General features: G+C 35.3%; 4 protein-coding genes and 2 long non-coding RNA genes across 11 annotated transcripts; 3 read left to right on the plus strand and 3 right to left on the minus strand.

Annotated features, from left to right (window-relative positions):
* Positions 1–1,963: 1,963 nt before the first annotated feature.
* On the plus strand, positions 1,964–2,490 carry LOC148693175 (uncharacterized). Its single transcript, XR_015952926.1, has 3 exons — positions 1,964–2,098; positions 2,194–2,271; positions 2,382–2,490. It is a non-coding gene; the product is annotated as an uncharacterized LOC148693175 (long non-coding RNA).
* A 6,473-nt stretch (positions 2,491–8,963) lies between these two features.
* On the plus strand, positions 8,964–10,448 carry LOC148693176 (uncharacterized). The gene is made up of 4 exons (XR_015952977.1): positions 8,964–9,031; positions 9,121–9,283; positions 9,385–9,458; positions 10,386–10,448. It is a non-coding gene; the product is annotated as an uncharacterized LOC148693176 (long non-coding RNA).
* A 13,675-nt stretch (positions 10,449–24,123) lies between these two features.
* LOC137741434 (uncharacterized) lies at positions 24,124–26,553 on the plus strand. Its single transcript, XM_068481151.2, has 2 exons — positions 24,124–25,133; positions 25,801–26,553. Exons 1-2 carry the CDS (start codon positions 24,440–24,442, stop codon positions 26,430–26,432), a joined length of 1,326 nt encoding a protein of 441 aa, XP_068337252.2. The 5' UTR covers positions 24,124–24,439; the 3' UTR covers positions 26,433–26,553.
* Positions 26,554–32,626: 6,073 nt separating this feature from the next.
* On the minus strand, positions 32,627–36,201 carry LOC137742364 (NAD(P)-binding Rossmann-fold superfamily protein). Of its 2 annotated transcripts, none has more exons than XM_068482215.2 (6): positions 36,008–36,201; positions 34,582–34,749; positions 34,258–34,475; positions 33,926–34,085; positions 33,398–33,608; positions 32,627–32,954 (listed from the first exon to the last, which is right to left on the minus strand). In XM_068482215.2, the coding sequence occupies exons 1-6, from the start codon at positions 36,111–36,113 to the stop codon at positions 32,795–32,797; spliced, it is 1,023 nt and encodes a 340-aa protein (XP_068338316.2). In that variant the 5' UTR covers positions 36,114–36,201; the 3' UTR covers positions 32,627–32,794. The 2 variants fall into 2 exon arrangements, with proteins under 2 accessions (XP_068338316.2, XP_068338317.2); XM_068482216.2 differs by having other exon boundaries at positions 34,582–34,779; positions 36,008–36,147.
* Positions 36,202–38,564: 2,363 nt separating this feature from the next.
* Positions 38,565–41,278, minus strand: LOC137743466 (large ribosomal subunit protein uL24c). 2 transcript variants are annotated; one of them, XM_068483360.2, is made up of 4 exons: positions 41,094–41,275; positions 39,732–39,770; positions 39,055–39,285; positions 38,565–38,954 (listed from the first exon to the last, which is right to left on the minus strand). In XM_068483360.2, the coding sequence occupies exons 1-4, from the start codon at positions 41,196–41,198 to the stop codon at positions 38,751–38,753; spliced, it is 579 nt and encodes a 192-aa protein (XP_068339461.2). In that variant the 5' UTR covers positions 41,199–41,275; the 3' UTR covers positions 38,565–38,750. The 2 variants fall into 2 exon arrangements, with proteins under 2 accessions (XP_068339461.2, XP_088535080.1); XM_088678954.1 differs by lacking the exon at positions 39,732–39,770 and having other exon boundaries at positions 41,094–41,278.
* A 446-nt stretch (positions 41,279–41,724) lies between these two features.
* LOC137743435 (calcium/calmodulin-regulated receptor-like kinase 1) lies at positions 41,725–46,352 on the minus strand. Of its 4 annotated transcripts, none has more exons than XM_068483325.2 (8): positions 46,043–46,352; positions 44,816–45,180; positions 43,927–44,080; positions 43,515–43,641; positions 43,296–43,381; positions 43,126–43,197; positions 42,710–42,913; positions 41,725–42,334 (listed from the first exon to the last, which is right to left on the minus strand). In XM_068483325.2, exons 2-8 carry the CDS (start codon positions 45,127–45,129, stop codon positions 42,002–42,004), a joined length of 1,290 nt encoding a protein of 429 aa, XP_068339426.2. In that variant the 5' UTR covers positions 45,130–45,180; positions 46,043–46,352; the 3' UTR covers positions 41,725–42,001. The 4 variants fall into 4 exon arrangements, with proteins under 4 accessions (XP_068339426.2, XP_068339427.2, XP_088536678.1 ...); XM_068483326.2 differs by having other exon boundaries at positions 46,028–46,222; XM_088680552.1 differs by having other exon boundaries at positions 46,011–46,132.
* Positions 46,353–72,089: the final 25,737 nt, after the last annotated feature.

The raw sequence follows: 72,089 nt of genomic DNA on the forward strand, positions 1-72,089 counted from the left end.
TGTAGGGCTCGTTGGGCCAGCGCTTGCTCGCCCTGGGCCTGCATGGTCGTGGGCCCTCCTGGCCGCTGGGCTGCCACATCTTGGCCTGATGGCTGGGTGACTCAGGCTTGGGCCCGTTGAGCTGTCTGGCTGGCAACAGTTGTAGCGTTCTGGGCTCGGGTTTGGGCCTGCAGTTGCAATGGGTTGGGCCTCTTGCCTTGGGCCTGTTGTGCTACTGTGGCAGCTGCCAAGTTTTGGGCCTTCTGCCCATGTGCTTGGAAATGGACCTGAACCTTCTATCTAGGGTTTGGTAGGGTGCGGCGTTGCAAAGGCAATGACGGTGGCAATGGTGCCGAGGCTGCTGGGCTACGGTGGTGGTGAGGCTCTTCCTGCCATCGCGTTGAGCCTTAAGGATCTTCGTCGTGGGGCTATGTCCTCATCTCCACTCTCCGGTCTAAATCCATGCACGTATAGGGTTCTGTTCGTCGTAGTTTCTGAATTTCCTACCATTATATCCTTTCTCTAGGAATTAATTAAGAAACTTTTCTAGGAAAAATTAATTGATAAGATGTGTGAGAAATTCAACGTAAAAAAAATTCAAGAAACAAATGCGAGAGACTTCTTCAAGTGTTTTGACTCAGCTTTAATGAAAGCACCAATTTGTCGATGCAAATTTCCGCCGTCTTCAGTCTTAACGAAAATGCACTTGCAAAACAATCAACACCTTTGATCAGAGACCTAAGCCTCACGCGCCCACGAGGTGGGGGTGGGGGGGGCATGGGGTTAGGTCAACGGATCTCTGATGCCTAAGTTAGTTTCTCTGAGAGAGTAAAGTGTTTAGAGTTTTTTTAGGGTTCCAAAAGCTCTCAAAATTTGGTAGATTATGGGGTATTTATAGGGTTAGGGCCAGCCATATAGTGTTTAATGGAGAGATATTCTCTAAATATTCCCAAGATATTAAATAGGAAATAATATCTTAAGATAATGGTGTAATTATCCCTAATTTATTTAAATTAGGATTACTTACTTGATTGGAGTCAATCTTCAATTAGGAATGTTAGATAGGATTTGGGTAATTAATACTTATCTTTAATTCCTTGTCAAGGGTAGGTGAGCTGTGGGCAGTCGTATTCAGCTGCTGAGACCTTCAAGAGTGTGAGCTACGCGTGAGAACATCTGAGAAGCCTGCCCATTTATTGAGGGCAATCTTGTTTTTTTCTTAATAAAAGTCGATGTGTTGCCTTTAGAATATTTGAGATTATTTTAGGCTCCACAGGTGTTTTCTTGCCTTAGTTCGTTGTTAAACCACTTCTAGAATTAAAATTGCAAATTTACCCTAATTATTGACATGTAAAAATATACTTTATCAATAATTTTTATTTTTATTTTGAATAATCAATATTATCTACACTAAGGAGACGGGGTGGGTGACATTAGGGGTGGGTTCGAAAAATCGAAAACCAAACGAACCGAAACCCAAAAAACCGAACTGAACAAAAAAACCGAACCAAATTAAAAAAATTGAACCGAATTATTTAAATTAATTTTTTTATTTATTTAATTATCTTTTTTGGATATATATATATATATATATATTATATGTGTGTGTGTTGAAGTGTGTAATGGGTAATTATTATATTATTAAAATAACTAAAGTTGACTGACAAAAGTTGTAAACACAGAAATCTCTCTCTCTTTCTCTTAGTATATGTGTTGGAATGTGTAATGGGTAATTATTATATTATTAAAATAACTAAAGTTGGCTAACAAAAGTTTAATCAAGCACATGTGTCACAACCCGTCCCGGAATTTTAATTCCGAGGACGTGAAGTTATGAAAATGCCCTTAAACGGGACTAAGGGGCGTAAAATATGTTGTAACTTGATGATTTGGGGATTGGGTAGGATCCCACCTCCCTCAAATCTCTCCCTCATTCCCGTACCTTGTCTCTCTCTCTCTCCTCCCTCACAAATCTCTCATTCTCTCTGTAAGTTCTCTCTCTCTCTCCTTCGAACTCACACGGACCACCCACAAACCACCCTAAAACTATACCAACGAAGGATCTAAGACCACCATCGTACTCCTGAGGACCACACGAACACGATGGTACCAATTTCAGGTGAGTTTCACTTCGGAAAATATGGATTTCAATTTCACTGTGCGTGTGCACTGTTCATGCACACGTAAAACTTGATGTTTTCTGGGATTTTGAAGCTTGTAGGAAGCTTGGTGAGGTCCTAAGGAAGCTCGGAGTGCTTCGTTTGAAGGATTTGGACGTCGGGATCACGAACTGTAAGTTCGGCCGAATTTTCGTATTTTTGAAAAAGTTTGATTCCGTTGTTTTTAGGCCCTAAAACTAGTCCAATGTGGTAGATTATGATTAGGGCTTCATTTTGGTATAGATTACGTGAAAAATGGACGTAAGAACAAGGAGAATGACAAGTTCAAAGTTTGGCCGGAGATTTCGGGGTTTTTTCCGGCAAATCCACGGCGAGTTAGGGGTCGAGGAAGGTATGGATATGTTCGTCTCGTCAATACCTTCAATTTGATATATAGTACGTCGAAAATGGTTAAGAAATGAAGAAGTTATGACACTTTGAAATTTACCCAGAAATTCCGGCAAAACACCCACCGCCGGCGAAACCAGTCCGGCGACGCGAGGAAGAAGACGCGCGCGTGGGCAGCGCGTGAACAGTGCGCGTGGGGGCGCGTGAGAGCTCCAAATTGAGTTCTGAAAATTGTCACGCGTTCGTGACGTCGTGTAGATCACCGTGGTATATTCATACACCCAAATTGAGCAACGTATGAGAAAGTTATGGACGAATGTTTGGTGTATGTGCGTTAAATAATGTCAATTTGGTTACTGTTTGTATAGGTGAAAATTATACAAAAGAAGAATGTAACCAATCTAGGGGAGGCTCAGGGACCTACGAGACGTCGATGTGATATGTGAGTGGGCAGTTATTTTTCAGTATATATATATACGTATGCTTGACGTATTTCCCAGAAAACGTATTTTAAAAGAAATACGAATTAAATATCCTGTCATATATGCCTCATATTTTAATATGTGCATTACCATAATTATACATACTGTTGCATGGTGCTGAAGAGGCCTAGGTAAGTTACATTTGAAATACTATCATCACATGCATTGGTAGTGGCATACATTTATATATATGTGTATTTGGTGCTGTGGACGCACAGGTAAGTGCCAGGTAAGTGGTATTCATGGTTGTATTTCATTAGTAGTTTGAGATGCTTAGAGAGCTCATAATCTGCACCCCCGGTGTTAGTGCTCCCGCCCAGAGAGGGGCAGAGTCTTTCACGTGTATGTTCACCAGCACCACACGCTCGCCTTGGATCCAAGTTAGGTGCAAGCCTTGTCGTGCAGACCACATTAGGTGGTTCCGACTCGTAGGTGACCCGCGATTATTCGCACAGTCTTCACGTGATCGTAGCACTAGAGCGTATATATTACACCCAGTCTTGTCGTACAGACCACGTTAGGTGGTTCCGACTCGTGTGCAGATTCAGTTATTGAGTTGAGAGTGGAGCTCTATATGCAGCGGTACATGTCACGTTAGGTGACTCCCGGCTGCCAGATTATATGTTATTAATGTGAATTATGCTTGAGCATTTACATTTATTATGAGATTCTAATGTGGTATACTCTCAAGCATGAATGGCATATTCTAAAGCATGAATGGCATATTTTGGAGCATGTTTGGCATATTTGTACATACGTATATATGTTTATTTTCTGGGAAATTATACTTGTTTTACGGCGAGGGGTTACAAAGTTTTGAGAAATGTTTGGATTTGGGAAAAGAATTGTTTTGCTGACCCACTCAACTTTGTTTTGCGCCCCTCCAGGTTCAAGAATTGCAAAGGTGTGGTGACTACGAGGAAGTTCAACGGTGTTCTGACAGAATGAACCAAATAAGGACTCACCTTCGGGTGTATAATTTTAGAAGTTGTATATTTTTAAAGCTTCCGAACTGTGCAAATGGTTACGTCACTCTCACGTGACGGCCAGCATGCCCTCCTTCGGGACGGGGTGTGTCAGTTGGTATCAGAGCCTAAGTTTCAATCTTGGACATCTTGAGAAGTTCTAGTGAATTCTGTCAGAACTACACCGCCTCGTAGCAAACCACGTAGTTAGAGGAATTTAGTCTCCCTGATTTAGCTGTTAGGGGAAACTATTATTTTGGTGATTCCGTATATTATCAAAAAGGGACATTTTAAGATGGGTTATGAGTTGAATTTGAATCACCTTATGAAATGATGAACCTGAGGGAGCAAAGTGATGGATTAACCGATTGGAAAAGATGTTTTAGATTATGCAAGTTAAGGAAATCTGTCTTTTGAGGGTAAGTCAAGACGACTACCTGGTTTGAGTTATGAACTTGTATCCTGGTGGAAACAGGAGTATAATTCGTTGTTACCGGAGGAAACAGCCGGTTGAGAATTGTTTAAGGACTTGTTTAAAGAAAAGAATTATTTCTTTGGCATCTTATGATGGTAGAAAGCAAGAGTTTGCAAATGTGAGACAATGAAAGCTGACGATCAATGAGTATTATAGAAAGTTCTCAGACTTGCCTCGTCCCATTCGAATATTACTGCTATTTTGATTGAAGTGTTATATTGTTTTAGGCTGGGTGGCATAAGGCAGTGGTATTTTGGGTGACCACTATCCATTGTAATTCTTACCAGGAGTATACAAGATGTTGTTGAGCCTTAAGAATTCGGAGATTATGTCCATCGATAATGATGAAGAAGAATAAAGGAATGGGAATCAGAGGAATGATGACAAGGATAAAGGCCAGTCATCTCGAGAACCTCGAAAGATTCGGAACTTCAAAAGAAGTGAAGCTAATTCTAGTTCTTTTGGCAAAGGTTTTAATGCCATTGACCAGAGGTGAAGTGATAGATGTATTGGTAATCTCAGATCTCAGAGACAAGGTGATTTTGGTAAAGGAAATGTACCTTTGTGCTGTAGGTACAATAATGGACACCTTTGAGAATGTAGGCAAGAAAGCATTGGACGCTTTACAAGTGGATAGATGGGACATAGAACTGCAAATTATGTCCAAAGCCAACAGAAGCCCTAGCAGTTTTCTTTGTCACAACTGGCGCCGATCCAGCAAGTTCCTGGATCTATTAATTATGGTCAGTTAGGCCGTGGTGTACATGAAAGAAGTATTTACACTAATAGAGGTTGTGGGAGACAACAACAAGCCCAGGGATGTGTTAACCACACATCACTGCAAGATACTCAGAATTATTTGGATTTGATTAGGGGTACGATAATTATTCTTAATGACTTAGCTAGAGTCTATTTGTTAATAATGTAGAAATTTTATGTTATTATTGTTATTGCCTTGAAAGTAGTAAATAAACGCGGTTGAGACGTGTGTATGTATTTCCTAATGAGTGGCAAAATAGTAATATTACACCCTCGAGAGTTGTTGCTTACTTATCGAGACAACGATGATTTATCAGTATTGCGGGCTGCAAACCGTAATATTAATAATTTATTCGTGGATTCGTTAAGCAAGTAAATCGATAGGTTATCCTATGTTAATATCGTACTTATTCAGAGTGTTCAGTATTAGTAGAGTATGTATTGTTGCTAGCTACTTTTGTTCCATTAGATTATAGTTTTCGATGTTATTCTAGAGCATTCTATTATGATACTTGGCATGACATACATTCATATTGTCTAGCATTTTTGAGATATATTACGTATATGAGTATATACTTTATTTCCGGGAAACCAATTATTTTCCATCGGTCTGGATGACTAGAGATTACTTTTGTAAGTATGCAAAGTGGAGTGAGGCAGACCGTTATTTATGCTGTGAGAGCAAAGAGATTATTATCAAAAGGCTGCCAAGGATACTTATCTCATGTGGTGCTAAATGATGTCACTTCTAGTAGTGTGGAAGAAGTGGGAGTAGTCAAACATTTACCTGACATTTTCCCTGAGAATTTACCTGGATTGCCGCCAGTTAAAGATGTAGAGTTCACTATGGATTTGTCTCCAGGTACAAACCATATATTATAGAATGTTGCCTTTTGAACTAAGAGAATTGGAAATTGGTTGATAAAGGTTTTATTCAACCTAGTACATTACGTTGGGGGAACCCCAGTTTATTGGTGAGAAAGAAAATGGACGTTAAGGCTGTGCTTTGATTATAAGCAGTTGAATCGAGTAACAATTGAAAACCGTTATTCGTAACCTCACATTGATGGTTGTTTGATCAGCTTCTAGGTGGTTGTATATTTTCTAAGATTGACTTGAGGTCTGGGTATTATTAGTTGAAGATTATTGGTGAGAATGCCCTTATGATAACTCTCAGGACTCGTTAAGGTCATTTCAAGTTTTGGTGATGCCATTCGGAGTGACGAATGCATCTACTACTTTATGAATTTGATGAATAAAGTATTCCAATGATATCTAGACCGATTTGTTGTTGTTGCTATTGAAAAGATTGATAAGACTAGAGCAAAGTATGCTAAACATCTTAAATCGGTATTGCAAAGATCGAGGGAACGTCGATTATATGCTAAGTTTAGCAGATGCCAATGTTGGATGAATCAAGTAGCATTTTTGAGATATATTATATCTGCTTCAGGTATTCAAGTGAATTCATAAAAGGTAGCAGAAATTGAGAATTTGGAATAACCACGAGCCGTAATTGAGATTCGGAATTTCTTAGCTTACCAGACTATCTCGGATGGTTGTGAAAGATTTTTCAGTCATTGCTTTGTCATCGACGAGATTGTTGAGAAAAAAGGTTATGTATGAGTGGGAAGGAAATTGTGAGCAAAGAATTCAACAACTGAAGTATTTCCTCACTCATGCACGTATTTTAGTATTCCCAGAAGATAGTGGTAATCATAAATTTTAGTGATGTTTCTTGAATGGTATGGGATGCATGTTGATGCAAATGTTAGGGTGATTACATACGTTTCACGACGAAAGGAACCTCATGAAATGAATTACCCTACTGGTGATTTGGAAGTCATGATTACCATTCTTGCTGTGAAGTTATGAAGACATTATTTGTGGTAAGAATGCAAGATTTTTACGAATCCAAAAAGTCTCCAATATCCATTACTTGGAAGGATTTTGATATAAGGCAGCGAAGGTGGATTGAATTGTTTAATGAACATGATTGTACGACCAGGGTGATCGTAAAATTGTTCTAGTTGATGCACTTGGTGAAAAGACGGCGGTAAGAATTAATGTCTGGCACGCTTGCCAAGATTGTCTTCTTATGGATTGGAAATCAACTGAAGTAAAGTTGAGAATGGAAGATTGAGAAGAAGTTGCAATTGCTAATTTTCAAGTTAAGTCTTTTTAGTAAGGTCGTACTCCAGACTCAAATGGTTAACGAAGGAAATTAAGAATTAACCAAGGCAAAGAAAGAAGGGAAAAAAAGAAAGATTGCTGAGTTCGAGAATAGGATGGTTATGATTGAACTTGAAGTGATAGTTGATCAATGTACCAAGTTAGTACATCTACTCCAGTGTTGAGTAATAACCACAGTGCAACAGTACTTATATGTTTTATGGAGAACAGATTTGGGTTACGGAACTGCTGAGTTTCTTAAGTATGTTGGTTGCACAGTTTCCAAAGTAACGCCATAAGGACCATGAAATGTGTCGATTTTTGTTGATTTGTGGAAGAAATACTTCTGGATAGAGAAGATTCGATCACGAAAGAGTTTTGGTAGGCCCTGAAACTATGGATGAGTCTTCTCAAATTATTCAGGTGATTAAGTTTAACCTGAGAGTAGCCAGGAATGGCAAAAGAGATTAATAGTTGAACATGTCACTAATCGAGTGTTTAACGTAGATGATCTTATAATTTTGAAGTTTTCACTTTAGAAAAGTATGATTCGGCTTGGAAAGGAAAGCAAATTAAGTCCTAAGTACATCAGACTTTATGTGATCATCGAAGAGTAGGTGAAGTTGCATACAAGTGGTGATGTCTTCAGAATTGGCTAAGGTGCATAATGTATTATATTTCGATGCGTTGTCACTAGGTGGCAGATTCGTCACATGGAGTTCCGGTGCAACTGTTGAGAATTAATCCGGATTAAACTGGTTGAGGAACCAAGGACGACTTTGGATTGGAAAAAGAATGTATTGAGAATTAAGACAGTGTAATTGGTAAAGAATTTGTGAAGAAAGCATTCAGTGGAAGAAATTACGTGGGAGAATCGGATGAGAGAGATTTATCCGAAGCTATTGTATGAGTTTAGATGATTAAGTTGGTTGTTGGAATTTCGGGGGCGAAATTCTATAAGGAGGGAAGGTTGTCACAACCCGTCCCGGAATTTTAATTCCGAGGACGTGAAGTTATGAAAATGCCCTTAAACGGGACTAAGGGGCGTAAAATATGTTGTAACTTGATGATTTGGGGATTGGGTAGGATCCCACCTCCCTCAAATCTCTCCCTCATTCCCGTACCTTGTCTCTCTCTCTCTCCTCCCTCACAAATCTCTCATTCTCTCTGTAAGTTCTCTCTCTCTCTCCTTCGAACTCACACGGACCACCCACAAACCACCCTAAAACTATACCAACGAAGGATCTAAGACCACCATCGTACTCCTGAGGACCACACGAACACGATGGTACCAATTTCAGGTGAGTTTCACTTCGGAAAATATGGATTTCAATTTCACTGTGCGTGTGCACTGTTCATGCACACGTAAAACTTGATGTTTTCTGGGATTTTGAAGCTTGTAGGAAGCTTGGTGAGGTCCTAAGGAAACTCGGAGTGCTTCGTTTGAAGGATTTGGACGTCGGGATCACGAACTGTAAGTTCGGCCGAATTTTCGTATTTTTGAAAAAGTTTGATTCCGTTGTTTTTAGGCCCTAAAACTAGTCCAATGTGGTAGATTATGATTAGGGCTTCATTTTGGTATAGATTACGTGAAAAATGGACGTAAGAACAAGGAGAATGACAAGTTCAAAGTTTGCCGGAGATTTCGGGGTTTTTTCCGGCGAATCCACGGCGAGTTAGGGGTCGAGGAAGGTATGGATGTGTTCGTCTCGTCAATACCTTCAATTTGATATATAGTACGTCGAAAATGAAGAAGTTATGACACTTTGAAATTTACCCAGAAATTCCGGCAAAACACCCACCGCCGGCGAAACCAGTCCGGCGACGCGAGGAAGAAGACGCGCGCGTGGGCAGCGCGTGAACAGTGCGCGTGGGGGCGCGTGAGAGCTCCAAATTGAGTTCTGAAAATTGTCACGCGTTCGTGACGTCGTGTAGATCACCGTGGTATATTCATACACCCAAATTGAGCAACGTATGAGAAAGTTATGGACGAATGTTTGGTGTATGTGCGTTAAATAATGTCAATTTGGTTACTGTTTGTATAGGTGAAAATTATACAAAAGAAGAATGTAACCAATCTAGGGGAGGCTCAGGGACCTACGAGACGTCGATGTGATATGTGAGTGGGCAGTTATTTTTCAGTATATATATATACGTATGCTTGACGTATTTCCCAGAAAACGTATTTTAAAAGAAATACGAATTAAATATCCTGTCATATATGCCTCATATTTTAATATGTGCATTACCATAATTATACATACTGTTGCATGGTGCTGAAGAGGCCTAGGTAAGTTACATTTGAAATACTATCATCACATGCATTGGTAGTGGCATACATTTATATATATGTGTATTTGGTGCTGTGGACGCACAGGTAAGTGCCAGGTAAGTGGTATTCATGGTTGTATTTCATTAGTAGTTTGAGATGCTTAGAGAGCTCATAATCTGCACCCCCGGTGTTAGTGCTCCCGCCCAGAGAGGGGCAGAGTCTTTCACGTGTATGTTCACCAGCACCACACGCTCGCCTTGGATCCAAGTTAGGTGCAAGCCTTGTCGTGCAGACCACATTAGGTGGTTCCGACTCGTAGGTGACCCGCGATTATTCGCACAGTCTTCACGTGATCGTAGCACTAGAGCGTATATATTACACCCAGTCTTGTCGTACAGACCACGTTAGGTGGTTCCGACTCGTGTGCAGATTCAGTTATTGAGTTGAGAGTGGAGCTCTATATGCAGCGGTACATGTCACGTTAGGTGACTCCCGGCTGCCAGATTATATGTTATTAATGTGAATTATGCTTGAGCATTTACATTTATTATGAGATTCTAATGTGGTATACTCTCAAGCATGAATGGCATATTCTAAAGCATGAATGGCATATTTTGGAGCATGTTTGGCATATTTGTACATACGTATATATGTTTATTTTCTGGGAAATTATACTTGTTTTACGGCGAGGGGTTACAAAGTTTTGAGAAATGTTTGGATTTGGGAAAAGAATTGTTTTGCTGACCCACTCAACTTTGTTTTGCGCCCCTCCAGGTTCAAGAATTGCAAAGGTGTGGTGACTACGAGGAAGTTCAACGGTGTTCTGACAGAATGAACCAAATAAGGACTCACCTTCGGGTGTATAATTTTAGAAGTTGTATATTTTTAAAGCTTCCGAACTGTGCAAATGGTTACGTCACTCTCACGTGACGGCCAGCATGCCCTCCTTCGGGACGGGGTGTGTCAACATGGGCTTGCTTTCTAAACACAGAAATCTATCTCTCTCTCTCCCTCTCTCTCTCTTATTTCTCTGTTGCCTCATACAACTACCCATTTCTGAGATCTAGCAAAGTGCCATCTCGAGCCCAGAGCCAAACGGCTCTCTTCCACATTTCCATCAGTCATCTCTCTCTCAAAACAACCTATGCCTCTATTTCTCTTCTCTCTGCACAAATCTCATCGCTACAATCAAAATCACAGAGCCTCCAAGGGTGCACTATTCTGCAAACAAAATTGCATACCTCGTCCAAAGATTAATCCCAAAAACAAACCCTCGAGGTAAAAATCTCTCCTGACTGCTTTTTAGTTCTATTGGGTTTATTTCATGGAAGAATCAAAGAACTAACACATGTATGTGTTTTCTCAATGAGAGCTCTTAGATCCATAACACGAAGGATGCACTGACACCCAATGATGCCAAATCCATGGCCGATCGTCCAACTCCGGATCGTCATTCATAGAATCAAAACCCCACTCCCGATCATCAGTCATATAATCAAAACCCTTATCAAGTGTATAGCTTCCATATGCTCTTGACTGCCCAGTTAAAAAATAAAAAAAATAAAAAAGTAAAAAACAATTTTCATGCAAAAACCGAATCGGGCCGAAACCGAAAAAAAAGTGAACCGAACCGAACCGAAATTTCGATTTTGGCAAAAAACTGAACAGTTTTGAACCAAACCCAGCCCTAGTTGACATACCCCGAACGAAGTCGAGGCATGCTAGTCGACATCCAAAGGTGACGTAGCCAAAAGAAAAGTGATGTATAAAATATGAATAAATTTAAACCAAAGCTAGAATTTATTTAAACTAATAAAGAGCTTGTGCAGTAGTGGGAAGAACCCATAAAACATAAATAGTCAGAGCATAGATGACAGCATGACATAAGTAGAGCAGTCGAATCTAGTTAGGATACTTATTATACAACCAGAAATAAGCTCCTACATTTATTTGGGTAGATTTCAGAATTGCCAGAGATTCCTCGTATGCCACACAAGATTCAGCTAACTAAGTCCTGGAGGGGTGAAAAATAGAAAGTGTGAGTGGGCAAAAACAAAGGTTTATGAAACACATTTATTTTCTGAACATACTAACCCCTCGTTGCAAAACATGTATAGTTTCCAGAAAATCATACTACATATAAGTCTGAAACCAAATGTAATCCATCAATAATTCCAGAAACACAATAAATCATAATATCTCAACCGTGGCATAAGAAAATCAAGTGCTCATCAATCTATGCTAACACACGAGTTCATGCAAAGAAATTCCGACATGAACATGACTGAGTGTAATCATAATATACGCTCTAGTACTACAATCACATGAAGACTGGCGCTAGATGCATCACATACAAGTCCTAGTTGCCTATTGCAACATATGACAGGACTGGTACCTACAATGGATCCAAAGTGAACGTGCGGTTCAATGTGAACATACACGTGAAGCCTAACCCTGACCCGGGCGAGTACTACACCGATGCAAGCATGCATGATGAGTAGGTAAAATGTATATGAACATGCCATGACAATTAATAAATCTCAACAATATAATAGCACTTTTAAAATGAAATAAAACATGGCATGATAGATATAATATTAAATCCAAAAGTATTTGTGGAAACCATAAACTTTATATAAACAAATGTCCACTCACTGATACGTAGTCGGATCGTAGCCGCCTAGCCTTGCTTGACCTTGTACCTCATCGGGATGCATTGCATAAGCTGAGAGGTGTGCCTCATCGAGAATTTCTTTCTTCAGTTCTTCCACATTTGGTACATACATTTGATCACCTTGCATAAGCATATCGTCAAGTCTTCGAATTCTGAGATCTCCCACTGGGGGGCATGATGGTAATATTGCACCATCGGGAATTTATCACTTGCTTATCGAGACAACAGTGAGTTGTCGGTGTTGCAGATTGCAAACTGTAATATCGATAACTTATTCATTGGATTTGTTAAGCAAGTGGGCAAGTAGGCCCATCCACGTTAGTATTTTTATTTATTGTTTGGGCTTAACCCAAAGACACTACACGCATATCTTCGGAGTCCGTGACACTACGAATACGTAGGTAAAAAATTTTCTATTTTCGGTTTTGATTTCAATACAATTATTTCAACTTTACGTTATTACATATGTATTTTTGACGTGATGTTATTATACATATATATATATATATATATATATATTTTTTACTCTATGTTTTATAAAGGTATTATATTATAGTATTGTATTGAATGAGAAGGAAAGTTTGAGTTTAGAGGTATGAAAGAGGAATCATTGCAATCTAATCGTGACAGAATGACATTCTCTTTTATGCAACCGCTCTAGCTTGATATCTTCTTTATATATATTTTTCAGCTATCTTTTCACTATTTTAGTATAGCAACTTATTTCAAATTTCGTCGATGAATTTTTTTTAAGGTGGGTAGATTGTAACAACCCGTCCCTAATTTTACGACTTTATTAATTTTAAAAGAGTGAATTGACAAGAATGCCCTAGAGACAAGATTGTTGACTTTTGTTAATCGCCATTTCGTGATGTGTACAAGCTACTATTTTACCGTATTCTCAAAGTACTCGTTGGTGCGAATGCGTCAGCACAAGCGGGATCGAAATCGAAATTACAATGAAGATTTTACAAAACTACGAATTCAAAAATACTTCTGTAAAAATTTCTATTTTATATTTTATATATTTCTATTAATTATTATATTCATATATTATTATTTTAATATTTTCTGTGGGGATATTTTAATTATTTTAATAATATATCAAGCCTGGGGGGCCCACACCCACATTAAACTTTCCACTCTTCTCCTGCCACGTGGTTTCCTTCCCATCTCTCTGAACTCTCAAACCTCTCATCCCTCCTCCCTCATCTCTCATCTCTTCTCTCTCATCTTTCTCGTCATCCCCCTGCAACCACCAGGACCATCACCGGCACATTTCCACTCCAACGAGCACTGCCACCATAACCCAAACTATCACCTCGTCCCATCTTTCTCCCCAAGCCCAGAAATTTGAACTAAACCCTCGGGCCCGCACTCAAACCAGAGAAACAAATGATGGAGAACTCCGATGAGTTCTCAAATTTTTCCGGCGAGGTAAGACTCGAATGCCTTCGATCGTTTCCTCTTTGAAATTTTGATTCAATTTTTTAGTTGTATACATGTTTTGGTGATGATCTAGCGCTGAAATCAACTCGGGGAGACCTCTCTTAGTTTTCCAGCGACAACCGTGATTTTTGCAGGCAATTCTCAGGCCTCTCCGGGCACTTATTTCACTTGGGTAAGGCATATTCGACTCCCTCATCTTTTCATCTTTATTTTGGTTTAATTTTGGAGTGAAATGGTTGAAGATCGAGCTTCATCGGAGCTTGGGAATTTATCCTGGCCAAACTAGCCAAGAAACCGACAATCGAACCTTCGACGGGGACGAGGTCGATGCGACCCAAAAAAAAAAACAAGGCCTAAGCCCAAACCTAGCCCAAACCTTTGGGCCAATGTTCCAGCCTGACCCAGTTCCAAATGGGCTCAGAATGTTTTGAGAATATTCTCTGAAATATTCCTTGTGCTGATTTTTTTGAAATTTTCTCGGAAACCCTCCTAAGCTAATTTCGACGTCCTAACTCTGTTTTTGACATCCATTTAGTGAAATTCTAAATTTCTAACGTAGTTGATTGCTGGGGTGGTTTGGTTGACTTTTTAGGGTTAACTATTGACTTTCCCGTTGACTTTTTACAAAATTTGTCGGGGACATTTCTTAGCGTATTTCAACCCTTTGATTCCAAATCCGCACTCCGTTTTTCTCAAATTTAATCACTTTAGTTGAATTTTACTTACGGGACCCAATATTATATTTATATGCGATTACTACCGGAAACTCTGCTCTTCTAGCCCGAACGGATGTGACATCGCAAGTATCTGTGAGTAGGCCTTTTCTTTTATGTAGTATATATATTATTTGAGTTTCCATACATATATTATTAATTTTCTAAGTGATGGCATAATTAAATTGACGTTATAAGAATTATCGTAAAGATGAAAATTATGAGATCATTATAAATCCTACGGGATGCATAGGTATGCATATTATTACGGGATGCTTTAATTATATTTACGGCAATGAATAGTATTATGTCGACCTGAATTATCGATTTACTGTTGCATGATCATATTTACATTATTTGCTCATAGTGTACTGCACTGGTGTTAGTACTCGTCCGGGCCAGGGCCAGGGCCAGGGCCAGGGCCAGTCTTTCGCGCGTATGTTCACATCGCACTATACACTCACTTTGGTTCCATTGTAGGTGTCAGCCATGTCCTAAATTGCTATAAGAAATTAGGACTCGTATGTGAGGCGCATAACACCAGTCTTTACATGATTGTAGTACTAGAGCGTAAATCATTATTACACCCAGTTCTGTTCATATCAGAATATCTCTGCATGAACTTATGTGTCACCATGTGTCGATGAACACTCGATATGATATGGTTGCTTATGCAAGATAATGTGATTACGGACGTCATGTGTTTATTTAGGAAATGTTGTGATATATTGCATTATTAAGATATTGTTGGTTACAGTAAGTATTTTCATACTATACGTAGTATGTATATTTTGGAAATTATACTTGTTTTATGGCAAAGGGTTATTATGTTTTTGAAAAGGTTTTTACAAAGCTTTATTTTTAGGCCCACTCGCCCTTTTTTTTTCGCCCTCCAAGTTTTAGTAACTAAGCTTTCGTATAAAAGGTTACCCTCGATGGTATAATTCTCATTCTACTTTTATTGTACTTTACTTATACTCTCACGTTACGTGTGAACTAGGTTCATTCCCACTCACAAGCGCACTCTTATATTGAGACACTTTTAGATTTAAATTTATTCATATTTTCCACATCACTGCACTCTATGGCTTCATCACCCTTCGAGTGTTGGCAAACATAGCTTAATTCGAGGTCCAGGTGGACATCCCAGGTTGGGTGTGTCAGTGGGCTTAGCTTGACAATGGGCTAGCAATATACTTTATCAATAATCCTAGACATGTAATAATTTATATGAATTCCTACATTATGTCGATACTGTTGAAGTTGTGCCCTAAAAGTCAATTTCGTAATATTGGAATTATGTAACAACTCCATTTTAATTAATTAATAACAGGGTATGATTAATTTATTCATGAGTGTTGACCTTATATTATAGAGATATATACTATGAATGAGTCCATATGATTTAAGATATGGAAGCAATGTCCTAAACAAGGTTAGAGCAGGTAGACTTGTAATCTGTTAATGCTGGGCCCATTCAGGCCCGCTCAGGGACATAGGCCCAATGTTGCGAAAATTAGGTAATCGAAATTAGGCTCATTAAGTCTTGAATTTTTGTGCTCACAAGTATACAAAAGAAATGACAGTATAGCATATAAACACAAATATTGTTCCACAGAGATCGAATTGATTCTAAAAATCTTACTAACTAAATTGAAACAAATTGTAATTGAGAAGCTTTAATGGAAAAGAGAGAGAATTTGAATTAAACTAAAAATGAAAAATGACTTGAAAATAAAATGCATGAAATAATAAAATTAAAAACATAAGAAAAAAGACCTAGATCATCCGAATTCACTATAACCAATTCTATTTAATTCCCTTAATATTTTATGCTCAAGTAAATCCCCGATATTGATGATCGATTTTCCTTGAATTATTCAATGGCCATGGCATCTGGTTGCATAAAAAATATCCTTACTTGTTAACCCTCTATAGCATCTAGATGAATTTAAACAAGTAAGAACCCATTAAGCTCTATGCAAATCGTTGGAAAATCACACAAACCCTAATTGCAAGGCATCTACAAATATGTGTTTATGGTATCAATTGCAAGAATCTAAACCCAAGTTAATCTACAAATATGTGTTTATGGTATCAATTGCAAGAATCTAAACCCAAGTTAAGTATGACATATACTCTAACTTGCATCAAATCTACTTAACAAAAACTTAGATGGTGATCAAGCATCTAAATAAAAATCAAGTGCATTACGATTAGCAAAAGATACTCAATAAGGAAGAAAAACTTGATAATAACAATGCCATAAGGCAATTAAATGTTCATGATTAGATACATCATAGCCCTAGAAAAGAAAGAAAAACCAAAGAAAACTCCTCCCTCTTTGCCCTTCCTTGCCGCAACCCCTATGTAGAATTGTGCTTTTTTCTTCTTCTTCTTGTTGGCTGGTGTCCTTTACAATGGAGAATCAATCTCCATATATAAAACACATGGCAAACTAGGGAATTAAAGGCTAACTGAAAGAGCACTAAAACTCCATCAAACTCCTAAGCATAAAGGACTTTAAGTCCTTATCAAAGAAATGGAAAAATAAACGGAAATAATAAAACTAGAAATTAAGTCTCTCCTAAATTCCATTGAATAGTATCCCCATATTCATTTGATTCCAAAACTGTTGCAATCACATCTTCTACTGTAATGCATGCCTTTGTGTGGTTAATTAGCCTCTTACTCCACTGGAATTACTCTAGACACCCAAAAAGCTTGTTTTCCACTTCTTTTTTGCATAACTCCAATACTGAATGCCTATAAATTAAAACAATAGAGTTTAGTGCATTTAACCCATTCGAATATACAAAATTCAAAGGGAATATATGATAAAAATATATGAAAATATGACCACATCACTTAAGGAAATGCCAAGAAGCCCAAGGCCTAAGGAATCTTGGGAGGATCAGCCTGCATGCTAAGTTCGACCGAGACAAGAGAAGGGCTGCCGGACAGTAAAGAATACATGGGTGCGCTGACAACTTTATGACATATGTCTCTAAGAATAGGGTTACTTAAGTGCTACTTGGACTACTCAACAACATGCAAATGACAGCAGAGGCATATAATGAGACATAAAGGCACTTGAGGCCGTGCTCGGCAAGACAGATCGAACAGCACACTTAGGCCACCTGGGCCTAAATATGCCATCTAACTGCTAGAAAGTCACTTCGTCGACAAATGCCAGACCGCATGGTTGAAAAGCTGTCAGGAAGTTAGTACAAGTGGTTGACACATTAAATGCCGGTTAGAAAGGCCTCAAAGGGGTGAGGCCTATATAAAAGGGTAAAGACCCAGGGGTTAGACGAATCAAATAGAATTGAGTGAATGTATTTGTCGGGCGCTATTTAGTCTTAAAATCAATATATTGAGAGCCACACAGTGGATGTACCCCAATTTTAAGAGGTGAACCACTTACATCTTTTAGTCCATTTAGTTTCAGTGCTTCTTATCAGCCCATCCCATGTTATCAAATTGAGTTTGTTAACTTTACAATTTTGAGCATTAACATAATCCATAGTCACTTAGTCCTTAAACTGAAAACAACTTTCTTAAATTTTTAAAATTTGATTTTAAGTTTTCACCTTGAAATTGGTACCAGGTGGAATATCCTGTATATAAAAATTATAATCCGTTGGATTGACTAGTCAAGCCCGCTAGTCAACTAAGATAGATTTGTTAGTCAATAAATCAAAGATTCAATTACCAATTTCAATTCCCAAAAACTATCATATACAACAAGGATGTAGTTTGTTGCAAGTTATTAATGTGTCAAGTAGGCAAGATTGTGAGTACATACCATTTAAATGTTCAACAAATAGATGTATCATGTATGTGTATGTGAGATATGTGACACAATAAAAATAACTTGAACACAAGATATTTTTGGCCGGAAAAAACCCACATCTGGGTTAAAAAAACCTAAGACTCTCCACTGATTCTAATCCACTAGTGTAAACAAAGGTTCATACAAAGATCACACAAGCTCAATTCCTAGATCCTTATCTATGGAGCAGTTTTACCTTTGTGCAACCTTACTTTACACGAAATAGATTGGCAGCTCCTCCTGAGCTCATCATATTGTGGCACCGAGATCAACACAAACGATGATATGATATGATTTTATGATATGCATATGAAATCTGGATTAAAATGACCAGTCAAATTCTCCAATCAAACAATTGAAGGAAGAATCTAACTTGAATCCAAAAGCTTGGTCTAAACCGGATTTATAGCTTAAAACCAGACCAAGACTTTAATGCAAAACCTTAAAACAATGCAACTCTAATACATAATGATTGAGTGCTTAATGCATGAGGAAGGTTTGGGAGTTAGGGTTTCATAAATAGAGAAGATGCAAGCTCAAAGCCTTTATGGCAACTCTCTCTCTCTCTAAAAATAAATTCTAAACCCCCAAGTTTAAACTGAAATCCTAGAGAACAAATATACCCAAGGAAATCAGATTTTCTATCAGCCAACTTGTCCTAAGGACACTTGTCGGCTGCAAAACAGATCTAGGTAGATCAATGGCCAGAAACTGACTACCAGCATAAAGGTGTCAGTCAGCCTAAGTGGGTTGTCTTAATTTGTGTGCCTAGACAGCTGGAAGTCAGTGCGCAAAACTAACTAGACAGAATGCAACACAAATAGAGATATGAGATGCATATGCATGAACAAACCTTTTGAGATGAAATGTGCCACTTCTTGAACATTTCCTCCAGTAGCAACAACCCACAATCAGAGTATATTCTAAAGCTAGATTGAGCATGTGTGAGGTTCAATTACAATATTTGACAAGGAAGGCCAAACACTTGAAACTAGACTTTACACACCTTATATTCAGTTTTCAAAAAGAGAAAACAAAAAATCAAAAGTAAAAAACTGAAAACGAAATGGTTATCAAACGGCCCTTTAAATATTGGGTTGTTGTTTTATTCTTATTCTACTCATTATTCTTTTCCATGATCGGTTTTTTTATTTTTATGGGTTTCTTTTTCAATCTTAATCTATCCTATTTTCAGGGTAGGTTGCATTAGTTATGAGAATTCTTATCTTCTTTTATATTTTCAAAATTATGTTTTAACTAAATAAAGTATTCAAATCTACCTAGGTGCAATTTTGAATAAACGATATTATCTATACTAAGAGAGAGAGAGTGAGTTTAGCCTCATAATGGGCTAGTAGTAATGAGGTTCAAATTCGCCTTTGGCGAGAATCGAACCTAAGACCTCTCACTTATAAATGAAGATGAATACCACTATTCCGTAGTACTAAGTGGTATCTAAGTGCAATTTTATATTAGACCTACAAAACATCTTGCGGTATTGATGTTATCATTCTATTAACCATTATCTCGAGTTGATGCAATCGTAAATTTGCTGACCGAAAAGAAAATTTATGCAATCGTAAATTCGCTGACCAAAAGGAAAATTTTGATCTAGATAAAATTAAGAGAAAATGAACCCAGCAAAACTTTAAAAAACGAGAGAATGGATGAAGAAAGAAAAGGAGATTAAAAAAAGAAGCGGTTGAAAATCAAAGTACTAAGAACAAACATTACTGAAAAGCGAAAAAAAACATACAAAATTGCTTAAAACTATAAACCCGAAGAAACTACATCTTGCTAGACTTGTGTCAACTGAGTTACAAAACACATTATTTGTAAAGAACTAATCATAATCTTAATAGGCAGGAGTACAATCCTTATCCTACAGGAAAATTCTAAAACAAAAAATAAAAAATGCATTTCCGTAGCATTTTAGTTAAGAACTCTGGTTTACTTTTGAAATTTTTTAAAAATAATATTAAAATTAGTGAAGGGTAATAGCCCACTTATTTGTGTGTACTTCGGCTTGTTGCTGAAATTTGGCCCAATAAAAATGCCGAGAGGAATATGAAAGTCGAAGGCCCAAAAATTGGCTTCTAATGGGCTAGGCCACTAAATTGGTTGAAGCACTTCCCCAACACAACCATTTCGCGTGCCTTTAAATGATTTAAACATTTTGTTGGCAACCTTTCATCATCAAGTGTGATTAGTATAGAGATTTACAAATAATTTGGGTAACTGGAGTTGTTATTAGTATTTCCGAAAAGTTATTTTATACTTTAAATTTATAAAAACATGATTGAAAATTTGTATAAAAACAAGTGCAGACCAAGATTTTTAGAATGTCAATAACAACAGTCTTTAAGTAAAATGTAACTCGTAATTGATCGTTTAGGTGAATGACCCTCTGTACTTGATTTGTAGAAAAAGATTCTATGTGACTACTTAAAGATAATGCAATTGGTGAGGCAAATGCCTAGAAAATATTTATTTTTTTGCATTTGTGTCATGTCTTTTATTAATAAAATAGGTGGTGAGATCTAATTTGCCTGAACTTTTTCACAAGGCAATTTAGCCTTGTCAAACCACCATAAATTTGTTCCTAATTGGAGGGAGGTTTTGTTGACATAACGCATCGAATGAGTTTATCTAGTCAATTGACTAGTCCTTCAAAATGCTACAAGGGTAACATTGTGAAAAAAAAAAACCCGAATATAATTTAACATTTAAAATAACTTGTAAGTTTTTGGCCATGGCCTCATTTCACTGAGAACTATTTATATGACAAGAGTACTCTGTCATATGGCATTCCAAATCAATAAAATAAAGACACGTAAACAAAAAATTTATATATATTTTTATTTTAGTGATACGAAACGCAATATCGGTATACCTTTTCTATTTAATCTCATTGCACCTCCTTTTAAATCAGTAGTCAAAGCTAATAAATGATCATTGTCTTTGCGAAATCCCAACTTTTATAAACAAACGATATTATTTACATTAAGGGGGAGAGAGAATGAGCTTAGCCTCACAATAGACTATTAATAATGTGGTTTAAATTGACCTTTGGCAAAATCAAACCTAAGAAACAGTCAGTTGGTTTTTGTTTTTTCTTTGGGTGCATTTGGGCGATTCTTTGTTTCAGCCGAGCACCACAACGCACCAATTCCGGCGCCTTTTATATCTCCTCTCTTTCCGCTATTTGTTTCTTTGTTTTCCGCAACAAAAAAATTGGGATAAGGATTCTCGACCCTCTTTTTTTCTTTTCCCTTACCTCCACTCTTGTTTGAACGCTTAGGATTTTATCTTGTAGAGAGAGAGAAAAAAAAATTGTGAGAAGAGGGGAGGGAGGGGAGGGAAAAAGAGAGGATAGAGAATCCCCATCCAAAAAATTGGTTTCTTCTAAGGTAAATTAAAGAAAGAGAAGCACTCAAGTTCTATATCTTTTGCTACTAATCTTTTACACTTTGTTTGGATGAGGAAATACAAGAGTATTTAGGAATTTTAAAATGAAGGAAATTGAAATGACGAAATTTTATTTTTTAGAATTTGTGAATTTTCTTATTTGGTATCTTAAATGAACAATGAAATTTGAATACGGAATTTGTTATTTTTAAACTTTCACTCATAGAAATTTGAAAATGGCACCTATTACATGGAATTTAAATTTGAGAATTAGAGGTCCTAAATTCTAAGTTTTTTTTTTCCACGCAGAAATTCCAAATTTTATATTTATGAATCCAAATAACAGAATTGATGCATATTAATTTACAAATTATGACTTTTGTAAAAATTTCAATTTTATTTCCTTCATCTAAATATAGCGTTAGTCTCTCATATTACTCGCTGTTCCTGAGGAAATGTTGCTTCTATTTACACCCCATGTACACATGAGCATTGTTAAGGGCTCGTTGACAATAATTTCTGGTTTCTAGCTTCATGTAAAATAAAAACGAAAACAAATTAGTTATATAACGACTCTTTAATTTTGTTCTTCTGATATTTATGCTTACATGCAAATGGGAGCATGATTTTATTTATTTTCATTTGCAAGTAATTAATATATATAATTTGGTGAACTACATTAATGGCTAAACATAACTCAAGGCCACGTGGTTTTAGACATAAACATGGTATAATCACCAAAACACAAGTAGGTAATCATATAGCGTGAGAATGAAGAAGTTAATCAATTTTCTTCTCAAAAATTCTACAATGCATCGGTGTATAAGATGCACTGATACAATAAATGACTACATTTTAACAATCACAATCACAACTTAACTATTTGAACATTGGTGCATCCCATACATCGGGTTTGTGATATAAAAAATAAAAAAACCCATTTCTTTTTACTAATGATCTAACTTTACCAATTCTCATCCTTTTTAGTATTTGCAAACTCACCAATTCTATGAATGCATGGATCCATAGGAAGGTACGAACATGTACTCATTAGTCAGTATTCACATCGGTCTTCAATTTTACTGTGCCAATTGGCAAATGTGGGAAAATTCTCTTCTTAGTGAGAGGTCTTTTTTTTTTCCTAAGATTATTTCTCTGGTCTCCTCTATTCCTCTACTCTTGAAGGTATACCTCTTCCCTACCTATCTTTGATCTGATCGTCAGCCATGTTTCTTTCAGAGATTGTGTGTAAAGTTCCGGCAGTTGCTCTAGCTCGGGTGGTACAACCACCACCACTTTCTCCTTGTAATCTGTCGGTTTCGACAGAGTCGTTTGTGGGTATTCGCGAACTTCATTCTGATAGTCGGCTTTTCTCACTTGGCTGCTGATTATCCCTTGTTTATGGTTATGCTCTTGTAGCAACTTGTGGTTGGAGGTGGCATCTGTGGAGGCGTTACTGGACGGAGGAGGGGAATCGGGCGGTGGACTTGTTTCAGAGGGTGGAGAAGGCTATGGACGTTTCTAGCAGAAACTATGTGCTTTCTGTTATTGGAACTTTTTTCTGTTTTCCTTTAGTTTTAGGTTTTTTTTTTTTTTTTGTTGTTGTTGTATTTAATGTGTGTATGCCTCTGTTGTAATGTGTGTTTCTATAGTAATAAAATTTCCTTTGACCAAAAAACTAAAAAAAAGGGACAAATGTGGGGACAGAAATGGGGCACTGAGCTTTGGACTCGATCATTCAAATTTCGTACCATCTAATAATTTTGTGTGGTGGTACAACCATAAAAATTGTTTCAGATTCAGACCAAGTGACTCAGAGAGAGTAAGGTTAAACTTAAGGAAAAAAAAAAAAAAAAAAAAAAAAAAAGATATTATGCCGGATTCATAAGAATCCATGTAATTAATGCCAATTCAGATTTCAAGGTTTAGTGTCTCTTTCTTTCACGTGTACCTTCCTCACTAACGATGCTCCATTTATTAGTGTTCCTGAATCCTGACCAGGGTTTTGGTGAATGGCTCCAAGACTCCCAATATTTGAACTTTTATGGTTATTTATATGAATAAATGTTTCATGGACATGTTCACTGTTATACGACATCTCAGTTAACAAATTAATATTATGTAATGCTAAATTTACATAAAACAATACATATAAAATTAAAACATCACATGTTTTTATATAAGTTATTTTCGATTTTGCGAACACCTCTCTCTCTTTTACTTTGATGGAAGATTTTTGCAAATATCCCAAATTCAAACGGTACAAACACGAGAAAATTTGTTATTTCTTTTATTTATATTGTGGAGTATCGGTTAAATACTTGGTACTTAAAAAATCTTTCCACTCTGAGGCATGAACCAATTTCGAAGAAGCTTCCAAAATGCTTCATTTGAATGAGAATAAAAAAACACGATGGTACCTACAATATTTTCAGTGTTTATTTATTTATCTTTATAAAGTAATATCCATTTCATAAAAGTTTTGGGGGGTAGTTCTTGACTAATGGTTGGGTTTGCTAGAAGTGGGATGGAGTTAAAGTTTGAGTGAAAGGGAGGTGTGTGCCAAGTTAGAAGTTGCAGTTCAAGAGGAAGTGATTGGCATCCAAGCTTACTTTTTCCAGCTTTTAATGGAGAGTGATGATTTGCTTTTGAAAACAATGGAGAAAACTTGAAGAAAAAAGTGGAAGGGTTTGAAAAGTACTTTTGGAGGAAGCAGAAAAAAAAAAGGGTATCACCAAATTAATCAAAAATGCCAACGGTATGGTTCTCTCTGAAGAAATCTCTGCACTGCCAATCAGAGCCATCAGATGTTCATGCTCCAAAAGCCAGGAAGCAACTGAGCACAATCTTGACAAGAAAGGCAAGAGGAGGAAGATCAGGGTGCTCAAGATCCATAGCAAATCTCAAGGATGTGATTCATGGAAGCAAGAGGCATATGGAAAGGCCACCAAGTAATTGCAGCCCAAGATCCATTGGAAGCAGTGAGTTTCTCAACCCAATAACCCATGAAGTAATTTTGAGCAACTCAAGGTGTGAGCTCAAAATCACCACCAGCCTTGGTGGCTTCCATGACGGTGTTGGGGGTGGAAATGCCAACAATGGTGGCGGTGGTGGTGGTGGTTCAACGTTTATGGATACCCTAAAGCCTGGGACACCTGGTCCTGGTGGGCATCCCACAATGCACTACTTCAATCCATCTTTTAGGACTTCCTCAACTCCTCCAAGAAAAAGCCATTTTCTGGCTTCTGCTGATGGTACAGAAGGGCATGCTGGCTTCAAGGGTTCTGCTTTTTCTGGAAGTGCTGGCGGAATTAGACAAAGCAATAGGATTTCTTTCGACACAGAAAACTCTAATGGCTCTTGTGCAATTACTTGCCACAAATGTGGAGTACATTTTACCAAATGGGATGCTGCTGAAGCTCATCATCTCTCTAAACATGCTGGTAAGAAATTACCCTTTCGCTGAAACTTAATTAAACTCTGATTTTTGGTAAAATTTTATTGAATACTTAAACAATTCTTTAGTTTATTCCATGTTTCCAACCCTTTTTCTTTGTTGTTCTTGAGTGTTTTCTACTGCATATATTCCAAATTTCCTTATCCCTTTAGGACTTGTGTCTAAATTCTTCTGACCGCAGAAATATGAACACTTTGGTTTACAGATCGTAAATCTTTTTCTGACCAATTTATTATATTTTTTTCCTTATCCTCTTAGGCTCATAGTACCATATGTTTACGTCCACAAAAACATTAGCACCGTTTGTTTTCAAGCTGGGAAAAGAGGAAATGTGCAAAGATTATTAATCCAGCAGAAAAGAATTGAACTTGTTTAATGTATCTTTATTTATATACTTTAACTTTGGAAATTAAACCAGACATTGTTTAACGAATCTAGCAGAAACTGGATTTGGGTTCAAGTTCATCTTTTGATTCGAGTCTCACTTGATCGCCTGAAACTCGATCTTTCTGTTTGGTATAATATGGGGATTGTTTACATTTCTATAAGGGTTATGATTTTTATGAACTATCTTTTGATTTCTCAATTGCTTGCTTTTCACTCCGGATTTTACACTAGCTTTCCCACTCACATTATCCTCACATCTTTGGCAGTGACTGAACTGATGGAAGGCGACTCATCTCGAAAAATCGTTGAGATAATATGCCGGACAAGCTGGTTAAAATCCGAGAACCACTGCCGCCGGATTGAGAGAGTGCTCAAAGTCCACAACATGCAAAGAACTCTAGCGCGATTCGAAGAGTATCGAGAGATTGTGAAGATCAAAGCCAGCAAGCTGCCCAAGAAGCACCCTAGGTGCATTGCTGATGGGAATGAGCTCTTGAGGTTTTACGGCACCACAGTGGCCTGCGCTCTCGGCCTAAATGGATCCTCGAGCCTTTGCGTATCGGAGAAATGCCGCGTCTGTAGGATCATACGTAACGGGTTCTCCGCCAAAAAGGAGCTCAAGCAAGGTGTTGGTGTTTTTACAACTTCTACAAGTGGAAGAGCTTTTGAGGCAATTGAAGTATTGGAGGAAGATGCAAGTGTAAGGAAAGCTTTGATAGTGTGCAGAGTGATTGCTGGGAGGGTTCATAAGCCGTTGGAAAACATTCAGGAAATTGCTGGGCAAATGGGGTTTGATTCATTGGCTGGAAAAATGGGGCTTTATTCCAACATTGAAGAGCTTTATCTGCTAAATCCTAGAGCTCTCCTTCCCTGCTTTCTGGTCATCTGCAAACCCTGAAGATTTTTTTCATCTTTTTTTTTATTTTTTGGACGAGTGAAAAATGGCTCAGTACATCTGTAATTGTGGTGTTATGTGAATCCCTCTCCTTTCTCTTTTTATTCTAATTTTTTTGGTGAAACCTCTATTATTTAAAAGTTGTAGTTCTCTCAGTCTCAAATCAACTGTATGCTGCTTATTCAGTTGGTGTTTGGGAAAGATGGGGCATACAAAAAAACAATAACAAAATTAATGAAAAATGATTTGAAAACTTTGAGTTTTAATGATAAGAACAAAATAAAGAGTAAAGTAAATAGTATTAGATTTGACTTTTTAATGTAAAAATATATTTTTTTTGTTAAAATAAACAGTACTGTGAGCTTTTCGTTAAAACTCTAAAAAACAATGTGCTTTTGAGTGAAAAATCAAATTTCTTTTCCAATCGAAATTATTGGGTAGGAAACTGAATTTGGATGCAGAAGGCATTACTTTAGCCGACTTAATTATTTTAGATATGAGTAAGTAATATGTAATGTTTAAAAAATTAAAGTTTATTGTGAAATGTTAAGGAGGTTCTTAAGTGTAATTCTTTATGAATTTTCTGCTATTTTATATTTTTAACATAATACTAACTTTTTATTGCAGTAAAATGATAAATAGTTCATAAAAAATTTCATAACATTTCTCAAGTTAATCACATGAGTAATGCTATTTATACCATGTTTTTGTACTACATTATCATATCATTTTAGGTAGCATTTGATATGAACAACCACATCATTTGAATTAATAAGCAAATAATTAAGAAAAACTAGTTAATTAAATAATGGTTGTGGTATACGAAAAGTCTTTTTCCTTTTTTCCTTGGATTTTGCAAATTTTTTCAAATAATACGGCTGTACACATCAAATACCTCTTAAATTTTCGGCTATCAAATCAGATGAATTAAAGAAAATCAACGGATAAAAATTAACAAGGGGTATGTGAGAAGTAATTTGAAGTGTGTGGTTAGCACACCTCTAAAAATATAATATAAAAATATAGTATGAATAACATTACTCTAATTACAGTGATTGAATTGTTAAATTGTGTGCTTGCTCGTGCCCGCATTAAAGGAAAGGTCAATGTCTAATTAATAACATCAAAATGAGTGATTATCTCTAACCCCGAAGTGTGAAGTGGAACATCAGTTTCAATAGTTCCTTCGGAAGGCAGAATATAACAAAAATCACAAGTAATCATATAACTTTGAAACAATCAAAGTGCAAAACAGGTAGCTAGTGGAGCATTTAATTATTGAAAATCCAAAGTACAAAAAGAATTAGCACTATTAGTACATTAATTAATAAAAAATTAAAATTTGTTTGAGAAGTACTTTTAAATGATTGAAAACGTTTTTATAGAAAATATTTTTAAATTCAAAAAACACTTAAAATACTTTAGGTAAGAAGCATAAGTTTTGGGCTTCTTTTATTTGCACCGGTTTGGGCTTCTAAGCACCTCAATTGCTTTTGCAGAATTAATTTATATTTTTATTAAAAATTATTTTTAAAAATGTTTTTTAAGAGTGGTGCTATTCACACACTTATTTTTACTTCTTATCCATGTCTCTTGATTTAGCCGTCGGATTGAATAAATTGAAAATGATCAATGAAAAAAATTAATAAATGTGTCAAAAATAAAAATAAATGTGTAAATAACATTATTTCTTACTCAATCATTTAAAAGTCATTTCCAAACCAAAGATTCTATCTAATTCTTAAAGGGAGGAGGGACCATACGAAGGATGAGAAGGGCATTAACTTAAGTGGTCCTTGTTGGAAAGTTTATGTCAAGGTTAGTCCAAAACCAGAGGATAAAAATAAAGAAGGATTGCATTGCGTGACATAAGTTCACTGTCCAGCCCCAATTTGTTTTATATTTTTCTATCCCTATCACTCTTTGATTGATAGTTTTCTGTAAATTGTTTTCTTTGTTGCTCTCTCCCCTGTCAGAGATTTGATTTTCTTGGTGCTTACTCTTGGTGCATAAGCTGCTATCGCTCCATATAAGGTCAGGGACTCATATTTCTCTCTTATGCCATATTATGTTACTAATTCATCAAAATACATGTGCCAATGAAGCTTTTATGCCTTAGGTTGAATTGTTAAAACCGCCTCCCAATTTTAACGGCCACACAAATGTTTACTTCTCCCCCTTCAATCGCATAGTGTTACTATTTCATTATAACTACAACATATATTAATGAAAAGTCTATGCTTTAGAATAAATTGATAAAATCACGTGACATTGTTACGCCACAAAAAAATTTGCTCCTCTCCCTCCTTGCTTAAAATAGTAATCAGTTGTGAGCTTTAAAGTCTGCATCTGTACAGCTTTTGAAGCCAATGTGGCACATGCACCTCATAAATGAATCCTTCCTACCCCTCCAGAACACTCGTCTGAAACCACGATGTGAAGAAATTGAATGAATACTTGAATTTAAAGTCTCATTAAATGTTTAAGAGAGTTAGCTTTTGGTTTTGGAAAGATTTTTGAATGTAGGCGGTATGCTATATGTCATTATACAAGTAGAAATTTTTTTTCTTCAAGTATCGCTTTACTTGTATAATAACATAAACGTATGTCCGTGTTCGTGCTTTGAACACAGAAAAATCTCTCATGCAGAGGACAGTTACTTCTTTGACATATTGACTCTTCGGTTTAGTCTTCATCGGGGCAGGCTGAACAGCCAATGGCAGTACCAATTCAGAAATCATGTCAAACTTCTGAGTGTGATTTAATTTGGAAGCGGCGGAGAGGCTTTGGGTTCTCAAATGTGACACCGCTAGGAGTTGATGGCTGTACAGACAATATTTGACAATAGAAAGCTTTAATAAATACTTCAGTAATGTATTAACATTAATCGTTGTAAACAAGTGCTGAATTACTGTGATGAATATTATATTTCTCTTTAACTCATTGGATTTTGAGTTTAAATTCTTTTGCTTTCTGTAGTATAGATAAATATAATGTAAATTATCTAATAGTTTGTCGTAAAAATAAAAGCATCAGTCGGTATCAGGAGAACCTGTAAAGAGCTTTGTCAATAGAACTATACAATTACATTTCACACATTTTTGGGAAATGCAAATGTAGTTTTTGCTCCAAACTAAAATTGTTTTCCGGTTAGAAAAACATTAGTCGCCATCAGAATTTAAATAAGGTTACATTTCGTCACAAATTGCTTACCGGCTAACAAAAGATCCGTTTATATATCATACATCTCCTTATACACCTCATAATAAAGAGACTTGACGCATCATAACAAAGAGAAAATATCAAATTACATATAATCTTAAAGAACAAGAAAACTGAATTCTTATTTATACCATGTATAATTCGAAGTAGGGGTGGACACTGTGCGGTTCGGTGGGTTTCCCCTAAATCGGAACCGGAACCGAAAAATATCAACGGTTGAGTTCAGTGCGGTTCCACTTAAATTTATATGGTTTGGTCTACACCGGTTCTGATTTGGTTCTTGCTGGTTTATGGTTTCGAAAACTAAATTATTTGAACACCAAATCATCATGCATTCAAATGCATCTTCTAAAACTGATTATATAAAGTAGCATACAACACATATTTTTTAATGCAAATGTCTTTGGTATTAGCGCTAAGTCAACAAAAAGAGACAACTAAAAGAAATATGCATTGGTGGTCAGTCAACAAACAAAAAAATGAAGAAGCAAACTGCAGGTTTATTTTAAAGAGCAAGCAGCAGCTCTTATACACAATCAGCAGCTCCTGTACACAATCAAACAACATATAATCAAATCAAACAATTTATTTCAGAGAGCAAGCATAATCAAACAACTTATTTCACAGAGAAAGCATGGTCTTCCCCAATTTTAAAAGTTCGAAGAAGCAAACTGCAAGTTTAAATTTAATTACACAACAATTAAATAGAATCCGCTAACAAATATACCCACTCTTTCTGTATAATCGTATCATGTAAAAGTGAAAGATTAAGGAGAAAACCCAACTGAGCTCCAATGCTAATTGTTAACCTATTCTCCAAAGCTACGAGCTGCATGCCCCAAACCTCTCACTCGAACAATGTAACAGAAATGAAACTCCATAAAGAGATAAGAGGCCATACTCAGAAGATCTACAATTAAACCATTTTATACCTTAGAGAAACTATTAGGCGGAATCCGATGAAGACAGTCTTCCAATGCTTTTACAGTGAAGCTTTGAGGTCATTTCATGCCATAGATTTGGTATTGATGAACTAATGAGATCTTCTTTTCTCCTCACAGTGAAGATAGATTCTTGATTTTTGTCGTCAGTTGTGCCACTGCAGAGAAACCAAAAAAACAAATTGTTAATTAACCTTCAAATCGTGTTAGAATGGGTAAACATGCTATGAATGTACTAATTTCAGCACAGTTAAACACTTTATTTTTCCCCGAGCAATAGTGTTGTCAATTAGAGTGTTGTTTTTCCTTTAGCTTTTACTGGTGCTCCATCTTATTTCTTGAAACCTTAGTTTGAGATAGGGTGTTATTCATCAGCCTCATGCTTTCATCAAAACGACTTACTTTCACATTTTCATTACAGGCAGCAGAGGGGCATTTTGCTTATGCCTTTCAAGGATGTGAACCTCAAATAGATAAGTGAGTTTGGGAATCTGGTGGATGATTATTATGTATAAGTGAGTATATTTATTTTGATGTTACAAAATTAAAGAAAAGTAAATTGTTTTTATTCCTAAAATTTTGAATTCTACTGCAACTGAAGTTTTTGCACAAACTGAACCACATAACTAACTAAACCAACTGAACCACATAGAAGATGAAAGTACATAACTCTGAACCCGAGTATAGTAGAAAGTGGTCAACTGATTCCTAAAAATTTTGGCAGTACTCCAGCTCAACAAATGGCCCTAAATTAAGGGGGCAGATTAAATCCAATGACATTTCTGTAGAATCTACGAACTTAAAACACCCTTATTGAACCCCATAGACCATCTATATACAAATGGCCCTAAATGCAGGACAAGAGTGACTCAATTAGACAGTGTTAATCACACACATATAGTGCAGGTAAAAAAGAATGGAAAACCAGTGAAACTCAACCATATTCCTAATCTCAAATATGAGAAAAGATAGAGAAAATACCAAGGAGGGAGGACGGAGGACGAAGATTCATGAGCTGTCACGAATGATGGATGATGAAGGCCGTCGCAGAAGCTGAGGTTATGGGTGAATCATTGATATTTTTGGATGAGAAGCCATGGTGAGGGTCGGATCTCGGATGTGCGAAATGGGGGAATGGGGATGTGAGAGGGGTGAGGCCGTGTGCGTGAGGTGAGGGAGGGTGAGGTGAGTGACAGAGTAAGTGAGTGAAACCTAATTGGGATGGGATCCAATGCTTCACAACTTGGTGAAACTAATTTGTCAACCTATTATATCATGACATGTGTGTATATATATAATTTATTTATTTATTATTAATAAAATGGTTTAGTTCGATTCTAGCCGGTTTTTTTTTATTCGAAACTGAAACCGGAACCGGTTTGAATGTTTCGGTTCGATTTTTTACACAAAGTTGACTTTTTCGATCAACATGATTCTTTTCGATTTTTTTTTATAAGATTCGATGCAATTTTGCGATTTGACTGTTTTTGTGCCCACTCTTGATTCGAAGGCCTCCGGGTCCAAGTTCGAGATTCTTTTCTCCCTGTCATTTTGTCTCCTCCGATGAACATGCCAAAAGCATTAAATCTAATTGATTTGACTTGAATGCGTATTTGTTTCACAGATGAATGTACAGCTTTGTGTAAGGTGGCAACCAAGTTGGCTTCTCACTTCGGCTAGCCAAAACAGTTGACTTGGATACAATATTTAGTAGTAAAGGTGTGTTTGGTACTGCCAAAAGCATATTCCATGGTCAAAATGGCATTTCCTTCCAACTATAATTTGACAGATAAACAAGTGCTCTTTTTTTATTTTGTTTTTTTCTCGACCAAAAAAAAAAATACAAGTGCTTTTTGTACAAGAAAAAAACACTTTTCAGCAATACCTGAAACAGAACCTTAAAAATGCTTCTAGATGAATACATGAAAATACAGAGGAAAGGAAATGTCTGTTTGCCAACAAGCCCACATCTTTTATCAATAACAAGAGATTTAGTTTAATTAAACTTTCTTTCTAAATTGCGGTTAGGTGCACTTGCAGATAAAATATCACAATGTACTGATAATCATGTCGACCATACATTGACAACTGTAAGTTCATAGTATCAATGATATAATTATGAACAACATCGACGGTATGTCCATATTTAGAAAAGAAAAAAAATGTTATTATATTAACCACAACTTAGAAAAACTCTAAACTCTAAATAGGAGGTAGAAAGCCATAACCTAGACAACAAGAAACTGTCTGATGAACAATATCTTCAATTCCATGCTTGTAAGTGAATCCCAAATCTGTTAGCTTCTTTGAAGAGATCTCGGAATAAGGTACTACATCATTTTCTTTCTCAATCACTCTATACCTGCAAAATATGTACAGAACATTATGTACATAAAGGGAAATCTCGTACAATTTTAGGAGGTGCGTATAATTAGTAGTTAACCATTTGAGTTACAAACCCTGAGCAAATTAAAATATATATTGGGTAGGAATAAGGAGCTAAGTCCATTAATCAACTCTCATTTCATCCCTACTATTTATGACCATTTTTCATTTGGTCACTGAGAAAATGGTATTAACGACCTTTTTTCTTGAACTGCCTCTAGCAATGTATTTACACACACACACACACACACACACACACACAAATATAAACAATGATCTGATGGGGATCTAAATTGAGAACATAAAGCTCACCCGACGGAGAGGGAGATTTGAACTCGGGAATTCTTTGAACATTAGAAAGAGAAGTATCACTGAAATAGTATGTAGCTCGCAAAAGTCTAACAGGAAAATGTACTATACCTGTTTGAATTTGAGCAAGGATACGCCTGAGCTAGATAGTTAAGCAACTTAGATATTGGACAACTTTGGGCAAAGCATATGTAACGACCTTCCGCTTTGGCGTGCTCCATTAAAAAGATGTGGGCATTGCATATATCTTCAACATGAACTAAAGCAATTGATCCCATCCTTGCATTTACAGCAGATAATATGCCATAAAGTTCAGAGTCACCTGCATAGAAAGATCATATCCACAGCTTCAATTGTGTTTATGATATCCCTGCTTCTTATTTTGCAGAAAATCAATAATAGCATTTTGCATTCAATGTAACATAAAATGAACGGGTGAGATTTAAAGAAATGGGTCATATACTTTCATCTGCCTCATTAAAAAACCTGATACACTTACGGCCAAGGGGTATTGTAGTCACACACCTCTATTGGAAAGGCTAACATAGTGTACTTGTATATTTCAATGACAAATCTTTCTCGCGCCATCAAGATTCTTTAAGAAAGAAAGAAAGAAGAAGATAGATATAGCAGAAGCACCAGTTATTGGAGATAAGAGAACTTGAATGCTTGATGGAACCTTGGAAGTGAGAAAATTGCCCCCAACAGTACTTGTTATGACTGATACAAGATTAATCCCATTCTCACTTGCAAATCTGAATGATGCTTCCTCTGTGAGAATCTTGGAAAGTACATAAACCTGTAAATTAAAGAAAGAATGTTTTTAATGCACAATGAGGCCTCGTTTGATATGTCAGATGATAGTGACTATTTCAACTGGACAGACTAATATGTGCGTCGGATTACTGAGTATTTTCTAATTGTAAGAACAAACCAAACAGAGATTTATATAGAGGAGAGGAAACATTTACCCATCCACTTGCTTTTTCACTTAGAACTTGATCAACTGGAGTTTGGCAAGACTCATCAACAACAGCTCTTGCGTTTCCGTTGCCATCTTTGGCAGTGATAGTACTAATGGAAGAGGTGAGTACAACCCTTTTCACCGTTCCAGAATTCACACAGGATTGGAGGAGGTCTAAGGTTCCTTTGATTGCAGGCTCAATGATATTTGATTGAACATACCTCTCTAGACATAAAAGCAATTTAGATAGGAACTCAATTAGGGTTTCTTAAGAGTGTAGGGCTATGTGCTAGTTGTGTAGTGAAAATGTAGCACATATGTTACGCATTACCAATGTTTTCTGTTACAGTAACATTGAATTCCATTGATGCTGCAACGTGAAATACGCCGTCGCAGCCCTTCACAGCCTCGTCGAAGCTTCCTTCTTGTCGCAAATCAGCTCGGAACAATCTCAACCGATCAGTGCTTGTCCACAATGATAATAGCTGCAGACACTTGGCTGTGCGATTTTAAGTGGAAACTCATCACCCTTATTGAAACATTCATAGAAGAAAATTAGCATGCTTGGAGCATCTCCAACGTGAGATGCAAAATGCCTAGAAATTTGTATTTTACATTCATGGTTGGCTGGAAAACTCCAATGAAGAGATGTAAAATCTTGGTCGGAACATGTAAATAAAAACCTAAATTTATGTATATATTTTTTTACCTCTTTTGGTGTTGATTCCAATCAAAGAAAGAAATTAAATGAGATCGTATATTTATATCTCTACTCATTCAAGTAGAATTTCATTTACGTATGACGAAAATCTAAAATAGAATGTAAATATAATTTTTACATCTCAAATTTACATCTTCCAATTGCAAACAATCTTATGAATTAAGGATATCTCAACCATAAACTAGACTTGTAAGTTGAGCCGGGCTGACAGAAACTTACATTCGTGGTCTACCAATCAAAATGTCATGCTTGATTTATTCTCAAACTCTTATTTGGAAGGGTTACCCCATACAGTTTATAGTATGGTGCAGAAATTTCATTGATACACATATATCTTGAGATAATTTAAAATGCATGTAATTATGTTTAACAAGCTTGTTGTCAAATGACTTCTAGGCAGGTATATTCATAAACTTTATAGCTAAAACAATCTTTGACTTAAAGAATACCAATATTAGAACCTGATGCTAACTCAAATAAGATCCTTCTAGGCTTCTAGCTACTGTATGCAAGTATTGATGATCTCACCAAAAATTTTGTGCAAATTTCAGAAAGCTAATTCTCAACTCAGAAAATGAAACGAATTAACTATCAATATCATCATTTCTTCTCTCTCAACAAGATCTTGTATTAGTGGCAGGCCCACAATAACGGTTAACCTATTTCATTTTTTTCTCTTTCCTAAATCAGAGTTCTACCAAAAAAAAAAAAAGGAAAAATTTGAAATAGGTCCAATTTTATAGACTACTTTTTGAAATAGGTTCAATTTTTAGTGACTTTTGACTTTTGAAATAGGTCCAATTTTTAGTTACTTTAGACCCATATCAAAAAATCCGGAAAAAAAAAACTCAGAGTTCTTTCACCGGTTTTCATCTTTCTATCCCTCATCTCCCTTTCTAATTAAAAGGTCAACCATAAAAACCACAAACAAAATCTGAACAAAAAGAAAGGTATAATTTTTTATTACTTGGATGAAAATAAAAGCGAGAAAAAAAAAAGATGAAAGAGGTGTAATTGATTAAAGAGGTGTACAGACCAGGATCACGAACTGTTGCATGAACTCTATGGCCTTTCTCCAGGAGGGTCTTCACCAGCCAAGACCCTATAAAACCAGTAGCTCCGGTAACACAGTATGTTGCCATAGCTCCCTTTCTTTTGCTCTCCACCGCAGGCTGCTATATATACACACACGCACATATATATTGAATTAATCATAGTACTGGATGTTGTAATCATGTAGCTAATATAATATTCATATTCCTAAAATAGTATAATAAGAAACCACTGGACAATCGACAAAGCATGTGAGGAGATAGTAATTAATAAATCATTTTTAAAATTTTTGGGAAGCAAATACTTCCACGGCTGGTCTATATCATATATATGGAAATTACACAAATTACAAATGTACTACTGTGGAGACGAGAAATGGCAAGGAGACTATTGTAAAGTGAAATTCTTTAGAGATTTTTTGTTACTTTACAATCTAACGTCAACTTTTGTGCTAATATTATAAAATACTGTTAAAAATTTGAGATAATAAAAAGTTCATGAAGAGTCTCATTTTTAAAGAGTTTCCTTAGCATTTTTATTGTGAAGATATAAGATAATGAGAGTGTGTTGTGAATGCATGCGTGGTTGCCAAATGTTAAATCATCATGTGATGTGAATTGTACACGCTACCTGATTCATACAATTGTGATAACATATAACCCAAAATGGAAAAGAAAAGTCTTTTACGTTATCCATATTTAATTTTGTCCAACGTATGATGCAGACCTGCGTGTGATCATTGATCAACGGTGCGGAAGTCCGAACTTGGGACTTCACGGTTCGTTTAGTTAATGAATTGCAATATTACGAAACGTTTATTTAATTGTTATAGTTAATTGATTAAACGATTTTTGTTTTAATAAAAAATTTGCTTAAATGATTTTTATTGAGTGAGCTATACTAACACATGAACAATATAACATACAATTTTTATGGGAAATTGTTATTGGCAATCCAAAAATCTCATTTGGCACACCAAACTTTTTATAATTAGAAGGAAAAATACACTTGCGAGGAGTGTAGAATGAGATTTTTGAAGTGATAATAACAATTCCCTTTTTATGAATAATACTTTGAAACGACCACATAGATGTTCTTTTCTTTTTAGATGATTTTTATCGAGTGAGCTATAATAACACATGAACAATATAACATACAATTTTTATGGGGAATTGTTATTAGCACTCCAAAAATCTCATTTGGCACTCCAAATTTTCTATAATTAGAAAGAAAAATACACTTGTGAGGAGTGTCAAATGAGATTTTTGAAGTGATAATAACAATTCCCTTTTTAGGAATAGTACTTTGAAACGACCACATAGACATTCTTTTCTTTTTAGATGATTGGAGCTTAGTGAGAGGCTAAGTTATCACGCATGTAGTTTAAAAGGAGGCAGATTCTCTGCCCTCCCACTTTCCGTGCCTTTTTGTTTGTGTGGTCACGGTTAAGCCATGTCAACATTTTATATTATTTTTTTATAGAGATAATAAGACAAAAATGAATAGTAATATAAAATATTAACATGGCTTAATCGTGACCACACAAAATAACAAAGTACGGGAAATTAGAGGGCAGAAAATCACAGTTTAAAAACAAAAGAAGACTTGAGGAATATAATATCAATCTCCGTCTTGGGAAATAAAAAGTTAAAATGAAGATAGTCAATCAATACTTAAAAATAAAAGTGAACATAATTCTTCAAAAGCAAATCAGAAAAATGATCCTTCTAAGCAAATTTCTTTAATAGCGTATAGTTCAAGATGTCTCGTGAAAAAAATATTGTCTGCTTAAGAGCTCTACGAGCTGATTGTACCAATGTTCAAGTTTGGTTTATTATCGAACCGAATATAGGCCAGTCGAGCTTCTACAAGTTGCACTCTATGCAAGTTCAAGCTGTTTCGTGCCGATTACAAATTTTCGCCGTAACTTTCTCATTTCTTAACGTTTTTAAGTGCTTCAAAATCTCAAAATGAATTATTTTGTGTATGATGATAGTAAAATCGGTTTGTCATATCAACACGAAATCACAATATGCAAAGTTTTTGCTTTCATACATTTTAAGTTTTCAACAATTTCTTCAATTTGATTCAATCTTAAGACAAACAAGTTTAAGAGAAATTCCATGCACTCACTCGGAATGTTATGAAGTGACAAGGGAAGACCTTGAAGCTTGAAATTCGAAACTAGAAATTTAGAAGTGCAAAAATGAGAATTTGAGAGTTCGAATCTTCGTACATAGCATGGGTTGGAATAAATTAATCACAAAATTGAAGGTCGTTTGATGAAAAAAATAAAGGTCAAATTCCAAATTTTTGTCCAAAATTGAAGGAATTGGTTGGATTAGTTACGAACAAAACTTCTCCTCCAATCGTAATCCATCATCTACCTTCAGCTTCACTAAATTTGAAAGTTACGTTCTTTCTACAACATCGAATCCAGTGGGTTAGCCAATTCTATAATCCTAAGCACCAAACGTGTAGTGTTGAAGAAAAATCCCATGCTCAGTAAAATGCAAACTAAATAAAAGATAACTAGCATGTTTTGGAGGAAGACCAACATTCTAATTTCTCATTCAAACAACACAAATAAACAAAATTATATAACTCTGTTGCAAGTGCAATACTCGAGAGCACAAGAAGGTATTGAATTAATACAAACTTACAAAATGATATTAATACATCTGGAGTTTCTAAGCTACAGCCACGTTCAGGTAAGAATTTGATCCTTATGCAGCAGTGACGGCTTCTTCAGTTTTCCCTTTTTCTTCCTTCAATTTCTTCCAGTTCTCTGCATTGTCTATTATTTCACCAGTTTTGATGAGGTATCGAACTCGTTGTCCATTTTCCAGGATTTTATGACCCACCCGACTTGCTACATTCTTTTCTTTTGAGAAAAGCATCACATTCGAGCTGTGTATAGCTCCTTCTACCTGCAATATGAAGTTTAAAATGTTTATTTGTAATTAAACGAAACTAGCAAGCAAGGAACTAATAAGTTGATGATTACAGATTTTACGAAAGAAAAAGAACCTTAAGTATCTGTCCTGGTTCACCCTCTTCCCTGCTCTTCATATGCTTTGTCTTCAAGTTTATCTCCTTGACTATCACGGTGCTGTTGTGCTTAAAGATCTTTGTCACCTCTCCAGTTTTACCCTTGTCATGTCCAGATATGACTTTCACCGTGTCCCCAACCTTAACATGCATTTTGTGTAAAACTGGAAGGCTGTTTGGCTTGCATTCCTTCCGCTCCCATCTTTTGAGCTGCCAGAGGACGAAAAAAGCAATATTTCAGGAGATGAACAGCCCTAATGTGCTATATCATATCCCATTTAGCAAAATAGTTTTAAAAAAAGAAAAGGATACTAAATTGTAAACCAGACATTGAAATAACGTTTTCTTGGTTTAGCCAGGAAATCAAGATAAAAGACTCTCCACCCCAATCGTGAATAATTTGCAATCAAATGCCTTCTTTGTGATTATTGTAAGAATATCCCATTTAGTCGTGCATGTCCGCAGATATTATGAGCCAAATTACATGCTAAAAGATTGCTTTCATATTATCCAGTTTCAAACAAGCAGAAGCATCACTTCCTAGAAGCTGGTAAGTTAGCAATTCCACCATACATGCATGAGATTTTGATTGTATTCAACAGAAAAAACTTATTGACAAAAATAAAGAAAAAATAGATAGGACTCATGATGCTGACCTTCACTACAATGAGACAAGGCTTTGCTGTTAACTTGGCCTGCGCATGAAACAAGCATATAAATTGTTACGAAATGATTCTCCTTTTTCCTCCCAGTGATCAGAGTAATTCAAACTCAAAACTACAATATGAATGGTATAAAAACCATTTCCATTACCTTGACGGTATAAAATTTTGTTTCTTTGAGATGACAAGGAAGAACAAAACAAAACATAAGAGAAAACCCATGAAGAAATATGGCCTTGGAAAACATATCAGATCCTTTTTAAGAAACTTACTAGTAAAATTGAAATATATTATCAAAATTCAACATGACACGTTTGGTGAAAAAACTTTATGAGATCCTATCTCCTGAAGGAGGTAACTCAAAAAATATGAAAAGAAATGAAATAATTCTAATAGAATGAACCGATATGTGTGTCACGGTCAGTATGTAGGTTACAGAAAGCCTGTTCATGACTATGTAAACTGAAAGCTCACTCCAGCTAAACATTCATTTCATACAATTCAGTTTTATGCCAACTGAGTACAAAGCATAAACATTGTCATCCACTAATATAGGGCCACTTATAAACCCGGAAAACCAAATCTTTGATTAGGGAATTACCACATTGTCATCTAAGGTAATGGGAATAGAAATATGAAATTGTAGCAGAAGTTTCATTAAGAAACAAAGTACTAAGGACACCTATTACTAAATCTTATACACAACATTGTCGTTCTTATATAGTTTGAATATCACATGGTAAGTGCAGCAAAAGTTTCGCTGAGAAACAAAAGAATGCTACGGAGACCACGTTTTGTAGACCACATCTAAACAATCTCTCTAATAGAGATGAGACCTACTTGGACTGTAGACCTTACTGTGGTCTACAAAATGTGGTTTCCCTAGCATCACTCTTACCGGAAACCTTCGTTAACCACTAAAACCTCTCAGTCAATTCCTGCATCTGTTTTTATTCACTTTCAACGAAATAATTCAACTTTACAATACCCACTTGGAGAATTTTGAACAGAGAATCCAACACTGTCAGAACCGTAACCAGAGATGCAGTTTCTTCAAAATTGTACATAAACAGATTAAAAATTATCCATTTCCTTTTCATTTCTCATATTCTTCGAAACCCAACTTTTACATATTAATAAAGGAATTCAATTTCACAAAGAAAAGTAAAATCACATCAATTTGCAGAAACCACTGGAATAAAGAGAGAGTGTTCATTTTAGGCAAGACCCACTTCAGTGCTACGAGTAAAGAACTGAAATGCAGCAAAAAACTAATAAATGTGCATATATATATATATATATATGTATGTATCATTATATTTGACATAAGAATTGGAGGAGAAAAGGTAAGCGTACCGGGACAGAGTACAGAGTTGGGGGAAAAAGGCGTTGGCCGAGGAAGGAGTTAGAGGAGAGTGAAAGAGAGGTCATGGAGCTCTGAAGTGCAGCCATGGCTGCCATTTTCTCGTTGCTTGGCTCTGAATGTGACAGAAATGGATAATACAGAGAAGCAGTAGCTTATGAGAGAGAGAGAGGGAGAGTAGCAGGTCTTTGTACTTAAAGATGGGCTTCGAGATGGGCTGACATATGCATAAGCTAAAGCCCAGCCCAAATCGTTTGATGGGACTAATGTCTTGACTGCTGTTTGGTTACGACTTTGATTGGATTCGAAAACCTCGTTTCGTTTTTAAGATTGGATTTGAATAGATAACATTAATTTCATTTTGGAAAAGCAAGTGCTTTTGAAAACCAAATACATTTTCTCTAAAAACGTTTTCAGTCATTCAAAAGCACTTTTCGAACTAAGAGAGAAAACAGGGAGTGCAAGATCATTTCCCTATCACAGCACAATCATTGGTTGCTCAATGCAGAGCACACAGCATTGCATTGGTGATGTTCTCCACCTTGTTTTTCTGTCGGTGAAAGGTTTGCCTTCAATGTAGACGCAAAAGTTGTAAATTATGCAACACTGCAAATAATTGGGAAATAAGTTCAAAAGGGGGTCAACTTTTCCTTCATTTCCATTGCTAAGTATGGTACATAAATCTAGAAATCTGTCATCTGAGCAAAACAGGGAGGAAGAATGAGAAAAGGATATGTTACAGGGTCGAATATTTAACAGAAAATCCTGCGTCACTTGACCAGAAATCTTAACTACTCGAAATCCACTAATTCTAGCCCACAGACTGCACATGTATCAAAAAAGCAAAGTCGAAAAACCAAGAAATAAGAAAGAAAAAACGAAAAAATGGGGAAGCCACCGTCTATACTTCATAGGTATCGGCTACGCTGTCTACAGACTCTTCTCTCTGGTGTTCGGCCATTTGGATTCTGGTTTCTGGTTGGTTCATGTCAGTTGTGCCTTCATCTGTTACCGATGACAAGGATTTCGTGTGATTCTTGTTGTGCCTCATTTTGAGCATCCGTGATAGCACTTGTACAATGTCTCTCATGGAAGGCCGTTTCTTTGGGGCACGGTTGACACATTTATATGCCAGAGCTGCCACTTCGTTAAGCTCTTGCACATGGAAAGTCCCATTAAGACGTGAATCCACAATTTCTTCCCACCCAAGTTTCCCCTCTGTATTCATCGCTGCCTATTTTTCAACCAGAAATATCATTAGATGTGCAAAATAAACAGCATTATTGGGATATAAGTGGAAGAGTACATCTGCAAAAAGAGAAAGTAAATGATAGACTTCCCTTTCATTTTTCTTCTAAGGCTGGAGCGAGGAAAAAGTGAGAGCAAACACACAGACAAACAAACACATCATATCCATTTTCATGTACTCTACTATGTTCCTAGGTTATTCATATTGTCACAGGGTCAAATTACTTCAATATTGGAATTCCATATGTTCCTGTTTCTTCTAGATAACCTCTGTGTGTGAGTGTGCATGAGACTTGTGCAGATGCATGTGTGTGTGTGTGTGTGTGTGAGAGAGAGAGAGAGAGAGAGAGAGAGATCTTACAAGTTCAACATATTGCATTAAACCCTGTTGAGGATTCCTTGCAGCAATGAGCTCAAAGAGCAGAACTCCGTAGCTGTAAACGTCACTTTTCTTGGTGAAGTTCCTCGTAGATATATATTCAGGATCAAGATAACCAAAAGTTCCCCTGACATTAGCCGCATGTTTGTCCACCATTTCTTCCCTTGAAAGTCCAAAATCTGCTACCTGCTTGAACCAATATAACCTCTGAAATATCTTAAAGGGCATCCTCCCTTATATTGTTTTAAATAAATATGTTACGCATATATGTAATCCAAAATGCAACCAATGTTCCATATTTGGAAAGGAAGTAAATTAAATATTTCCTTTATCGCAACATGATCTAATTTGGAATCTGCAGTTGGAAATAGTTATTACAGAAAAGTTGGAAGACATACCCTCGCTCTCATGGATTGGTCCAACAGAATATTGGATGATTTAATATCACGGTGTATTACAGGAGGAACTGCCTGAAGTAAAAAAAAATTGAAATTAATAAATAAAAACATGTGCCGGCATGCCCAGGTACAGATGCAATTCACTGTCTCACGCAGTGCGATTCACTTACTCCATCATGAAGATACTCCAAGCCCCTTGCTACGTCAAGAGCTATTAGAACTCTCAAATCCCAGATCAATGGCTCATGTTTTTCACCTGCATAACGTAAACCATGCTATTCTCAGTTATATATATCTTGTGCATGAATATCTAATGGAGTTCATATTGCATGATAAATCTATAAGATTACATTGAAACAAACGTATTTGAAGTTTATAGCCCATCTTACTATATAAATGAGAGGCCAAACTGCCTTTACTCATGTAAACATATATAAGCATATGTTGGCCTTTTTCTGCACAATATCCAATTAAGTTCACGAGGTTTCGGTGATGCAACCTTCCCAATAGCTTAACCTGAAGGGGAAAATTTTTAAAAGTAAGGGTCTATAATTGATGAAACAATCTGGACTACATATTTTACTTTAAAAGGAATACTATTACATGACAATAAGCACGTTTATGTTTTTCCAATTCTGCAGCAAGCAATCTCCTAACAATATCCGTTAGTGGACTAACGTCCTTATATTTCACCAAGCTCCCAACATTTGCACAGATATCCAATAAATTTATAGCATCAATCAATAATTGCAGCTGGAACCATAAAACTAGTACACTATTAAGCATCAGACAAAACATTACCTCTGTCTGGAATTCATTCTCCCCTTGCCTAGAATCAGTTGCAAGCACTTTAACAGCAACAGTCTCACCCGTTGACATCTGAGCTTTGTACACAGGACCAAATGCACCTTGCCCTATCAATGTTGTAAAGTTACATGTTGCTTTCTGCAGATCCCTGTATAAACCCCATTAACAAAAAAAATAATAAACCAAATGGGAAAGAAGATCGAAAACTAAGTGTGCAAAATAAGCTACGTCTCCTTTAAAAATTCATTGTGAATTCATCAAAAAATCAAACAAGGGAGTACTGAGCAGTAAGCAGTTAAGACTTGAGAAGATAGACACGCCAAAAATTTCCAGATGAAGCAGGCGGGTTGTTTGCTAGTGTGTATCATCTTACGAGAATACAATATGGTATGGATCTATCTAGTCAAATTTGCAATTATAGATGTATGGCATTTGGTATCTCACATAACAACTGAAGCAAAACACAGTATATATCTGGGCATTTAAAGCTTTTGTGATTGTGTTGTGTCTGTGTTTAACGTGCATATTAGATTACCATTCCTCTGATAAGAATTCAAGCTATCCACCCTATTCTCATAGATTGATCATCTGACACTCACACATTTAAAATAAGCATGCAGGCTCATTATTTAGTCATTACCAGTTAGTCTACTCATATCATCACTAACAGTCTAAAGGTAGAATGTTGCACATTTCCCATAAACATGATCGATACATACCATATTAGTCAAGAAATGGTGTTCTGAATTAATCATACAGAAGATGCTCATACAAAAAAAAAAAAAAAAAAAAAAAAAACCAGGATATGACAAAAAGGCATCATCTAAGATTCTAAATCAAGAATTAAGGGACACGAGAGAAATAGGTTTTCTGGAAACATTACTTGTAAGAATACTCGGGTATTCCAGACATTGAGACCACATTACTCTTCCTAAATCCTTCAAGCCAGTAGGATTTACCATTCTGTCCGGATCTTACAGGTGAATCTGGACCAAGGGTCGAGTCTGACAATATAGTACAAGCGTCAGCACCATTAGCACGAATAGGAATAGTTGCCGCCCTCCGAGAACTGCTATTCCCTATCTGCAAACGCCTCCTATGGTACCTAATGCAGAAGAATCCAGAAATTGCCAAAAGCACTCCAATCACTACCCCTGCAGATAATCCAACTACAAGCACAGCTGCCTCGGCCTTCATCTCATTAACTATACTTTACTGCCTGTTTAATTATCCATCCCAGTGAAAGACCTGCAAAATCCAATCTTATAATATCAAGGCTAAGCAAAGCAAACAGGAGGTGCCACTCGTTTACTAAACTATCAGCATTGTGAGGTCGATTTCGAGCAATTTGTCGAAATTCATGGCCATCAAAATAATCAAATAACAAACTCCAAATTGTTCAGAAAAGAACAATCCAGTGTACAATACTAGCTCCCATTTCCAATTTTGAACAGGAAACCAACAATGAATAAGCATTAACTAACTCAATTATTTATGAATTTAAAAGCCTTTAACACTACTTAGGGAAAATAACAGTTTGTACTACAGAAACTTTTTCTCTGGGGCAGGGTGGAATAAAAACCCAACCAGCTTTTTATCCAAATAAAAGCTTAATTAAAGTGGGAAAAGCAAATTCAGCAGTCTAACTGTCTATGTTTGGCAAAACTAGTGAAATATCATAACTTGACCTACCAACCATTTAGCCCAAATCAAATGAATTGAGATCCCATAGATACCAAGAGATGCTACCAATGAAATTTCCAGATGATAGAAAATCTAGGAAATTGGGTCAACCACAAACCCAAAAAGCTCTGTTTGGTTGCTCAGAAAATAAGCACAAGAAAGTACAACATAGTCATAAGAAAAGAAAACCCATTTAGCCAAATGCGAGTGTAGGGGACCAAGGTAGAGTTATTTCCACTTTTCTTTCCTTTTATTCAACCCAAACTAATTTTCTCGGCAACCAAACAAGGATTCAAGAGAAACCCACCAACAGATCATGACCAGGAAACCAAAACAACAGAAAGTCAACATTCAAAAACCAAAACGAAAACAAAAACAAAAGGAAGAAATCAAACCATGGCATTCGACTTACAGCTTTGGATACTACCTGTATATGCAGAGAAACAGTAGCACGTTCTGTAGACGTATGGAAAACAAGTGACAGTGAACCAAATGGTTTGAGAGTTGAGAGAGATTCAAAGGGTGGGAATTACAGAAAAAATAGTCGAAAAAAACCAAGTTGGTGGTGAGAAAGTAATGGAAGCAAATGCAGAAAGAAGGAAAGAGTGAATAGTATTATGGTATGTTTTCCTTGCTTTTTAAATTCCCTGAGTCGCCGCTGGCATAAAGTAAAAGAAACGCGCCTCCCTACTCTCTAAAAATGTTTGGGATTTGGAGGTTTGCCACAAAAACAAAATATGTAGAAGGGAATACAACTTCGAATATTACGTTATTAAGCTGTCAATTTAAGCTGTAAATTAAATAAATGTTTTTTTAAACCATCTTCAATGGTTGGGTTAAAAATTAAATTTTTTAACCCGAAAAATTTAGTTTTTAGCCTAGAAACAACTTTTTTACTCCAACTGTTATAGCCTAAAATTTTTGTCGGGATTATTAAAAAATGAACTTTGGCTATTTTTTTTGTTAAATTAAATTTAAAAAATAAATAAATATGTAGATTATCGTAAATTAATTTTATGAACATTTTAATTTAAAAAAATTTAAATTCCGATAAATATTGGGTAGGGTCCACTCCGATTTCTGGGTTAAATTTTGGGGGGAATTTGGCATTTGTTTAGCATTTAGCCTAAAATTTTCCCTTAGGTTGGAGTGAGTTTGGGAGAAAATTTTGGAAGGTAATTTGGCTTTTAGCCCACTATTGAAGTTGGTCTTAGAGGTATATCTCGTAGGTTGTCAACGCAAGTTATTTACAAGATGGATTTTGTATGAATACGTTACCTATGGTATCGGTCCAAGTCCAAATTGTTACTGAGATGTCAGAGTTGTAGTATTACTGTAATGAAATGTGGGGAGAGAAGAATGCCATAGGTACGACCACTCCACGTCTAGTTCACTCACAAAGGTTGAAACCCGATTGAGATTTACACGTAGTGATCCTACTCACTTGTAAGTGTGTCGTTGCAAGAAGCATCCCTACTTAACTCTCTCGACATAGGATGAATTTTGAATACTCGGTTGGTGCATGGTTCAAGGAGCATTGATTTCTTTATGTAAATTTGGGAGCATTTTCCAACCTGAATTATTCTCACGGGATGCATGAATGGTCCCGAGTAGCACATAAATTTGTGGGTGTGACCTTGATGGACTAGGATCCTCTCACATTTTTCACTTTGTCTTTCCCTCTTTATAAAGAAGTTAACACAAAATGTTGATATGATTTATGAGAGAAAAAATGACGAAAATAAAAAAGGAGAGAATCTTACTCCGATCTTGATTAAGTAATATAAGGAGGGGTTTGTATGTCTGCGTTTGGTTGCCTAATAAAGGGCTAATTTGAAGGGATTTAGGGATTGGGATTAGGTTGAGTTTATGGTTAGGTGACGTTGACTTTGTAGAATATTTGGTCTTGGACTTGGTATGAGTTCAACTTCTCCTCAACCCATTTGTTGTCAGTTTTTAGGAAGTTGGGTTTATATGGCATCAAAATTCAAGGCTTAATTGTCACTAGGCATGTAAAGGCATGCTTATTTTTTATTTTTTTTAAAGAAAAAAATATGTAAGATATTTTGGCTAATGACTAGGTATAAACGAAAGTCAATGATCAATTTTCTGCTAAGAAAGCTACAGCTTCTCCAGAAGATGTTGTATCGAATAATCATAGAGATATAAAATATTTAATACTTATTAGTTTCTTTTAAGTTTTTGTCACCATCACATGTTTTTTTAATATGAATTTAATCAGCTTCATCTGTTGTTTTATATTTTCTTACAAAACTGTGTACAAATAAGTATAACTCCCTTAAATATACAAATTTATGAGGAATTTTCTATGATATTTCGGAGCATTTGCTTCTTGGAACTTTTTAATAATTAGATATTTAATAAAACAACACAACATTAAGATTAAACGATTTAAAATTTTAACACCATAGAACTTTTTATAAATGATAAGTGCATAAACAATGATCTCAATTAGTAGTGGACACTTTTGAAGCCCATGACACAACATATGTTTCTCCACACCAGCAATACTGGTCTAATTTAGTTTAGTTTATCAGGCTCACTCCCGAATGAGGTAGTATTACATTAAACAAATACACCACTAATGTAATGCCCCAAAACAATAATACAAACGCCATTTTAAGAAGAAGCTTGTAGTTTAACTGTTCAAGTGGTCTTAGATTTAATTTTATCATCCTCACTATCGTGTATACTATAGAAAAGGAGAAAAATATATAAATACCATATAAAGAGTAACTTACACGTAACACTGTAATCTTGACATGAAATGTAAACGTAGCCACACTTGTTCCAGTTTTGTAACTCTATTTCAAATTGGTACTGAGAACTAGATTATCAATCGTATGGAGAGTTTTAATTTGACATTTCAACTTTGGTCTAAAGAAAAATAATACATGTAATCGGTATCTAATATTAAACATAAGATATCTACGTTTTGTTTTGGTAACATAAGGGGTAGATCACACTAAAACTAAATAATTTAGATCATTCTAAAGCTAATTCAATAAATTATTATAAATAGTTCAAGTTATGAAGATTCCGATCATAACATCAAATAAATAAGTTCCAATCAATTCAAGTGGATTCTCAAAATATTGAAACTTAAAATTCATATTTTAACTCCAATTAACAAGAAAAATGAAATTAGCCCATTTTATCTCATATAGTATGCTTTTGTTTTTAGAACATTATTTTAAATGAATAAAGGGTAAATTACATTTTACCTCCTCAAGTTTGGAGTCGATTGCAACTTCTTACAACATCTTTAAAACATTTCAATTTCATACATTTACGTATCATTTTATTTCAATTTCATATATCCGTTAGAAAATTCGTTAAGTAAACCGTTAAATAATGACGTGACAAATATGAGATCCACATTTTTGCTGATGTGACTGTCAAACTTGTGCCACGTGGCAAAAAAAAAAAAAAAAAACTTGTTTATGCATTTAAAATATAACAATTTACACTTAAAAAAAAAAACCCTGAAACCCATCTTCTCCGACTCATCTTCCTCTCCTCCACTCTCTTCACCTCCCCTCCTATCCAAAAAACCCACCTGCAACCCAAAAACACTCCCCTCACCCAACCGACCCCTTCCCCGCAACCCAAACCCCCTCAGATCATGGAATCCCCGCCCTCCATTTCACTTCCTGCTGATGACATTGTCTTCCCCCTTTCCCCCGGAAATCGACCTCTTCCGGTCCCCCTCCTCCTCCCCACCCCCCCCCCCCCCCAAAAAAAAACTCCTCCGACAAAAACGACAACGTGTCAAACCCTAACCCCAAATCTGACCCCAAAACCTAGCCCATCTACATCTCCCTAGAGCCCCACATCTCCTCCCAGTTCTACACCTTGAACCCGGATTCCCATTCCCTCATGATTAGGTGCATCCTCGACGCCCGCCTCGCCACCTCCATCAAGACCCGTGCCGCCACGCCCCACCCCGTCCTCAAGTCATGGTGCACCATCTGGAAGGAAAGGGAGAAAGGTGCATAAGTGATGGGGGAACATGTTGGAGCCGTGGAGGGGATGGAGGGGTGGCTCGGATAGGGAAGATGAAGGTGTAGATGGAAGGGTGGCTCGGGTAGGGGAATGGGAAAAAGGGGTGGGTGATGGGGCATGGGCTCAGGGAAGACGATGGGGAATTTTGGGTTTTTTTTTTTCTTTAATTAATTATTTTAATATTTTAAATTTGTTATTAAGTGTTTAGCCACGTGGTACAAATGTGGCAGTCATATCAACACAAATGGGAACCACATATTTGCCATGTCATCACTTAACGATTAATTTAATAGATTTTTGTAACGGTTGTATGAAATTGAAAAAAAAAAATACTAAATGTATGAGATTGAAATATTTTAAAAATGTTATATCATGTTGTAATTGCACCGAATACTGAACGGATAAAATGTACTTTACCCAATAAGGTAATAAAGAAACAGTTCACAATTTGTATGAGAGATTTGTCAGAAAAAGGATTTTATTTACAGAGCATAGAAGCTATATATATACACACACACACATTAAAACAATTTATTATTATGAGAAATTAGGTTTTCATCTCTCTTTTTTTAACTCTATTGATTGAAACCTTATTCCCTTTTAAATTTTAATCAAGATTCCTTGGGTTTAATAAACATCATTAATTATTTCAATACTAAAATATTTTACATAACAAGATAATTAAATTTTATTTCTAAATTATTCATTTAGTGTTAACGTTACATTTGATATATTTATATTTATGGCTAAATTTTGTATCATATATTTTTATTTTTAGTTTGTACTCATTTTAATTTGTTACCTTTTTTTAAAATTGTGCCAATTTTCTATTCAGTTTTAGTTTGTACCCTATATATTAATTTCTTTTTGTGTCCATATTTTTCAAACTTTTATTTGTACTCATATTTTTTTGACTTTCCATCTGTACCCATAATTTATTAATAGTGTACTCATTTGTCTTTAAAAAGGTACCATTTTGTTATATGTAAAATGTACCCTTTTTTTTTTTTTTTTGTAAGTACCATCTCTTTTGTGTAAAATGTACCCATTGTTTTTTTTATATGAAATGTACCCATTATATAAAACGTATCACCTTTTTTTGAATAAAATGAATCAACTTTTTGTATGTAAAATGCATTGTATAAAAATTACCAATTTTTTGTATGTAAAATGTCATTAATATAAGTAATGACAAATCATGGGTTTTATTTAAAGTATAATTTCTTTTAATATTTTCAACAAATTATGAATTTTATTTAAAATCTCATTAATATAAATAACTACAAATATCAAATTTTAAATTAAAATTATAATAACCTACATAGAAATGCATTATTGCATTAATTTTAGGAACTTCAATAAAAAATCAAGAACTAACAAGGTTTCAATCAAAGAACGTTAATAAATAGAGACCGCATCCAAAGTCACCCTTATTATTATTAAGGGGAGGAGAAGGTTCAAAACTATTACAATAATTTAAGAAAGAGAGAAGTTTTGAACTCATGACGCATGAGTTGAAACTCAACAACCTATCTACGAGGATATTGGATCACACACACACACACATATTGCAAGATAGCATATAACTTAGATAGTAAAAACTTAAAAGCATTTATGTCCGCACTCAAAGCCCCTCCTACCGCGTTTATCACTTGTATTATAAAGAAAAAAGGGATATCGACACAGTAATTTTAGAAAACCATAAATTTATTTGATGAATAAGAAGGCATAAACTTGAAATTTATCAAGGATTTACTACGTCAGTTTGATTAATCAATATAGTCATAATTACATGTTTAATTAGCAACTGAATGAAAAGCAAATATGCGATAGAGCGAAGACTGGTGGTCACATCTGTTTCTGTTGATGTGTTTAGAATATATGCGGTGGTTGATCTTATGGCAGTTAAATGGTTGTGAAATATAGAGGTTGGTAACTTGGTAGTGAGCAACTGTCAACCAAACACACCTAATAAAAAAACATGAAATTAGATGAATATTAAACAATATTAGACAAATGACCTCAACGAAAATGACTTTAGATTAATGTCATCAGATGTGAGATTAAGTACACGTAATGAAAAAAATTACAGAAATTATATTTGTCTGCAAACTGCAATACCCACCTCATTCATGCATCTATCTGTATTCTGTACCAAGATGTGTGTATATATACATATAAAAAACCAGACAGTCTTGTTTGGGTGTGTATATAGTTTGACCTTTGATTGGCACGAACTGACTATAATATATCTCTAAAAATTATCAACTTTGCTCAAACAATAAAATAATATTAACATCTTTTGGTAATTAAAAGAATATTAGCATTGATGTTTTGGTAATTAAAATAATATTAGCATAGCTGTTGTCCTGGATGAGAAGTGTTTGTATATATTTAATTTTTTCTGTGATATCATGATTTTTAGGATAAAATAATCAGATTTGATGATAAAAACTTGGGTTTTGGAGGAACTTATCTTTGAAGATTAATTAATATCTTGTAATGAAAATCTACTTGAAGAGAGTAAGTTCATTTCGAATATTGAGGCAAATTGAATGCCATATGCTTATATGTATGTGCTCATGTTACATCTATAATTGAAACAACATGCAAAAATTGATGTGGTTTGACAATATAAGAAATAATTTATTTTTTATAAAGACATGTAAGGTCTTTTTAATTTTTTGATGTGAGGCAACAATCCAAATCCTTAGGGTTATAATATCAAACATAAGTACCCAAAATCGAAGACATATACACATTGATTATGTAAATGTTAAAAGTATTTACAAACTATTACACAATTAGTCTATTGCCTTTTTAATCACGTTTCTTATAGAGAACGAGACTCGATTGCATATATATATATATATATATATATATATGGAGCTACATTTTTAGACTTATGAGTATACGATATGCATGAACATACGGTGGACGTTGCCTCATATAATCTGAAAATGTGGATAAAATCATACCTACTGCTAGGTCATGCTTATTTATACGTCCAAATTACATAGAGTGCGTCTTGGTGTGGAGGTCACGACGGCTTAATGTGATCGATATAAATACAACCAACAACGAATAAAACAATGCCAACTTGTACGTATTTATATACAAGAGGATACGATATATATTGTCTGAGACATGTAGGGCTGATTGAGTAAATTGATACATTATAAAGTGATCGATATAAGAATGTTTGTTAATATCGAAGAATGCTTCAAAAAGAGACGCACGATGCTCAAAACAAGGACTTTTCTGGGTTAAAGGAAAGAAAAGGCTGATATTGTTGAGAGGAACTCCACCTCATCCAATTACAAAGGGAATTCCGCAATTCAATCCCCAAAATCCAAAAAATCCTCGAATGAGGATCCTCTTCGGATTTTCTTTGTGAGGATTTCGATGATCCTTAAATCGTGTTCATTCATCGTACATCTTGGGGTTAGTTATAGGCTAGCTGTCACATCCCGACCCGGGACGGATCACTTCCCGGGCCCGCTCCACCACCGTAGCACGATATTGTCCGCTTTGGGCTTACCATTCCCTCACGATTTTGTTTTTGGCAACTCACGAGCAACTTCGCAGTGGGTCACCCATCATGGGATTGCTCTAGCCCCCTTCTCGCTTAACTTCGGAGTCCCAAAAGGCCTCGTGCTAGGTAGGGATGAGAATATACATATAAGGATCACTCCCCTGGGCGATGTGGGATGTCACAATCCACCCCCCTTAAGGGCCCAACGTCCTCGTCGACACACACGCGGCCAGGGTTAGGCTCTGATACCAAATTGTCACATCCCGACCCGGGACGAATCACTTCCCGGGCCCGCTCCACCACCGTAGCACTATATTGTCCTCTTTGGGCTTACCATTCCCTCACGATTTTGTTTTTGGGAACTCACGAGCAACTTCCCAGTGGGTCACCCATCATGGGATTGCTTTAGCCCCCTTCTCGCTTAACTTCGGAGTTCCTATGGAACCCGAAGTCAGTGAGCTCCCAAAAAGCCTCGTGCTAGGTAGGGATGAGAATATACATATAAGGATCACTCCCTTGGGCGATGTGGGATGTCACACTAGCAATAATGCGGTTGAAATTCGTCTTTGACGAGAATCGAACTTAAGGCCTTTCACTTACAAGTGAAGATGAATATGACTAGACCATAATATAAAGTGGCAATCATATCTGAAATTAAACATAAAATTACATTTTTATTATTATTTTTTAAATATAATTTTTAATATCAATTGCCCAAACAATTTGTTTACAGGATAGAAATACACTCATGCAATCACTATGCACAAAGGCAATAATTGCCATTGCCCAATTACCTGAGCAATTATTGCCTTAGTGGGGTGTAGTTCTAAACCCTAAACAGTGTTTGCAATGATGGTTTTGTTGTAGAAATGAGTAGATAGTCGATCACTTATTCACTTTATTAACTGTCATATTACGATAGTAATGCTAGATGGGAAGTTAATTATTAGCTAAACGGTCAAGTGAGCTCATACAAAGCTCAAAATGGGAGGCTTCAAGTTCAAGGTAGTGCTTGTCCCTAGACCCAGTGTACAACTGTAAAGTTTTCGAAAGGAGAATTTTCTGTGACATGAGAGATTTTGCACTCTTTATCAACTTTTGCAAGAGTCAATTATGTTGATTGATTATCTTTTGATTTTTTCAATCTAATTTGTAGGAAAAAAAATATGCATAAAGTAAAAAAGTGGTGTGCAAAATTCATTTCCTTTCTATTGCGAGGGCTAGGTTAAGCTAAATTATTGGTCGATGTGATTTGCGGATGATCTTATCCATTGGCATTGTTTAGTTTCTAATGTAAATATTTCATTAGATAACTTACTAAATTCAATTTACGTTGAATGAATAAATGATTACAAACTTCTAAATTTTGTCCAAGTTTAAAGTAGAAACACAACTTATCTACTCTAATCTAGATTAGTAACAAATTAAACTATATATTACGATTCCCAAAAAAATAGTAGAATTGAGTGAGAGATTATTTTCATACTATTTCATCATCTACCTTAAATTTGGACAAAATTTTAGATTGCATCATTTCTTTATTCGACGCACATTATCTTTCAATCCTAAACATCAAACGAAGCTATGGAATCTTACCATAAGGTCTTATCTCATGACAATTGCATTCATGAAAGGTATAACCGTGAGCGCATGTACGGATAATTTGCTCTTGTATTAGGTAGCAATTAGCAATGTATTTTTTGGCAACATTATTATTTGACGACGTTGAATATATTGCAAGCAAGATTTCTAGCCCTAATATATAATACAAGCGCAGATAAATTCATCTTACGGAGTGGTTCTATATTGTGTAGAAGTGGAGCACAATTAAAGTGTCACTCCCCCAATAATAGACATGATAACAAAACAGATCATGTTGAAATATGCTTATTCACCATTGAACGTGTGATCAATTTTTTTTTATACAACTATATATTTTAAGAGAAGGGGAATTAGGTTATGTTACAAAATGGATCAATCACTAATTGGGTATCAAACTCAATCCAAATATAATATTTTCTTGTTATTTATGTGAATCTCTTACTTACAAATGAAAAAGAATATAAACGAAACGCAAAACTCATTAGTGTGTGCTCCCATCACAGTTACCTTGGAGGCAAAGATATTGAGTTTTCCTATTAATTGTAGCATGAGGTTGAAGCAAGCAAATGTCCTCATGGTCGGGGTCCATGGGGCATGTGAGAAGCACATGTGACTGCATGTGATTTTGTTTCTCTTCGAGTTGTCCATATATCATATCATTCCATAGGCAATCTAACTAGTTTTGTTGCAACTGAATTCTCATTTTAATGACGTTCTTGTTCGTGGTTTGTGTAATAATTTGTAAAAATGAGACGTTGATCCAAAATTCATACAATCGTTTATAAGAATAATACGACGGTCTGAAATTCATTAATTTTGTTTGGTATATTCTATATCGAACTCATTTGTTTAATTCATAGATTTTCCCACAACAACAAATTACTGTAAATGGTCTAACTGATTCCATATAGTAATCATGATATATCCAAAATTGCAACTATGCAAAAGCACTTTAAATACTCAACGTTGGAGAACATTCTAAACTTTCAAAACTGAAATAATGTTAGCAAATTATTTTGGGTGTTGGATGTAGTAAATTGAATTTATGAGAGAATGACAGAAACCAAACCAAACTTGTAGGCCATATTTTCTTAGTTGAAAATCGAAGACCTTTAAACTTAAAATAACATGGAGAGTTGAGTTTTTATTGTGATACATAAACCCTAAATTTATTAAAAGGAAAACTAATAAAAAGGGATTGAAAACTTTGAATTTAAAAAAAAGTAAAGTGAATAGTACTATGATTGACTTTTTAGTATAAAAATGTTAATTTTTGTTAAATACTCAACTTTAGAGAACATTCTAAACTTTCAAAACTGAAATAATGTTAGCAAATTATTTTGGGTGTTGGATGTAGTAAATTGAATTTATGAGAGAATGACAGAAACCAAACCAAACTTGTAGGCCATATATTCTTAGTTGAAAATCGAAGACCTTTAAACTTTAAATAACATGGAGAGTTGAGTTTTTATTGTGATACATAAACCCTAAATTTATTAAAATGAAAACTAATAAAAAGGGATTGAAAACTTTGAATTAAAAAAAAAAGTAAAGTGAATAGTACCATGATTGACTTTTTAGTGTAAAAATATTAATTTTTGTTAAATACTCAACTTTAGAGAACATTCTAAACTTTCAAAACTGAAATAATGTTAGCAAATTATTTTGGGTGTTGGATGTAGTAAATTGAATTTATGAGAGAATGACGGAAACTAAACCAAAGTCGTAGGCCATATATTCTTAGTTGAAAATCGAAGACCTTTAAACTTTAAATAACATGGAGAGTTGAGTTTTTAGACCATCTGCAATGGTTGGGTTAAAAGTTAAATATTTTAGCTTGGAAAATTTAGCTTTTAGCCCAGAAACAGCTTTTCTACTCCAACCGGTATAGCCTAAAATTTTAGTCCGGGATTATTAAAGAATGAACTTAGGCTATTTTTTTTTGTTAAATTAAATTTTTTTTTAAATAAATATGTAGACTATCGTAAATTAATTTTATGAACATTTTAATCTAAAAAAATTTAAATTTAGATAAATATTGGGTGGAGTCCACTCCTATTTCTGGGCTAAATTTTGGGAGGAATTTGGCCTTGGTTTAGCATTTAGCCCAAATTTTCCCCTTGGGTTGGAATGGGTTTGGGGGGAAATTTTGAGGCGTAATTTAGCTTTTAGCCCACCATTGAAGTTGGTCTTATTGTGATACATAAACCCTGAATTTATTAAAAGAAAAACTAATAAAAAGGGATTGAAAACTTTGAATTTAAAAAAAAAGGTAAAGTGAATAGTACCAGGATTAACTTTTTAGTGTAAAAATGTTAATTTTTGTTAAATACTCAACTTTAGAGAACATTCTAAAACTTTCAAAACTGAAATAATGTTAGCAAATTATTTTGGGTGTTGGATGTAGTAAATTGAATTTACGAGAGAATGACAGAAACCAAACCAAACTTGTAGGCCATATATTCTTAGTTGAAAATCGAAGACCTTTAAACTTTAAATAACATGGAGAGTTGAGTTTTTATTGTGATACATAAATTCAAAATTTATTAAAAGGAAAACTAATGAAAAATGATTGAAAATTTTGAGTTTAAATAAAAGGTAAAGTGAATAGTACCAGGATTGACTTTTTAATGTAAAAATGTGATTTTTCGTTAAATACTCAACTTTAGAGAACATTCTAAACTTTCAAAACTGAAATAATGTTACCTAATTATTTTGGGTGTTGGATGTAGTAAATTGAATTTATGAGAGAATGACAGAAACCAAACCAAACTTGTAGGCCATATATTCTTAGTTGAAAATCGAAGACCTTTAAACTTTAAATAACATGGAGAGTTGAGTTTTTTACTGTGATACATAAACCCTAAATTTATTAAAAGGAAAACTAATGAAAATAGTTTGAAATTTTTGAGTTTTAACGATAAGGATAAAATAAAAGGTAAAGTGAATAGTACTAGGATTGATTTTTTAATGTAAAAATATGATTTTTCGTTAAATTGAACAGTACCAGGAGCATTTCGTTAAAGTTTGCTTTATTAAATGCAAGGATTTCAAATGAATAGATGCAACACACGTAATCGAATTATAAAGAAGTCATTTGGAAATCCTGTATATTAGTAGCTTGGTAATACTAATGTAGTGCATTTTCAATCTCTCTATCTATTCAAACCCAAAATCTCTTAATCTAGTGTTGTGTAGTTCATTTATAGCCTAAATCCCATAACACTTACGTTTTTTTGGATGTGCTTTTAAAATAACTGAAAGTGTTTTTAGAGAAAATGTTTTTGGGTTTCAAAAGCAATTTAAGTGTTTTCTGTAAGAAGCACCAGTTATGTGCTTCTTCTGGGAAGCACTTTAAGTGCTTTTCCAGGATTTACTTGCATTTTTACTAAGGATTGGTTCCAAAAATATTTTCACCAAAAGCGTTTTTAGTCATTTAAAAGTACATTCAAACAAACTCTTAGAAAGCCGTCATCTGAGCATGTCATTAGTAACTTACATGATCTCGTTGAATTTTTTTTTTTTTTTTTTTTTGTCAAACCATAGATTTTGTTATATTAGTCACTAACGGAGTTTGAACTCATTCTATCATGCAATGCCTCAATATCTTTTCACCATTGTAGTAAAGGGTCACCGCCACATGATCTCGTCGATTCAAAAAGGATATAAAAGTGGTTACATGTCCGCCTTTTTTTATCAATAGTTAGGTGGGTTCTGAGGGGGGAGGGAGAAAGAGGGTGGAGGAGTCTCGAATCCAGTTGAAAATGGTCACAAGAGTGCTTGATTTCCACTTTAACACTCCCTTTTACTCTATTGATTTTGTTCGGGTTTTCTCTTTTAGTATTTCATCAAATCAGAGTGAAAATTACAAAAATGATTTTTCGTTGTCAACAAAAAGAAAAGGCAAAAGTGTTTTTGTTAATCTCTATCTAATGTTATTTCGTCAAATTGGATTGAAAATTATTAAAATGCGAACATCTATTAAAATTAATTGATAACTAAAGAGATAGATTGTACCTAAAAAAAACTAAGGGGATAGATTGAACATCATTTAAAGACTGACTACAATATTTACATGTATTTATTATACTTATTAACGGTCATATATAATTCATATGAACATATATATTTAATATAATCATTATTTGACCGTCGAGATGATAATTGTATAAAAAAATTAATTTTCTGACATAAAATTCACACTCTCTACAAAACTAATTGTAATTAGCCCTCGATAGCATCATTGTCATCACCAAATTGTGCATGAGTTACGTTTTTGGTTAACGTTATTGTTTGTCCTGGGTTTTTAAATGCGGGCTTCAGATATGGGTTGGAAACTTGGTCGGCCCTTTTGTCCAGTTAGAATTCTGTACGTCTTCTAATTTATTATGGGCCCATCGGATAAATGTCATACAATAACCCAACAAGACCTCCCCCTTTTTTATTTGCCCATCCCATATTTCTAATTGAAATCATCCTTCTCAACGAATGGGGAACCAGAAATTTTCTCATACCAAATTGAATTTTTTTTTAAATTATTACCCTCCACCGTCGCCACCTCCAAAAGAAAATAAACCGTGCCTTAGCTAGAGGTGGTAAATTAATCATTTGGATTGTCAACGGTAGAGATGGCATTAAGAGGAAGCAAAAAGTGCAATTGTATAGGGTTTCCTAAAAAATTTGGTATTTTGTATTTAACGTTTGAACAAATGATTATTTATACTAAGAGGGTGGAGAACGGGCTAAACTTTATAATTGACTAGCAATAATATAATTGAAATTCATCTTTGACGAGAATTGAACTTAAGATTTGTTATTTACAAGTGAAAAGAAATATTATTATACCGTAGTACTAAGTGGCGATATCTTATATTTATATGTAATAATGTTATATACTAAAAAAAAATTACTTTTATTAGCACTTTAAAATGTCATAGTGCACTTCTTATAAGTGTAAATTTCTTTTTTCTAAATATAAAAACTTGGGGTACACAATGAGATATTAGGAGTGTCAATAACACCTTAAAAAATGTTTTACTTTTCAATTTTATTATATAATAATGCTATATATTCAAGTGAAACTTTGAAGTTAGAGTTTTTGAAGGTTTTTTTTTTTCTTATTTGGTTGCCTAAGATTGAACTACTTTTGTTTATTTAGTGAATGTTATGTTTGTAACTTTTTTTACTTATTATTCAATGACATTTGTAAACTTACAATTAGTGAGTCTTAAAGTTTGTTTTGATTTAAGTTATTACTTTCTAGTACAAATATATTGTCCTGCTTTAAAAAAAAATATATATATATCTTAAAAATGAGTCATTTTATAAATTTCGCACAGGACTCTCGAAATCTCATAGACGATCCTGATCAACAGGTATCCATTAAGACCTATTTTGTTTGTTTTCACCTTACACAATTATTACCACTACCAATCTCACATCTATATTATAGTGATATCAAATTAAACGGGTACTCATTAACTGTCCAAGAGATTAATTTGCGAACTCTAGCCCTAGCTAATCACAACTCACAGCACACGTGTATGCCATTCACAATACACATGTGGACCTCATGCATATATGCTCCTCTTACACGTACGAAATATCGTATTTGAGATTAAATCACAACTTAGATTTTCAAAATCCACACCATAAAATTTGATAACTCTGTAGACCACTGCGATGTTAGTAGAAGTAGGGTCCTACCTACTGCTATTAACATGTTAATTTCTTTTTTAAATCCTTAAACATTTTGCTTTTTTGCTAAGAAATCTATTAGGAAGTTGGTCTAACTTATCATCATACTTTTTAAGGAAAACTAATAAAAATGATTTGAAAACTTTGAGTTTGAATGATAAGGATAAAATAAAGGGTAAAGTGAATAGTACTAGGATTGACTTTTTAGTATTAAAATGTAGTTTTTCGTTAAAGTGAATAGTACTGTGGATTTTTCGTTAAAACTTCCTACTTTTTAATACTTAATTAAGTTTCGAGTAATTATAAACACGTTATTTTTCACTTCTCAAACATTCTTATTTAACTTTTTATGTGAAAAGGTAAACAAACGTGTAAAAATCCACTCATCTAAAATTATATGAGACAAATATTCACGACATTATTTGATAAAAAAATGTTCTTCATGGCATGTATGAAAGATAAATTATCCGTTGAAATGTGCTAAAAAACTAATTATTTCCTTGTTTAACAAAAGTGACACCTCGGAATATGGCCAAATTTGAAAATTCCAGCACAATCCAGGTGGGAAACCAAAACTTAACATAAACAAATAATTAAACGCATAATCTCGATTCTGCTTGGGATGAAGATTCTCTTCGAATTTTTTTTTTTGTGTGTAGATCTGAAAGATCAATTAATGGTGTCTATTTAACATACATCGTGCAGTTAATTTTTATTGAGTATTATTTATATTAAAATAATTTTTAGTCGCACGATGAACAGATACAATTAATTCATCATCCGAATTTTCATAAGAGAATCCGGCTGCTCCATCACATCAACTTTGACACACTGGTGACGTGGCATGCCAACGTAATTACAGATAGATACTTCGTTTTTTAATCACGTGCGGATTTAATACTGTATCCCTGGAGGCCTATGAGAAATGGGAACGCACCCTCCCGGTCTACAGTTTTGTCTGGCTTTTCCGGCTTTTCATTTGCCGTGTGACGCACAGAATGATTGAGAAATTCACAAGGTTGACCACATGTACGATATATATTTTATTTATTTTTTTCAATTTATGTGGAGATTGGAAAATACAATTTATATGTGCCGACTTCCAGTTATGAACACTCAGGAAGCACGTGAATATTGGTCAGATTATCCAAAGACCCAAAGATGGGAAGGAACAAATAAAGTGGCCGGTGCCATGACGTGATTGAATCTGTGTGATGACAATAGAAATTAAAAGCCATGTGGCACGTAAACCGAATAATTATTCATCTAATTACATTATTCTTTGAATGCAAGTAAAATAAGAACGGATTTGGAATTATGATGCTTTTAGAAAAAACAGTTTATTAAAATATATAAAACTTCAAATGTGTTTGATAAAACAAAAAAAAAAGTTTTCTTTTAAGATAACTGATATCAATGATAGTTAAAAAAAAGAAAAGAAAAGCATAAGCATGGTCTATCATTCTTTTAAAAACATGTTTTTTTTATTTTTATTTTTTTTTGTCAAATCAGTGAACTGTGCATATTTAATGAAATTTGAAATGAAAAATATACCCACGCACATTTTACAAAATTACAATATTTGCCTCTTTATTATTCTCTTTGACAATAATTATATCACATTCAATATCATATCTTTTTTAGTCATTTAACATATTCATAGCAGTTTTATACAAAAATTTACCAAACGTTTAGAATTTTTTTTTTTAAAAAATTTTTTACAAAAAAGGTTTACCAAACACTTAACAACTTTATTTTACAGTTGTTTATTCTCTTAACACAGCAAAAATAGTTTTTATTTTATTTTATTTTATTTTAACAAGCACGTGAATACCAAACTAACTCTTAGAGTTTTAAAAAGTTGTTTTTTGCACGCACTCAACGCACACTACTGACTTCTTCACTTGAGCAGCAACGACTGAAGAAAGAACACTCTCGGCCTAGGATTCTAGAACCTAAAGATATGGTTACATAATTCACTGTAAAATTCAGGATCTTTTACAGGTTCAACTATATTCGTGAGAATATAAGAGACCTGAATCGATATCAGGCTGTAAAGGTAAAGATGCTCAAATGATATAAGCGTCTTTATGGTGAATGTTGTTCGATTGCCTGAATATTGGACTCCGAAGTACACATAAGAGTTACCTATCATAAATGCTTCACTTTGCTGGAGAGCTATAATGAAGTGACCTTGTTCGGCGAAAGAATCAAAGATTCCTCGTCGAATGACAATTGGATAGATAACATCCAAACTTGAAGTAGTGTTGTTAATCCAAACTAAAGGTACTTCTCCATCGACTAATTATATGGCTCTAGTGGTGTTAATCCAAATTGAACATGTCGCAGGTTGCCAATACAGTGATGTTAATCTAAACTAAGGATGTGCTGACAAAGGGTTAAGGATAATTAGTATTTTTCTCAGAGGTGTAAGAAGGTTTTGCATAAAGCAAGGTTTCGCGTAGAGCATTTGAGTTTGTGTGTTGAGTTGAAGCCTTTCTCTAAGTTGCAAAACCTCGTATTTATAGGGGTGAATTTCACAAGTCGAGTTGTTAAATTCTTATAATATTTCAATTCCACTGCAAGTTCTCTGAATATACTAGGAATTATTCCTGGTCGAAACTCTACCATCGCCAAGTCTCACTGTCTTCAACTAGGACTCTGAACTTAGATTGATTCAACCTTTATCTGAAAACGAATCATGATTCTTGATATTTTTTTATCCAACAACTTAGAGTATATAGGTCGAGTGCGTGCAAAAGTAGGTCCAAACACTATGTTTTGCAGATCATGACCCAATAGTGTATACAAAGACAAAGGAAATTGAAGGAAATTGGAATAAGGGTTGGGACTTGGGGACACAATAGTGCATATATTATGCACTTGTACTAATCAATTAGTGTAACCTTCAATTGTTACTATTTCTTGTTTAGTTTGGGGAGTCCTTCTATGTAAACTCTAATCCTAAATGTTAGACACTAAACTCTCTAGTCTGTAAAATAATTTTTTCATTACTCTATCTTATTTGAGGTTTATGATCATTCTTACTAATTAAGAGAATTATGATTTTTTAGATTGCTTGTATATAAGATGTAATGGATTGATAGGGATAAAAAGTTTCTCTTGTGTCACGTTCCACGATTAACGTCATTCTTCTATGTGAAATTTTTTTTTGTGTTGCCATCATGACATAATGTAGTTTTATAGTTCACTCATATTATAACATGTTTTTAATTTAACAGTACTTACCTATTTGAGTCTCTATCTTGAAAGTATATACATAAACTTGTCCGTCACTCATATTATAACACGTAAATTGTAATACCATGTGACAATATGTGAGTTACCCTAAAAAATTTTCATTCAATTATCTAATTAATAATCCATGCATAGTTAATTCTAGCGTGATTAGCATGTCGATGACAGGATGTTAATATTAAATTTGCTCTTATTTCATGAGAATAGGTATAGTAGTCGCGACACTTAATTACTTTGACATCCTTACATAGTAACTTTGATATTGCATGTAGTGTGAACGAGGATAGTACATAAAAATGTGAGGAAGTTGGTGTTCATGATTGTCCAAAGTCATAAGCAAAAGCAAATCACTTGATAACTAATGCTTATCTATCCCTTTTGTGTACTACAAGTGTTTTAGTTAACGTTCATGATCTTTACTTGGCATAAGTATCGGATGCATTCAAATCTTTGCTTTCAATTAGTAGTCCTTAATTATAAGTAACCTTTTAATCCTTGATTCCGCAAAAAGCAAAGTACTGTAAAGTTATTGTTTATCATTAGTTCATGGTTGTTTACAAAAAAAATACAGATTAAATCAAAAGAAGGTGAAAGTAACATGAGATTAAAGTTTAAATTTGTTGATCATGCCAAAAGGGCGGAGTATACGTGTTATTTGGACATATGGAAAGCGTGACAGAATTCTGACGTGATTTTCAGGGTTTGGTTGAACAGAATCATATCTGCTCTTTTGGACAAATGTATGATTGCAGATTTTAAGGATAAAGGTTGGATGATTGGGGTAGATAAATTGATTCTGACCTTTCTCCTTCAAGTTCATTGTCTGTCGTACGTATCCACATGGCTGCATCTATACCATAACAAAATATATGGACGATATTGTTATGATTATTGATTAAACGTTTATTGTAATCCATCCAGAGTTTGACTTTTGCAAAGTAAAATTACGATTTAGATCATAAACGAACAATATAACATGTCACGTTAAATTGTTAAAGAACATTAATGTAACTGTCAATTATCAAAGCTGATTTTAGAACCACCAACTTGAGAAAATTACAATACCACACAAATATTCGATACAGTATGTCCACAGTTTGCTAGAACATCTTTAACAAGATTTTCTACTCAACAAATATGTTGGAACTCCATGAACATTAGAATCTCTAAGAAGGGAGAGCATGTTGCATTTAAGTAAAGGAGTTTGTATAGGAAGGGGAATCCAAATACATAAACTAAGAACAGAAAAGAACAAAAAAAGAAAAAAGAAAAAAAAGGAGAGATGCTAATTTTGCATTCAGATAGGGCTCACTTGCAATGTCCAAGTCATAAGAAGCAATTTCGTTATGAGGAAGCTTGGCACATGCAGGAGGGGTGTCATGAAGTGGTACAAGAGGGGTGGAACCATGTTGTGGAGGGATCGCCAATGTTTCAGGTCACTAAGAAGATTAAGTTGACACGAATGAAGCTTAATAATTAGGCCTAGAGCAATGCTAGGTCAGGACCGAGAGAGATTAGGGAAGTGGAGGACAAGCTTACGAGTTTGTTGGGTCAACCTTTCATGGAGGAATCTATTGAACAGAAAAAGGAGCTTATTGGTAAGTTGAATAGGTTACTTGAACAAGAGGAACAATTTGGGAGACAATGTTCAAAAGGGAATTGGGTTAAAATGGGAGACCGAAATACCAAATACTTCCATCAGAAAGCTAATAGGAGACAAAAGCGTAACTGCTTGTATGGGTTATTGGATGATAACGGGGGTTAGCTTGAGGATCGTATGGGCTTGGAGGAGATTGTGGTTTCTTACTTCACCAAGCTTTTTAGCTCCAGCGGGGTGGCGAACTTCGAAGACATTTTATGTAATATCATGCCTTCATTGACTGAGGAGATGAACATTTATCTTGATAGCCCGTTCATGGATGAGGAGATTAAGTTGGCTGTGTTTCAGATGCATCCTACGAAAGCACGGGGCCCTGACGATATGTCTCTGGGGTTTTATCAGAAGCATTGGGGGGTGGTCGGTATTGATGTTTGCAATGGGGTACGGTCCATGCTCCTTTCTGGACATATCCTTCGGAAAACCAATTATACCCATGTCACACTAATTCCTAAAGTGAAGGATGTTACATCGAACAGAACTACGCCTTATTAGCTTGTGCAATGTCTTGTACAAAATAGTGGCAAAAGTATTGACGAACATGTTGAAGACTATCCTTCCTCGTGTTATTTCCCCTACACAAAGTGTGTTTGTTCCGGGATGATTAATTTCTGATAATTATTTGGTGGCTGTTGAAGTGGCCCATTATATGCATCAACGTTCCTCAGGATCTAATGGTCTCATGGCGTTGAAGTTGGATATTAGCAAGGCATATGATCGTGTGGAATGGAAATTCCTTGAGGCTATGATGCACCGCATGGGGTTTTCTGATAGGTGGATCCGTACAATTATGTTGTGCATTACTACGGTGACTTATTCCCTTAAGTTGAATGGGGATCCGATGGGTTATGTGTGTCTTGAACGAGGTATAAGACAAGGGGATCCTTTATCCCCATATTTGTTTGTGATGCGTGCAGATGGACTATCGACATTATTGACAAAAGCCGAACTTGATGGAGATTTGCAGGGGATCAAGGTTTGTAGGGCTGCCCCTAGTATCCACCACTTATTCTTCGTGGATGATAGTTTTCTCTTTGCTAGAGGTACTCCTAGTAAGTGTCAAAATATTAAACAGGTGTTGCAAACGCATTAAATGGCTTCTGGTCAAGCGGTAAACTTTGCAAAGAGTTGTATTTCTTTCAATCCCAATATTACTAGCTATGACAAATAGTTATTAGCGAATTGTCTTGGTATGAGGAGAGTGGAGTTTCATGATAAATATTTGGGTTTGCCAGTATTAATTTGGAAGTCGAATAAGGAAACTTTTGCGTATGTTAAAGATAGGGTGTGGAAAAAGCTTCAAAGTTGGCAAGGTGGACTTCTGAGTAGTGCGGGACGTGAATTGTTGGTGAAAACGGTGGCTCAGGCATTACTTATGTATTTTATGAAATGCTTCCTTCTTCCTAAATCGTTTTGTGGGGAACTGAATTTGATGATAGGTAAGTTTTGGTGGAGTGGGGATTCGGGCAAAAGGAAAATTCATTGGCTTAATTGGAGGTACTTATGCAAGCCTAAGCACGAGGGAGGTCTTGGATTTAGAGATCTTTATGCTTTTAATTAGGCATTGTTGGCGAAGGAAGCATGGCGGTTCCTTCATCATCCTGACTCTCTTGTATTCCGTGTTTTTAAAGCTCGTTATTTCCCCATGGTTAATTTTCTTGAAGCGAGGGTGAATTCTAATAGTTCATATGTTTGGCAAAGTATCGCAGCTTCAAGACCAGTGCTTCAAAAAGGCCTCTGGTGGCATGTGGGAAATGGGAGGAGAGTACGTATATGACACGATGAGTGGGTGCCAAGGGAGTCTTGTTTTCGTATTTTGACCCCGCCGCTGATGCATTGGGATGTTGATGCCACGGTGGACAAGTTCTTTTGGGTGGAGTCGAAACAGTGGAATGTTCAATTATTGAATGAACTTTTCTCCCCGGAGGAAGTGGCATTAATTAGAGGTATTCCATTAAGTTTAAGGGATACTATAGATCGTAGAATATGGAATTATGAACGTCATGGGAAGTTCACTGTCTGTAGTGCCTATCATGTCGCACGGGGCTTATTGGCAGCTAGTGGTGAGGGCGTAATTGATTCCTCTTCTTATTCTAATGCTGTGGGGCGAGAAATTTTGGAAGAAATTGTGGAAAGCTTGTGTTCCAGGGAAAGTGAAAATCTGTGTTTGGCGTGCATGTTTGGATTTTCTGCCTACAAGATTAAATCTTTGCAAACGAATAGTGATGATTGAGGATTTGTGTGTTGTCTGCGATGGTCAAGTGGAATCAATAGAACATGTGCTGCGTGATTACAATGTGGCGCGAGCGGTGTTGTTTCAAAGTTTGGGTTTAAGAGTAGATACCGTTCAGTGTGTGTCTCTTATGCTTTGGCTAGCCAATTTACATTTGCATGGCTCTAATTCGGGGTTTGAGCTTTGTTTAATGCTAATTTGGAATATGTGGAAACACATGAATGAGATACTCTAGAACGGTAAGGCGTTGCCTCCCTTCGAGCAGAGGGTTGGTTGCAGAAATTCCATAAATGGCACAAGTCAGAAACTAGAAAAGTTAAACAAGAGAATCAGAGATAGGGGAGACCTGCTGAGGGTTGGTTTAAATGTGATTTCGATGGAGCATGGAGTCATAATGGAAATCGGGGGAAGAGGTGTTGTAGTGGTGATCCGAAACCATTTAGGGCAATTTGTTGCTATAGTTGCAAGACCAATTCAGGGACCATGCTCGGCTTTGCATGTTGAGTTTCTCGCAACTCGTAGAGCTGTCTTGTTGGTGAAGATGCTAGGTATGACAGGAATGAAGATTCACTTCGAAGGTGATGATATTTTGGTGCTGGCAGCCATGAAAGGTCAAGGGGATGATTGTTCAGAGCTCAATCCTATTATAAATGATTTGCATTGCCTTCTTATGGAGTGGTCCACTATTATGGTCAGCCATATCTTGTGGGAAGGTAATTTGGTAGTGCATCGACTTGCTTGGATGGGGATTACTAGTACTCAGGAGGTAGTTTGGTTTGAGGAACTTCCGGATTTGATCCGGGATATTCTATTAGAGGAGTCTTTGTAACTCATATTATTGTTCATTTGAGGATATGTTCTTGTTGTGCGGGATGCTCTTTTCCTTCAACTAGGTTGAAATCTCCGGCAAGATTTTTATCGAGACCCATTATGCACACCATCCTCAGTTTGTACATATTTTGATTTGCTTAATGAATATCATACTTTTCTCAAAAAAAAAAAAAAAAAAAAAAAAAAGATAAAAAAAAAGATAGATCAACTTTTTAGATTACATTTGTAAATCATATAATAAATTATTAATAAAAAATAAACATGTTAATTAATAATAACCACGTTATACAATTTATAAAATATGATCTAAATATATGGTTTCCCGAAATTATTCTCAATAAACTTTAATAAGATAATGGAACCAAACTCGGCCGCAATCTTTACGAATAGACAGAGAATCTTATGTCGTAATAAACTACTATACATTTTACATACTATCCGAATATGCCCATTATATATTTTGGATTTAACTCAATCCACATCTATTATGAACATTTTCTTGGTATAAAATAGATTCCAGCCTATATTATGGAAAAGAAGAAAGCATGGATCATGCGCATAATATGAACCACACAACAGGAGTCCATTACACCAACTACCAACACTGAAACATGCATGCGCTAGTTTGAAAAAACGTATGCAACCAAATTTGATTTATGTTACGCTTTTTAATAAAAAAATTCTCTGAAATTATTATTTCGGTTTTTGATAATGAAAATCGATAAGAATGGTTATTGAGTTTGTCCACCGTTAATTATTTTGGTCATTTCGTGAAACTCTATTAATATCTTTGTTATGTGACCATATTTTTAAGAGTTTTTTTGGTCAAACCAATCATTTCACTTAACGAGGATATTGACATATTTTTTACGAATAACCAAAATGATTTACAAAACTCAAAGATCACTTTTATCGATTTTGATTGTAAGACACCAAAATGAAGAATTATGTAAACTTAAAAGACCATTTAGTTAAAAAGCTTTTATAGTATAAGTGATGTTGCCAGCTACCTTAAATTACACTTAAAAAAGAAAAGATTGAATCAAGCTGTACTAAGTTGAAAGAGAAAAGTCAATTTATCAGGAAAATTCATAGTTTGTTTTCGTGATGCTATTATTTTAAAATGGACAATGTTAGGTAGATCAAATTTTTAGACTAAATTTGTAAATAAAATGATGTATCACCAATAAGAAATGAGCACGTCAACGACACTTAATTACTAATTCAATAATCTACAACCACATGATTTAATTTATATGGGTTAATATCAGTTTACTACTCTCAAGTTTCATGGTTTTTAATATTTAGTACATAAAGTTTTTTTCGTCCCAGAGTCATACCTAAAGTATTAAATTTGGGACAGTCTCATACATCTGTTAAGTTTTCCATTAAAACTTCTGTTAACTGATAACGTAACGCTTATATAGACAATTATTGAACGGCACGTGTCAATATCAATATTAAAAAAAAAAAAAAACGACAACAAACAAACATCCAAACCCACCTTCTTCCCCGCACCCTCTCCCTCCCTTCTCTCTTCTGCAACCCGCACCCCTTCCCTCCATTCTCTCTCCTGCACTTACAACCATTCTCTCTTCTGCACTTACATCAGCCTCCCTTCTCTCCTCTGCAACCATTGAAACCCAAAAAAAAAAACAAAAACCCAGAACCCCTTCGTCTTCCCCACCCGACACCCCTCCACGGCTCCACCATTCCATCCCCTCCAACCCAACCACCAAGCTTTTTGTTCCTGGAATTTAACTGTAAAATTGACATTTTCTTCTTCTTAAACAGCAATGACGCAATTAACAACTCACCCATTAGTTTCAATTTCAATTCAATGCACCATTCAACCAATTGCAGCGATTGAAACCTAAAAATAAAAAAATAAAAAATTAGAAATCGATGCGATTAAAAAACCCTAACCCTAAAGCCCACTTCAAATTTCCTCAGTTAGATCAAAGCAAAGAAAGCACTTTGTGTGTATGATCTCAGTACCTGGAGTCCTGGAGCTTGGCGGTGGACTTCTTCTCGACGTCGAGAACGATGGTGTTGGTGCCGTGGACGCTGACGGTGGCGTTACGCTTACAGACGGCCTAGAGCGCGTACTCGACTTGGAAGAGATGACCGTCTGGAGAGAACACGGTAACGATGAAAAGATAAATTAGTCTTCTATCACAAAAAAAAAATGATGGACAATAATGTAATTTCATAAGTTCAAATTTTATTATTTTTTATTGAAGGTGCACATGATGTCAAAATACTTTTAATATTAAAAAAAAAAAAAAAAAACAAAAACATTCCACTTCTCCACGTTCTCTCTCTTTTCCTTTTTTTCTTTACATTTTCTAAAAAAATGTGTTCATACATACAAAATGTAGGCAATGTTAGTATCAATAAACTTGAGTTGCTGGTTGCTAGTTGCTAGTTGCTGGTTGCAAGTAAAAGATAACGAAGGTTAGGAGAAGGAGAACAAACGTGGGATGTAAACTTTGCTTTATTAAAGCGTGCCAAGTCATGTCAAAAAGTTAAAAAAAAAAAAAGATTCAAATTCCACGTGGCAATGCGTATGCTCCATTAGTGTCGTGGGCATTGTATTTAGCCATTAGTTTCAATTTTAATTAACTAAACTTTGCATAAAATGCTCATGGGAGGTCTTTGAGCTCTTAGATCTCGTTTGATAACTGTTTTTTAAATTAACATATATTTTTATTAAAACACCAGTTAGGTGCTTTTACTAAAATCATTTAAGTGTTTTTTTTTTCAAAATTTATTTTTACTAAAATTTGATTTCAAAATATTTTATCTAGAATCTTTTAGTTAATCAAAGAACTTGCTAAACGAAACTTTAATCATCACGATTTATCATTGATGGGAATTTGACAGTTGCAGCTGTCACCACTCACATCACCCTAAACCTTAACTTGGATACAAGTTAACTCAAATCGAAACATGTTGAGATAGATATCTCTTTAACTTTTTTCATCCCTTACAATCTTAAATAATATTGCTTGATAATCGGACATGCTACTTCTTGTATAATAATGCCGTACAGATCAATTATACAAAAAATCAATCAAATTAAATTATTTTCACCTGTTTAAGTGTTTAAGTGAAAAACATGTTTCGTCTATCTATTAAATGAACATTAGATGATTAGACAAATTTAATAAACACTTTGCATAGATGATAAGAAAACCGAAAAAGTAGAACAAGGCCAAGAAACAATTGGCCACTTCGATAGTCAATATAAAAAAGTAGACAACATAAAAAGTCATCATGCCGATTTAATGTTCGATCCAGACCTTGTTGACCTTTTGAGACGAAATTTTTGGTTGAACAAGCAATTCAATGAGCCAGCAATGCACAAGGCCAAGAAACAAACAGAGGGGAGTCCAGCTCACCCAGAAACAGAAACTAAGATAACCAGGATACAAACAGACGCCGCCACAAAGGACTCCAGCGTCATCCCAATTGCCTCAGACAAAAAAACCCCATCTACGGAGGACAAGGAAGACCATCTTTGTTCAAAATATCGACAAGCGAAGATGGAGGTGTCACCACCTAGCCTAAGCCGCACATCTTGGGTGAAAAATTTCTTGCGACAAAATCCGCCGCCATATTTGGTGACCATG

Source organism: Pyrus communis, chromosome 11 (assembly GCF_041283825.1).
Source record: "Pyrus communis isolate YQ-2024b chromosome 11, ASM4128382v1, whole genome shotgun sequence".
NCBI classification, from domain to species: domain Eukaryota; kingdom Viridiplantae; phylum Streptophyta; class Magnoliopsida; order Rosales; family Rosaceae; genus Pyrus; species Pyrus communis.

Excerpts from the sequence above, each read along its gene's own strand:
- LOC137741434 (XM_068481151.2), top strand. The coding sequence starts at position 24,440 with ATGCCAACGGTATGGTTCTCTCTGAAGAAATCTCTGCACTGCCAATCA. Across the intron at positions 25,134-25,800 it reads TCATCTCTCTAAACATGCTG|TGACTGAACTGATGGAAGGC; the intron begins GTAAGAAATTAC and ends CATCTTTGGCAG.
- LOC137742364 (XM_068482215.2), bottom strand. The coding sequence starts at position 36,113 with ATGGCAACATACTGTGTTACCGGAGCTACTGGTTTTATAGGGTCTTGG. Across the intron at positions 34,750-36,007 it reads TGCAACAGTTCGTGATCCTG|CCAAGTGTCTGCAGCTATTA; the intron begins GTCTGTACACCT and ends AAAATCGCACAG. Across the intron at positions 33,609-33,925 it reads TCTCTTATCTCCAATAACTG|GTGACTCTGAACTTTATGGC; the intron begins GTGCTTCTGCTA and ends CTTTCTATGCAG.
- LOC137743466 (XM_068483360.2), bottom strand. The coding sequence starts at position 41,198 with ATGGCAGCCATGGCTGCACTTCAGAGCTCCATGACCTCTCTTTCACTC. Across the intron at positions 39,771-41,093 it reads CAACTCTGTACTCTGTCCCG|GCCAAGTTAACAGCAAAGCC; the intron begins GTACGCTTACCT and ends TTTCATGCGCAG. Across the intron at positions 38,955-39,054 it reads AACCAGGACAGATACTTAAG|GTAGAAGGAGCTATACACAG; the intron begins GTTCTTTTTCTT and ends TTCATATTGCAG.
- LOC137743435 (XM_068483325.2), bottom strand. The coding sequence starts at position 45,129 with ATGAAGGCCGAGGCAGCTGTGCTTGTAGTTGGATTATCTGCAGGGGTA. Across the intron at positions 44,081-44,815 it reads ATACCCGAGTATTCTTACAA|GGATCTGCAGAAAGCAACAT; the intron begins GTAATGTTTCCA and ends GGGTTTATACAG. Across the intron at positions 42,914-43,125 it reads ACCAATCCATGAGAGCGAGG|GTAGCAGATTTTGGACTTTC; the intron begins GTATGTCTTCCA and ends TGGTTCAAGCAG.